At 46.2% G+C, this 56,188-nt stretch overlaps 1 protein-coding gene across 6 annotated transcripts; it reads right to left on the reverse strand.

Moving 5' to 3' along the window:
- Positions 1-23,806: 23,806 nt before the first annotated feature.
- Positions 23,807-43,517, reverse strand: LOC140724329 (NACHT, LRR and PYD domains-containing protein 3-like). 6 transcript variants are annotated; one of them, XM_073038782.1, is made up of 10 exons: positions 43,404-43,517; positions 39,776-39,866; positions 37,813-37,979; positions 31,658-31,829; positions 31,494-31,559; positions 26,399-28,154; positions 25,354-25,440; positions 25,028-25,198; positions 24,705-24,872; positions 23,807-24,543 (listed from the first exon to the last, which is right to left on the reverse strand). In XM_073038782.1, exons 2-10 carry the CDS (start codon positions 39,783-39,785, stop codon positions 24,456-24,458), a joined length of 2,685 nt encoding a protein of 894 aa, XP_072894883.1. In that variant the 5' UTR covers positions 39,786-39,866; positions 43,404-43,517; the 3' UTR covers positions 23,807-24,455. The 6 variants fall into 6 exon arrangements, with proteins under 6 accessions (XP_072894883.1, XP_072894884.1, XP_072894887.1 ...); XM_073038783.1 differs by having other exon boundaries at positions 39,776-39,852; positions 43,404-43,471; XM_073038786.1 differs by lacking the exon at positions 37,813-37,979.
- Between the last annotated feature and the right edge of the window lie 12,671 nt (positions 43,518-56,188).

The raw sequence follows: 56,188 nt of genomic DNA on the forward strand, positions 1-56,188 counted from the left end.
CTGAGTCCCCTGCTGTGCGATGTGAAGTCCTGTGCCCGGCTGTGCCGTGTTGTTGGTGGAGTGGGCAGCGTGGTGTTTGTCTCGAGTTGGGTCACAAAACCACCAGTGTTTCTAGGCAACACACACAAAATGCTGGAGGAACTCAGCGGTCCGGGCAGCATCCTGTCGAAAGGTTTCCGCCCGAAACGTCCACTGTAGTATCTTCCGTAGATGCTGCCAGGCCTGCTGAGTTCCTCCAGCATTTTGTGTGTGTCCATTGGATTTCAGCATCTGCAGATTTTCTCTTGCGCGTGAAATGTTTCAGGGGAGGACGTTCCAGGCTGATCTGGTTTAGTTCAGTGCAGAATCTTGTGTTTTTTTTTTCAATAAACAAAGTTTTTTTAAAAAACAATAATGCGAACCAGGGTTGCCAGGGGGGGTCTACACAGTTTCATAGTTAACGGAAGGCCTCTATTCCTAATGCGAGGTCCTACTATCTTTCCTTTCAGTTAGTCCTGACGAAGGGTCTCGACCCGAAACGTCGACAGCGCTTCTCTTGTTACGTACCCCGTAACTGCGTTGTCAAACCAGCAGAATGGAATCTGTTTGTCGGGGTCCAGTCCGGTCCGGAATCCGCGTTCCGGGTCTTGATCCGGTTCGAGGGCTCCGGACTCCGGGTCCTGCAGTTGTCCCTCCCGTCACCCGTGATCTAGTTAGGGACCCTTCTGGCTCAAGGAGGCACACTTGTGACTCATTGAGCTGCAGGTGTTTATAAGGGGCCTTGGGACTGGGACCAGGCGGGTGGTCGTGTTGTTCTGTTTCTCCGCCGGCTCCAAGCTCTTCTCTGCACTCTGTTATCCTGCCCGGCCTCAGATCTACTCCTCATCATGCTTCTCTGCCCCGTACCAGTACCGCCAGGTTGGTCCGCTCACTCACCATTCTTCCCATGCGCTGGTCCCGCTTCTCCGCTCGTTTGTTTTGTTCGCGCGGTCCCGCTGTCTGCCGGCACGTTCCCGATTTTCCTGCTATCATGGCTGTTGTGTTGGTCACCTTAGACCTATGCCGGTTCGTACCCTTTGCCTCCGTCGGGCAGGCCCGGCCGGTCTGCCGCTGCCCGGCGTAAGGTTCTGTCCCGTCCTCCTGTTCCGCCCGGACCCTGGGATTGTGCCCCGCACTCGCCTAGGGGTCCGCGTCGTGCCCAGTCCTCCGGTGTTTCCGCCTGGGAGGCGGCCCTACCCGGGACATATGCGGCCCGGCTAGGGAGCGCTCTCCTCTGCCCCGTCCTGCTTTTCCGCCCAAACCTTGGGATTGTGCCCCGCACCCGTTCCGGGAACTCCGGGAGCCCGCTCCGCTCTGCCTGCCTGAACCCCGGGAGCCCGCTTCGCTCTGCCTGCCATGAACCCAGGGAGCCCGCTCCGCTCTGCCTGCCTGTACTCCGGGAGCCCGCTCCGCTCTGCCTGCCTGAACCCCGGGAGCCCGCTCGCTCTGCCTGCCTGAACTCCGGGAGCCCGCTCCGCTCTGCCTGCCTAACACTCTATCTACCTGACCCCAGCTCTACCCTTTAATGCCATGGCATCCCCATCCTGTCCTCCCCCTAGTACTTCAGTGTCTGCGTCCTGCGTTTGGGTCCATCCGGCCCCGTTCCTGACACTGTTGGAGTCTGTAATTACTAGAAACTAATAAAGTTTATTAGTAAATTAAGTAATACAGTACACTAAATGCAAGGATATAAATGTAACAGGTTAGCAGTGATAATATACACATATACACAGAAATGTGGGGATCGGAATCAGCCAAGCTCTATCGAAGTCCAGGGGTAAATGATCAGTCTTCAAGTGAAGCAGAGTTCAGTTCAGTTTAGTGTAGTTCGAGGTAGTTGTTGTGGTACCGTTTGAGAGAGAGAGAGAGATACAGCTGAAATTTCAGGCTAACCTTCCGTTGTCTTCTTGTCCCGTTGTGGTCACCGACTGTGACCCCTTCGTTCCAGATGCGACCTTTCTTCCGTGGTGAACCCGTCACCCAGCCAAGGGTGGACACACAACAGGCCCCCACCGGTCGTACCTTTACACCCTGTGAGCCTCTGGCCGATTCCCGCGAATCTGTCCTCCAAACTCCTACCGACTTGTGGGGGCACAATGCTCTCATCAGGGTCTCGTGGCGTGTCTCCTGTGTCTTAGCAAACCCACTACTTTATCCCCCCCCCCCCCCCACGATGGGGTATCACCTGTCCATCAAACTTCACCACTTCCTTTTGTCTCAGCAGGAGTGTCACCGAGCAGTTCATGTTCAAAGCGAAAGGTCCGCGGCAGTATCAGTGCAGACGCCAAAATACTGAATCATGTCTCTCTCTCTCGTTACCTGTCTCTTATTAGCATTTTGGATGGCTCTCCCTTATCTCTCTCGTTAGCAGCATCCGTTCTGCAGCTCTGCTTGGCTTCACACATAACACCCCCACCCTTAAATGTTTTTTTTTTACCGGGGTTAAAAATTAAGGACATGACTGCACATTACAAAATACAGGCAGCCATCAGCTATTTGGCTAATACAGAGAACTTTAAACTTAACACCTGGATAGACAATCAGCAATCACATTTTCGGTTCCTTTTGCATGTTTTATCTTTATATCAGATTCCTGGTATCAGACTCCAACTTAACAAGCGTTTGTTTTTATCCTTCATGGTGGTCAAAAACACGAATGGATTGTGATCAGTGTAAACTATCAGTGGCCTTCGTGCCGGACAAATACAAACAGAATGATTGACAGCAATTCCTTTTCCACAGTAGAATAATTTCTCAGATGGACATTGAACTTCTTAGAGAAATAAGCCACCGGGTGTTCAACTCCATCCTTGTCTGTCTGCAACAGCCCCGCCCCTGCCACTTTGTCGCTAGCATCTGTTGCAAGGGAGAAGGGTTTTGAAAAGTTAGGCGCTTTCAATACAGGGTTGGTGACACAGTATCGTCTTCAGACTCTCGAAGACTTGTTGACAAAGGTCATTCCACACAAACTTCTCGCTCCTCGGCAAGAGCTTAGTATGAGGGAGGGCAATATCCGCAAAGTTTTTACAAAACTTCCGATAGTACCCCACCATCCACAAAAACTTTCTCAGATCCCTCTTGTCCGTCGGGATGGGAACTTCAGAGATAGCCTGCACCTTAGCCTGCACCGCTGCAAGCTGCCCCTGTCCTACCACATACCCCAGATATGTGACCGTAGCGTGGCCGAGCTCAGTTGTCGCGAGGTTTACTGTCAGATTGGCCTCCGACAGTCGTTTAAACAGTTCCTCTACCGCCACAATGTGCTCATCCCATGTGTAACTCCAGACCACCAAATTGTCAATATACGCTTCTGTGTCCTTCAATCTTTTATCACTGAATTAATCATCCTTTGGAAGGTCCCTGGGGCATTCTTCATGCCAAAAGGTAAGACATTATACTCCTATAACCCTGATGGAGTGACAAAGACTGAGATTTCTCTAGCCCTGTCAGTTAAAGGAATACACCAGTACTCTTTCAACAAATCGATCTTTGTGATGTACTCAGCCCTCCCCACTTTTATCGATGCAATCGTCCACCCTTGGGATGGGGTATGCATCATTTTTTGTGATGGCGTTCACCTTTCTGTAATCTGTACAGAATCGTATGCTCCCATCAGGTTTCGGGACAACCACACAGGGAGAGGCACATTCGAGTGGGATGGTCTAATAATACCTGTAGCTAGTATATGTTCAAGTTCTTTTTCCACTAGCTTGCTCTTTTCAAAGTTCATCTTAAAGGGGTGTTGCTTAATAGGCTGGTCTGCAGTAACAATAACATCATGTACCGTCCCCTTGCATCGCTGCGGGACGTCCGGACATACATCTGCATGCCGGTTAAATTAGCTTTATCAGCGGCTCGCTCTGTTCAGGGGTTAAGTGAGAGACCTTATCAGCAAGGTTGTTCAGACAACAGAGTTCTCCAATCTGGTCGGCACCATGATTATCTTTTCAAGACGGGTTTTCCCCTTATCATTTGGCACCATAGCCTCATTTGCTTTTGTGACAGCACCGACTGTATCTGCCTTTTCATCGTGGTAAGCTTTTAGCATATTGATATGCACTAATTGATTTGGCTTACGTCTGTCCGGAGTTTCAATAACGTCATTCAAAGGGCCTATCTTTTTAATCACTTTGTACGGACCGTGGAATCTCGCCTGGAGGGGTGTTGGTTATCACTGGAAACAGAACTAAGACCCCATCGCCCACCTGAAACATATGATCTCGTTCTCGTCTATCATACTACTGCTTCATTTTGTTTGGGAGTCTCTTAGATTTTCCCTGGCAAGGTCACAGATCCTGCTAAGCCTATCGCGGAATTTTAAAACATAGTCAATCACATTGGCCTGTACTGCCGGGCTGGTCCATTGTTCTTTAAGTAAGGTTCAGAGGTCCTCTGGGCCTATGACCGAAGGCGAGCTCGAATGGGCGGAACCCATGACTCCTGAACCGTATCTCTTACTGCGAACAGCAGGAGAGGCAGTGCATCATCCCAGTCTCTAGCGTTCTCCTGACAGTAAGTTCTGAACACGGTCTTTAAGGTTGCGTGGAATCTCTCCAACGCCCCTTGAGACTCCGGGTGGTCTGCAGAAGCCAAAATCTGTTTAGCTCCCATCTCATCCAACACCGGTCGGGATGTGCGAGATGTGAAGGTACTCCCCCGATCTGACTGAATTTCCCTTTGGCAACCCCTTTACAAGCGCCTTTACCACTGCGGGAGCTTTGATGCATGCCAGGGGCACGGCCTCCGGAAATCAGGTGGCCGCACACATCATAGTCATCACATACTCTCGCCCACTCGCAGTTCTGGGCAGGGGACCGACAAAATCCACTATTATTCGGGGGAAAAAAAGGTTCCTCGAAAGCGGGTATCGGTCGAAGGAGCGCTTTAAGCAGGACCTGGTTCGGCATACCTACCACCTGACATGAGTAACACCGTCTACAGTACTCAATAATATCTTTCCTCATGCTCGGCCAGTAAAACACTTTCATAATTCTATCGACTGCTTTCCTCACTCCAAAATGTCCGCCAAGGGGTATCTTGTGGGCCAGGTAAAAATCTCGTCCCTATAAACTTTTGGCACTACCACCTGGTGTACCACCGCCCAATCCTCATCTGCGGGTACGGCACTTGGTCTCCACTTCCTCATCTGTACTCTCTTTTTTCATATAATAGCCCACTGGTCCCTTTTTTATTTCTGCTTCAGAGAGAGCTGTCTCCTTCAAAACCATCAGCTCCTCGTCTCGTTTCTGTTCCTGTATAAATTACTTCCTCGCTAATGACAAATCTACCTCAACTCCCACACTTCCTTCAGCTCTACTGCCCTCCTTTTTCTCACTTTCTAACCCCTCCTGGTACAAGACTGATAAAAACGTCTCAGCTAAATCCACATTCGCTTCGGCAGCCTTTCTCGACAAGCTTAGAGTTACTGCGCAAGCGAGATAAAACCTGAGACACTATGGGCGGGTCCTCAGTCCTGGCAGGCTTGCTCGTCAGCTTCACTGCTGAGTACACATCCCCACCTGCAAGGTCGTTACCGAGTGAGACCTCCACGTCGTCCATCGGTAATTCAGACCTCACCCCTATCGTGACCGGTCGGGATACCAAGTCACTTTTCAGGAATATCTGGTGCAAAGGTACTGCCTCAGTCCCTTTTCCAGTGCCTTTTATCACACTGACGTCACCAGTGTCTATCTCACTATTGAATTCCAACACTCTGTTTAGGATTATGGACTGAAAAGCCCCAGTGTCTCTCCAGATTCTAACTGGCGCTGTGGGTGACCCCTCCCTCACAAATACCAACCCGGTTGAATAGAATTTCTCACATCCCTCCTGAATTCAGTTTAGTTCCTCCTCTTTTAACGGCATTTCAACCGGCTTAACACAGCCCGTCGGCGCGGTCGCCTTTCCTTTCCCTGTCTCCTTCTTTGGGGCAAAACATCTGGACGCAATGTGGCCGGCATTCCCACAATTAAAGCATACGAGACCAGGAGACTTCCTACCAGACTGCTTCCGGTCTTCCTTACCCGTCTCACTAGTCCCCGGCTTACTGTCTGGCTCAGCCAGCGGACTTTCTCTGCCCTCTCTACTACCCTTCTGGTAGCTCTTACTCGGGGTAAACTTTGCTTTGTGTGTTAACGCGTACTCATCCGTTAACTTAGCAGGCGTGGCTAAGGTTTCTGCCTCTTTCTCATCTAGATCGGTCCGCATACCTTCAGGGACACAACCTTTCAACTGCTCATTCAGCAGTAGCTGTAGCAGTTGGTTATAATCCCCAGTGACCCCTTTCGAGGCGCACCAACGCTCACAATACATTTGCATCTCACGGGCAAACTCTAAATACGTGCAATCCCACTGCTTCCTCACATTCCGGAACCTTTGCCGGTATGCCTCCGGGACCAACTCATAGATCCTGAGAGTAGCCTCTTTTACCACATCATACTTCTTTGCATCTTCTGCTGACAACGCTGAGTAAGCTTGCTGAGCCTTCCCCTTAAGCACACTCTGGAGTAAAGCAGCCCACTTATCCCTCAGCCAGTCCTGACTTACAGCGACCTTTTCGAAGTGTAGAAAGTACCGATTAATATCGGTCTCAAATGGGGGAACCAACCTTACCTCCTGGGTTGCCTTGAACCCTCCACCTAGGTCCGGCATTCTCGCATTATCTTTAACTTCTCCAGCTCAAACTCCCTTTCTCGAGCCTTCTCTCTCTCCTCCCTTTCTCGCGCCTTCTCTCTCTCCTCCCTTTCTACCTGCTTCTCTCTTTCCTCCCTTTCTCGCGCCTTCTCTCTCACTCTCTCTGTCCTCACTTTCTTGCTCCTTCTCTCTCTCCTCCCTTTCTAGCTGTTTTACTCGTAACTCATGCTCGAGCCTTAATCTTTCCATCAGCAGCTGAATCGTAGCCCCACCAGGTTTGCTCTCAGACACCACCTCCAGGTCCCCTTCGGGAAACACATCCTTAGACACATAATACTTTGGTTCTTTGTGTCTCCGATCTCCTCATTGCCTGCTTCCCCTTCAAAAGATTCAACCGTTTTGCAACATTGACCAAGTCTGATTTCCTGGCATCCTCTAATCCCTCCAAGGTTGGTGTCTTTAAAGAATCCTCAATCTCCATTCCTGCGTTTTGCCCTTTTTCTTCGATATGGGAATTTAAGCCAACCAATTCAACCAGTCCCAATTTTGGCGTTCAAAATCCCGGACAGAGGCCCCAATTAAGTTATGTACCCCGTTACTGCGTTGTGAAACCAGTGGAAATGGAACACTCGTTGGAGTCTGTAATTACTAGAAACTAATAAAGTTTATTAGCAAATTAAATAATACAGTACACTAAATGCAAGGATATAAATGTAACAGGTTAGCAGTGATAATATACACGTATGCACAGAAATATGGGAATAGGAATCAGCCAAGCTCTATCGAAGTCTCGGGGTAAATGATCAGTCTGCCAGTGAAGCAGAGTTCAGTTCAGCTTAGTGTAGTTCGAGATAGTTGTTGTGGTACCGTGGGGGGCGAGGGAGGGAGAGAGAGAGAGAGAGAGAGAGAGAGAGAGAGAGAGAGAGAGAGAGAGAGAGAGAGAGAGAGAGAGAGAGAGAGAGAGAGAGAGAGAGAGAGAGAGAGAGAGAGAGAGAGTGAGAGAGAGATACAGCTGAAATTTCAGGCAAACCTTCCGTCGTCTTCTCGTCCCGTTGTGGTCACCGACTGTGACCCCTTCGTTCCAGATGCGACCTTTCTTCCGTGGTGAACCCGTCACCCAGCCAAGGGTGGACCCACAACAGGACCCCACCGGTCGTACCTTTACACCCTGTGAGCCTCTGGCCGATTCCCGCGAATCTGTCCTCCAAACTCCCACCGACTTGTGGGGGCACAATGCTCTCATCAGAGTCTCGTGGCGTGTCTCCTGTGTCTTAGCAAACTCACTACTTTATCCCCACCCCCCACGATGGAGTATCACCTGTCCATCAAACTTCACCACTTCCTTTTGTCTCAGCAGAGGTGTTAACGAGCAATTTATGTTCAAAGCGAAATATCCGCGGTAGTATCACTGCAGACGCCAGACATGTCTCTCTCTCTCTCTCCCGTTATCTCTCTCTTATGAATTATGTGTGTCTCTCTCTCGTTATATCTCTCTTATTAGCATTTTGAATGGCTCTCCCTTATCTCTCTCTCGTGATCTCTTTCTCATTTGTACTTTGGATGGCTCTCTTTTATCTCTCTCTTATTTAGCAACATCCGTTCTGCAGCTCTGCTTGGCTTCACACATAACAACCTATTGATGCAAGTACTTCTCTGACAATAGATGTGTAACAGCCTAATGTAACATTGTATGGAAATACAAGATAACACTGATGCAGACATGTTTTATACATTTAACAAAGTGCTTTATTAATGCAACAGGGTTAGTCAGTTTTTCAATGTTCGTCGTCAGCCGGGTCAATCTGCCCGTGAACCTCCTGTCGGTTGCCCCCGTACGCTCCAGTATTTGGTTTTTTTTTTACCTTTTAAGTTCTCCTGCTCGAGAGCCAACAGCTGCCCGTCGTTTTAAGTTTTTTCTAGACTGTAACTGAACAAACACGCATTTTTACGGCGAGATTCGACACCAAACACGTCGCTTGTTTTCGGTAGATGTGTCCTGCGCATGCCCAGTAGGAGGAGATTCGCCGAAATCTCCGTTTCAGTGTGGATAGAGATATTTTCAAAAACGCATAGTGTGGAAGTCTATCGTTTTTACGGAAACCGGCGTTTCAAAATTATCCGGTCCAGTGTGGATGTAGCCTCAGTTGCTCTGATTAGATTATTCAAGAGTAGACAAACTGGGGGGGGGGGGGGTGTACAGAGAGAACTGCTTTGTCTGCTTCCCTTGTCCTTGATACGATTGTAGTTTCTCCTGGCCAACAGGGTGTTTTCTGAGCACTGCCACCTGCCACCGACAGTGTCTTTCTCGGGTCAGCTGTCGTTAAATGCTCCAGGGTGGATGGTGGAGGGTTTTGCAGAGATCGCGATTGTTTTGTGGGTCGGAGGGGGTTTACAGAAATCGGGAGTGGTGTCGGGGTTGAAACGGTTTTTTACAGATGGCGAGGAGTGTCTGTGCCCTTTTCCACTACTGTGGAAATGTACTTTACTTGTAGTACCAAAATGGGATTTTTGTCGGAAACAAAATTAAAACTGTATTGTGTCGGAGTGTTATGCTGAAAATGTTCGTGCAACATTATTCTGAGAGAACCTGAGTACCTGACTGCAGACCGCAATCCCTACACTGTATTTCATCTGCCACTTCATTGTCTGTCCTCCAAACCGGTCTGAGTCCTTCTGCAGACACCCACTTTACTCTGAGCTACCTGGCCGGCAACTACCTTGGTATCAACTGCAAAGGTGGTCACCAAGCCATCAATTCTCTCATCCAGATTGTTGATATCTAACATGAAATGAAACGGTCTCAATAATGACCACATAAAACGCCATGAGTTACTCGCAGCAAACAGAACAGGCTCACATTGTTCTGACTCTTTGCCTCCTGCCAGTAAACCAATCTTCGATCGATGCCAGTTTTTTTCCCTGTAACACCATGAGCTGTGATCTTGTTAGGAAGTCTCGTGCAAGATCTTGCGAAAGAACATCTGAAAATCCAAACAAACAACGTCCACATTCTCTCCTTTGTCCATCCTGCCTATTATTTCATCATATAATTCCAATGGAATTCTCAAACAAGTTTTCCCCTGACTTAAGGCTATTATATCATGCGCCTCCAACTATCCTGAAAAATCATCCTGAATGGACTCCAACCACTGAGGTCAGACTAACTGTGCGAAAGTTTCCTTTCTTCTGTCTCCCTCCCTTCTTAAATCGTGAAATGACATTTGCAACTTTCTAGTCTGCCAGAAACATTCCAAAATCAAGAGACACTTAAAAGTTCATTACTCAGTCTTTAAGAGAAACAGGAGGGGGAACCTTTTCACTCAGAGGCAGTGAGAATATGGAATGAGCTGCCAGAGCAAGTGGCAGGGTCGATTTTCAACATTTCAAATTAGGTTTGGATGGCCGCATGGATGAGAGGGGTATGGATGTCTATATGAATGGTATGGTCCCGGTGGGGATTGTTGGAACGAGGCAGATTAATGCTCTGGGACAGACTGGATTGGCCGAATGGCATTGTTCTGCGCTGTAGTGTTCTATGACTCTAATGCCTTCACAGTCTCTTCAGCTACCTCTTTCTGCATTCTGGGGTGTGCACCATCTGGCCCAGGAGTCTTATCTACCTCCAGGCCTTTCAGCTTCCATAGTAAATTTTCTCCTTAGTAATAGCATCTATGCTCACTTCTGCCCTGATACTCTCGAAGTATTGGCATTCTGGGGGGAAGAAAGTTGAGAAGTCAGAGTAAGAAATGTAAGCGGACGGGGAGGATGAAGTAAGATATCTCCTAATGATGTATTTTCCTTTACGAAACCAGGATTCAGCACTCCATGCCGACATGTATAAAACTAATAAGAAGTACACATCACTACACTGAAATGAAAACACAATTAAGAAAATGAAGAGATGGTCACTATAGAAGATCAAGTTAACCACTCATGTCCCGCCACATAAGACATCCCCGCGATTCGAGCAGACAAGTCCCTAGCAAACTCAGAAATGAGTGTGCTTCGCCATGTCTGTACCTCGTTAATTCAGCTGGAGCTGAGAAACAAGAAAAATATAATAAACATTATTATCAGTTAACAAACCCTCTGTAGACGGACCTTAATAATTTCTAAAGATGTAAACATCAACTTTGGACAGGATCAGTGCAGAGCAATAAAACATGACAGTTGCAATAGAGCTGGTATTATACAAAAACAGATCAGTAAAGTCCAATACAACCGAGCGATGGATATGAAACACCAGACCAAAAGATGCAGGGGCAGAATTAGGTTATTTGACCCATCGAGTCTGCTCCACCATTTAATCACGGCTGCTCCAGTTTTCTTCTGAGGCCTAATCTTTGCCTTTTCCCTGTATCCCGTCATGCCCTGACCAATGTAGAATCTATCACCCCCGCTCCTGACCAGAAACTTACAAGTACATGGGACACAAGGCGCACTGCAGATGCTGGGAGTATAGAGAAATACACGCAATGTGCTGGAGGACATCAGCAGGTCAAGCACCATCTATAGTTGGGAATAAATGTTTCAGGCCAAGACCCCTCATCAGGGCTGTCGATACCCAGGTATCTGGAATATCACCAAGCAAGAAAATAGGAAACAGTGTCAAATAGTGAAAGCATTGAACAAAATTTACTTCGTCTTATGAAAACCTGACAAGCAGAGCTCAATAGTACAACAAATACAAAAACGACAATAAACGTTTTCATTATCCCATATTAATGTATTCTTTAGGAAAAAAATATCCTGGTCCCGTTCCGATCTGGATCTTTACAAAGAAAAAATAATAGCTGAAATGACAAATTTAGAAAACAGTATTTACACTGAAACACAGTTAGGTCAACACTACTTAGGACAGATGGAGGACGAGGAATATAGGACTTTAAAAACTGACACAACAGTCAGACAAAAGTCCTAAATATATATTTTGTTCATAAGGGCAGGAATCAGCACTCCATGTGAGCATATGCAATTGTGATGTGAAGTACACACCAGAAAACTTAAGTGAGAGACCAACTCAGAAAAATAAATCATCACGATGGAAGAAAACATTAACCACTGGAATGAGTATAACCCTACATGGGAGACATCCCAAAGATCTGAGCAGACCAGATGTTGACAAAGAAGTATCGAGCACCCAACTCAAAGTTGGAGACCTCTTCGCAGAAAGAAAAGTTCCTTATGAAATCAGGACATGGTGGTTAATATTTAAAATAATCAAAACTACATAAAAGAGAACCAAACATGGTGATAAATGCAGAAAATTCCAAGAGAAACCAGACTCAATCCAACACATTCCGTGATCCTGCAGCAGTTTAACTGAATCTGATTACTTACACAGGTACAATCAAGTGGCAAATGTCATTCACCAAAATATTGCTTTAAAATAAAAAAACTCATGAAAGACCATCGACCATAAATTCAAGCCTGGTCCATTTTTAGAGTCAAAATCTTACAAAATTATGTGATAATCAATACATTATTTCAGATAGGACAATCCATAATAACCATACGGATATAGTATTACCGAATAAACAAGCAGGAGCAAATTTCTCAATAGATAAAACCATTCCCAACACACAGTTGTTCCCCGACCAGCGGGACATCTCGCCACTGGTATCGTTTGTGTCATCAGTCAGCCAACCGAATTATTTTCTCTGTCAATCAGCTTCTAAATGTTGCTATTCTGTCATTTGTTGCCGCGCCCTGCTGCTGATTCCGTTCTCCTCATCATAGGTTCTTACCTCGACCATCGTCTAGAGCCCCAAACTCTGCCCTGCGCAGACCCCCCTCGGGGTTTCTGACCCTGCTTCGTTGAACATCCAACTGATGGTTTCCCATTCTGCTTTCAGTCTTTAGAGGACAGTGGTGTTTTCTAACAACACTTTAGAAGCAGGAACGGTGACCCATAAGGTGGACATGAGTCGTGATTAAGGCGGTTAACATCCAATATAATTTTTCCTCAGCAAGAGATTAGAGGGGCGAAAAACATCTGAGACAGACCTGTAATCAGCTCGACTTCTTAAGTCTGCAGGAAATTCAAGGGAAACCTCTTCACCCACAGAGTGGTGATTGTTTGGAAGCTATCACCACAGGGAGAGAGATAAATGAACAACAGGGGAGGATTTTAAAGGAATGTCATGGAACAGAACCACTAACAGGGTCCTGCCGGCCTGAGTTGACTCTTTACTGTACACTAGGTGTGTTATAAATTCACAAAGTACCGAAGACAGAGTTAAAACAGAACTGAGTTATTTATCTCAGATCCAGAATATTAAGCTCCAGTCCCATTAAAGGTGAATGTACAGCAGAATAAACTCCTCCCATGCCCAATGACCAGGGTGCAGAACTGGGTGTGGTTAGCGGCAGCAATAATTGCAGAGTTCAGCACCGACCGTCAGACTCGAAATTGCATTCAGCAACGGTGATGTACAAATATCCAGCATGTGGCTCATTGAAACTTTCTCCCAGTGTGAACCGGTACTGTGTCACAAGGTTAGATTACTGATTGAATCCCTTCCCACATTCACAACAGGTGAACGGCCTCTCCGCAGTGTGAACTCAGTGATGCACATTTGGTAGAGATGTCTGACAGAAACTCTTCCCAATGTTGAGCAGGTGATCGGCCTATCCCCAGTGTGAACTGACTGGTGTTTCAGTAGATGAGATGACCATGTGAATCCTTCCCACATTCGAAGCAGGTGAACGGCTTTTCTCCCGTGTGAACTGACTGGTGAGCCATTAGGTTGGATTAGACAACCGGGTGACTGTTTGGGCACCCTTTGAGAGAAAGGTAGTGCAGTCTGTTGTGACCAGAATGAACATTAAATTTCCCTGACTGCTATTGCTATCGCTTTGCTTTGGAATTCAAAGAAGAAAAACTCAGTTTACTGAAGAAGAAAGACGCGTAGCAAGAGAAGTATAGCTCTGCCTCGTTTACCGAAGGACAGTTTTTATGACAACATGTCTGGTTGATCTTCCACCCTTCAAGAATACTCTAATGTTTTCGTTTATTTTTCCCGAACACTCTCGCAATTAGATCCGGCCGATCGTTTGGTTGCTGATGCAAAAAAAAAGATGCTGTCGGATTTCGGGCCAGTTTGGATTGCAAGTCATTGTAATGAACAATGAAGCATTACCATACTTCCGTATGTACATCATGGCGTCCTGACATCGTTCCATGTATCTCGGTCCACTGACAAATGTTGAGGAGAGGATGATGCGCCTTCCAATATTTCGGAAATCATCGTCATCATTCAATGCATCACTCAGGCCGCTGTATGTTGTTCATCTCAAGGTTGCGTGATTCATTCGGATATAGCTCAGCCTCTCGCTTTCAATCTTATCGACAACGTGTTGTTGGAATAGACGTCCTCCTCTGAGAAGGTTATTAATCTCATTCTCATGGTTCACTATTCGATACGCATAATGTCGCAATGCCGTCAGTTTCTTGTTCATCATTTGGAATTGACGATGCCAGCCATCGTCTCCAAGTGGAAAGATAAACACGTATTGGAAGCTGTCACATGTGCGATGGGACTCTGAAATTATTTGCGAATCACCTCCTCGTTCTTTCAACACAATGTACCGTGATCGTGCTTCAGATTCGGTGCTGTTCGGTATAATGACAGCGACTTCGTTGGCAATTTGTGCATTAAATCATCTCTCATGTTCAAATGCCGGTCTGCGGTCAGGATCAATGACAATGCACGCCTCTGGCATGCCTTCAATTTGTTCTTTAGCAAGTCGAAGGGACGCAATGTACGGGTTTCGTTGCCGTAGCAGGTTTTCCAATCATTCAGCAATCTCACGTTGAATTCCATTATTCTGTAGTGTCCCCATTCTCAACACTACGCTGTCTTGTGGATCCATAAAGTAAATTTGAAGGAATTGGGCTTGCTGGTCTGGCATTAATTGTCCGATGTAATGATAGATTTGGTCTTGAATAATCACAGAAGGATTCCATCCATTCCTCTTTGGGAGGACTTCTTTGGCACCAAAGGATGTCATTTGGAAGAGGCAATTGTATTGTCTGTTCTCTCTGAACTCGTTTGCAATAGGTTCACCATTGCTGTATAAATTGAGGAGTTCATTGGGTAGAGGCTGCAAATTGCCTATCCTGACCTTTCCCTTCATACAGCAGGAATTTCCGGTTTTTCCAGTGAATATTAAGGCACGGCAGTAAGGGCATACTCTGGTAATCCTATGAACATCAGCAGAAATGTTACGGCGTGCGAGTCGTGCAATTTGCCTTGCTCTTTCTCTGTCGAGGTATTATCGTTGAAAGCGGGCATTGTCTTCTTCAGTAACTCTCGCAATAATTAATCTTTTGCCGCATATTCTCGAGTCGATCTTTCCTTTTCTCCTCTGTCTCTTCCTCTCTCCTCCTTCTGTACCTGTTTCTGTCATTCTGGAGACGCGCAGCCCTTTCATCCTCCGTCTCTTCATCTCTTCTGCCATTTGTCCTTTGTTTTTGATCCTCGAGTCGTGCTGCCCTGGCCCGATCCGATTCTTGTTCTCTCCTCTTTCTATGTCTGTTGGTGTCATTTTGGAGATACGCAGCCCTTTCATCCCCCGTCTCTTCATCTCTTCTCCTCCTCTGTCTCTTCTTCTCTCATCTTTTTTTGCCCTGACCTCTTTGATCCTGGAGACGTGCGGCCTTGGCCTCACCCGATTATTTTTCTCTTCCTATCCTTGCCGCTTCCCGACGATGTTTGGCGTCATCTCTTGACCATAACTTCCCCCTTCTCTTTCCAAGCGGCATAATTAGGCTGACTGTGTATATATATATAACCTTAATGCTGGATAGAAGATACGAAGCAGTAACGCTAAAGCCTCCAGGATGCTGATTTCCCTTGATATGGTTGGCGGTCTCCTAAATAGACGTGATATAGTCACCACTGTCCTTTGACTGCAGCAAAGGGTTTGATGGGTGTTTGGAAATACGTCATTACAATAAGGTTTAATTATCTCTTCTTGATGGGTCGCAGTTCAATCTGTTCCAATCCTGCACGTGCTGATGGTGATTAGCAGAATGTGACCGCTCCAAATAGAGCTGCCCTGCCCTTTTGCTCCCGTTGGTGTCGCTGCTGTGAGCATCGTGAGGCGCTGCTGAGGCTAGACAGGCAGAGAAACAGAATGAGCATTTTAGTAATGTATACTTAGATAGATGATACTGGAAATTTACAAGGATGATGCCGTCTGGAGTTCATGCTCTTCCATTGGTTAACAGTTTCTACTGTACTGATACTTCCTTCATTTATCATCCTTGTGTTTTCATTTAATTTTAGTTTCGTGTACTGCGTATCAGAATAGTATATGTTTGTTGGAGTGGCTAATCATGTTTCCATTAATGTAAAATATCTTAGAAGTTGTATCTGACTGTTTCCTGAAGTATTTATGTCTTATTCTGTTCATCCTTCTTTCCTAGATGGCGTTAATATAGATGAGTTCCAGTGTGCATGGTGTTTTTCAAACTTCCTCATTCCCCTAACTTCCCCTATTTTCTTTTGTAAGATTTCCAGATCGGTTCCAGACCAAGATATTATGCGATATATGTGTGGTACACGTCAGTATGTATTATTTTGTTTTTCTCGGCTAAAGCTGATAAAACCAGAGGTACGGACACACACATTTTTCAATCGCTCAGAACTTCCCGATCATTCTAATAGTGGTTAGTATTGTGCTTTTCTGGAGATTTAATGAGGAAAGTCCATCTCCTAACCCCCATGCTCATCACATTCTACAGGGGTTATATTGAGAGCATCCTGAGGAGCTGCATCACTGCCTGGTTCGGAAATTGCACCATCTCGGATCGCAAGACCTTGCAGCGGATAGTGAGGTTAGCTGAGAAGATCATCGAGGTCTCTCTTCCCGCCGTCACGGACATTTACACCACACGCTGCATCCGCAAAGCTAACAGCTTTGCGAAGGACCCCACGCACCCCTCATACAAACCCTTCCTGCCATCTGGCAAAAGGCACCGAAGCATTCTGGCTCTCATGACCAGACAGTATAACAGTTTCTGTCCCCAACCATCAGACTCCTCAATACCCAGAGTCTAGACTGACACCAACCGACTGCCCTCTACTGTGTCCATTGTCTTTATTGTACTGCCTATTATTTATTGTTCTGCTTGCACTGTTTTGTGCACTTTATCCTGTGTAGGTCTGCAGAGTTGTTTTTACGTAGTTCAGTGTAGTTTTGTATTGTTTCATTTAGCACCACTACCCTAAAAACGTGGTCTCGTTTTTACTGTGTACTGGACCAGCAGTTATGGTCGAAATGACAATAAAAAGTGAGACGACTTGACTTGACTTGACATACTGCTGTGTGGGGATGGTGACGGGTGAGGAGGATGGGGAGATGGAGGAGGTGAGGCGTGTGGACAGAGGAGAGAAGCTGGTGAGGGAGCTACACACACTTAGAAAGGGGATTGGGATGTTCCATTCTCTCTGACCCGAACACAGTAACCAAGGTAGCACAAGGGGAGGGTCTGAGGTTTCCCATTCTCGCTCCCTTCGCCAGTTCCTCCTGTTCCCGAGCTGCGGTGCGAGTTTCTGCTGCTCTGAGTGGAGCCTTTCACGCGTCGCTGATCCGTCCACATCTCGTCTCCGATTGACACTCATCCTGACACTCACTGTCTCTCTCTGCATCTCTCCCTCTCTCTTTAACTATCACACTCCTTACTCTCACTGTCTGTCTGTCTGTCTGTCTCTCTCTCTCTCTCTCTCTCTCTCTCTCTCCCTCTCTCTCACTCTCTCGGTTTCACTGATTGCTCTCTCGGACTTACTCTCTCACTCTCTCCCTCGGGTTTGCTTTCTGTGTTTTTTCTGTCTCTCCCGTATTTGTCTGCCTGTCTGACTGTCACTCTTTTTTTTACTCACTGCCTCGAAATCCTTCTCTATAACAATCCTTCTCTCTCTCCTCGCACATCCTCCCGTGGGAGAGTCTGGGGTTTGGGATTGAGAGAAAGGGACTGCGGCATCGGGGAGAAAGGGGGCGGGGGGAGAGAGAGAGAGACAGACAGACAGACAGAGAAAGAGAGAGAGAGAGTGATTTACCCCCACCACACTTCTCACACTCCACGTCACGGTCGATGGGATGAAAGAGAGGGAGACAGCAGGGAGAGAGAGAGACGGGAGAGAAAGAGCTCTAGGTTAGAGAGTCCGGAGAGGGACTGAGAGTCTGAAGCAGACAGACGGGGGTAAGGGGGGAGTTGAGAAGGACCCTGGCGGAAGAAAACCCTGCCTAATTACCATCAGAAGATATGTTTCATTTATTCTATTATCGTTATTATTTTATATTGCTTTTGGTGTATGCCTGCAAGGAAATGACATGCTCGGCACAGCTTTGTGGGCCGAAGGGCCTGTATTGTGCTCTAGTTTTTCTGTGTTCCTATGTTCTCTGTTTCTAAACTGAATTTCAGAGCTGTATATGGTGACGGTAGATGTACTTTCATAATAGATTTACTTTTAACTTTGAAAGAGAATGTTGGAGAGAGGGAATCTGGGAGAGAGAGAATCTGGAAGGGCGGAGAGAGAGCGACTGGGGTTATTAGGGAGTGAGACGGAGAGAAAGGCCAGTGTGGGAGAAGGGGAGACCAAGACGGGAGATAGACCAGTAGGAGAGGGAGAGAAATCGTAGATGAGAGAACAGCCGGGATGAGGGAGAGCTTTGGGATGAGACCGGGGATATAGAGACGGGGCGAGGCAGCGTGGGGGAGGATAGAGAGAGAGATGGTGATGGGGGAGGACGGAAACAAAGGGTGGTGAGAGGGGCTGGAGGATAGGGTGGGGGAGAGAGAGGAGGGGGAATAGATGGAGAGGGAAAAGGGGACAGAGGGGGAAGAGAGGGGAGTGTGGGAGAGAGAGGCTGAGAGCGTGGGTAATGGACGACGCTCAGACGCTCCTCTCGTCTCCTCTACTCAACTTTCTTTCTCCCCTCCCCTCCTCAATCTGATCACTCCCTCTCACCCCGCCCGCTCCTAACCAGCCGGCACCGATAGACCTAGCCTCCATCTTCTCCAGTAAGCCCGCGCCCACTCCTGCCTTTCACGGGCCTCAGGGACAACGCGTCCCCCAATCCACGGGACAGACTGAAGTATTCGGGGCAGGCGACCTGAGGAAGGGAGGGAAAAAAAATCAAGGCGGTATTTAGGAGATGGGAGGGGTGGTAACGGTGCCAAACTATATATATTCCTCCCCATGGGTACCCCTCAGTGTTCCCGCTCCCTTGTTACGAGTCGCCCCTCCCACCCTCACCCCATCCCGTCACTCCTGAAACACTCCGCTCCCTGTCCCCTCGCTCTCCCCTCTATCACCGCCCATCTCACGCTGGCTGGCAGCCATTTTGTGATGGTTAATATTGGTAACTACGTTCCTAGTATCATAGAATGAGGCACACCCTTACCCTCACCTTCTACTCACTTCCCTCCCTGTTTATTCAATATCAACTCCTCATCCCTCCTCTCCATTCCCTCCCTCCTCGGTCTCCCAACTCTCCATTGAACCTTCTGCCGACAGACATTTTGTGACAGTGTGTAATCCTCCCTCTCATTTCCTCCACCACGAAGTGTGTCACTCCCTCACACTCTGCATCTTGACACCTTCCTTCCCATCGCATCATTCGCAAACCCCCTTCCCTCCCTCCCCTCGCTTTCCTATCCCCGCCATTTCGATGCTCTACATCTTATGCTGGTTGGCTTCCATTTCGCGATGCCAATTTTCGCCTTTCCTCATCGCCTTCCCTCCCTCTGTTACCCAGTGAGTCAAACCCCTACACACCCCGTCACTCTTGACACCCTCCCCTCTCTGACCCCTTGCCCTTTCTCCCGCCATCCACCACATCCTGGGTGGCGAACATTTTCTGATGGGAAATTTCGCTCCCCCACGCATTCCCTTCCTTCAGTTGTTGAATGAGTCGCTCCCCTCTCCCTCCGTTGAGACACTCAACTCTCCGTCCTATCAGCCCTGACCGCGTCCCCGACCCCTCGCTCCCACTTTCCCCAGAACACGCCCCCTTTCTTGCAGCGCGTCTTATTTGCGAAGGAAATGTCATCACCCATTCATCCTCCACTATTGAAAAAGTCATTCCCCAATCGTTCATACTGTTCTCTCAGACCTGTCCTCTCAGATCATTCCCCCCCGTCCCATTACTTCCCCCTCTTCCATGTCCCATCACTTCCCTTCCCTCTACGTCCCATTACATCCCCTCCATCCCCGTCCCATCACCCCCGCTCCCTTCCTGTCGTTTCACTCCTCCTCACTCCGTCTCTATCTTCTCCATGTCGGGCACCAGTTTGTGACAGCAACTTTCGCCCCTCCCCTTTTCGTCCCTTATTGAGTCAGTGACTTCGCCACGCTCACCATCTCCTCAGTCCACTCCTCGTTCCATCACTCCTCTTCCTCCCAAACCCCTCACCCCTCCTCCCCAAAACCCACATGTATATGTGTATGTGTAAATATCTGAGATATATACATTAGTTTATTCAATGACAACATTATTAGAATTAAAACATATATACAATATGCAAGACTATATAAAACACAAATTAAAATACTGTTATTACAATCAATAACACACTCGATCCCGGGATTGTATCCATGGGCAGCGCATGTTCCTTCGCCATAGATTCTGAGTGTGACAGTGGCCATTGTAAGTCAGTGTCTCACACCATCCCTGGCGGCCACATTAACCAAGGATTCTCCCATTTTAAATCAGCGCGTCCCTCCCTCTCTTGTGCTCACTTCTACCAAAGCCGTCACTCTCTCTCCAGAGGCCATTTCAAGTGAAGCGTCGGCCGTTTGAAGTCAACGTGTCTTTCACTCCCACTCTGCCGATCACTTTAACCGAGGCGTCGCTCGCTCCTAGGTCCCGTTTCAACCCGGCCGAACGGGGTCTCCTTCAGTCCACATCTCTCCCTCCTTGGTCCCGTTTCAACCCGGCCGAACGGGGTCTCCTTCAGTCACCACATCTCTCCCTATTTCTCAACAAAATTAACGATGGTGACAGCAGTTTTCAATCGGAGTCTCACAACATCCCTTCCCGGCGCTCACTTTAAACAATGTATCACTAACCCTAAATTGCCCCGTCAGACATCTTAAGCGAAGCAGCGACCATTTTTTGTCAGAGCGTCACTCTCTCCCAATAGATCGTTTTACATCGACCTATTACCCCCTCCCTCTTCTCAATGTGCCATTGTCTCCATTTAGGCCATTTTACCCGGTGCGTCTCTCCCTCCCTGTTGGCCATTTGAGTTCCGTCCATCATTCTCTCCTTGTCGGCCATTGTAACAAAGGAATCAGGGACTATTTCGGGTCGGGCCGCCATTTCCTCCGGGTTGTCAGTGTGTTACTCCCTTCCTGGCGTCCATTTTCTCTCAGTGCATCCCTCCCTCACGGATCATTTTCAATTCGCGCGTCACTCCCTCCCTGGTGACAATGTTATCTCGGGGCGTCACTCTCTCCCTGGTGATAATTTTATATCCTGGCTTTAATCCAGAATCTTATTTTTAATCAGCACATAACTTCCCCCCCCCCCACCCCGTGATAATTTTCAGTCAGTGCACAATACCAACCCTGTTGGTCATTTTACTCCGCCTGTCACTCCCACTCTCTTGTCAGTGTATCACTCCCTCCCTGCCGGCCATGAGAAACAAGCTGACCACGGCCATCTTAATTCCGCCCATCGTCCCCTTCCTGGCGCCCATTGTCACTCAGCCCCTCATTCTCTCCCCGGAGTCCATTTTCAGTCAACCTTTCACTCCCTCCCTAGTGACCATTCTAAATCCTTCTGTCGTTCCCTCCCTATTCACCATTTTCAATCAGGAGCCCCTCGCAGGACAGACACTCTCGACCACCGTCCACTCGATTGCGCAGACTGTTTATCACTAATAATAAATATATCGCAAACAATAGAGACCGATCCGACATCCTCCTCTCCGGATCCTGTGCGTCATCACTCCGAGTGTCGTGGTGAGAGGAGGATACAGACACCAGGAAACGTGTGCGGTGATATTCCCGGTGTCGATACAGAGAACCGACACCGTGCGCGGTAAAACTCTCGGTGTGGAGACTGAGATCGGGAACCGTGCCCTGTAGAACTTCCTGTGTGCTATGTGGACACCGGGAACCGGGCGCAATGAATCTCCCGGCGTGGGGACACGGAAACCATAAACCTCTCTCACACGCACCCCCACCCCCCACCATCTTCAGGAAGGCGTGCCGAATGTCCATCAGTCCGATCATCTACACCGTGTACACCAAAAGTTAGAACCTCGTCAGTTTTACAAAGTCGTCAACATCCACACGATCCTCGACTTTCCTTGTAACTAATAAACCATCGGCGTTCTCGTCAACTTTCCTAAACGCCACTCCGAGTTCTGTCAAACACAGAATTCGGGCCTCCCAGCCAATTTCCAGGTTCACAGACCCATTAGAAATGAACTGGAAGGAGTCCCATTGGGAGGCAGATGGTGGTAGTGAATAGGAAGGTTTGGGTCCCATTGGGAGTGAATGGGAATGTATGGATTGGGAGTTCGGACGATTGGAGTGAATGGGAAGCGGTGCAGAGGGTGGTAGTGAATGGGAAGGTTTGGGTCTCATTGGGAGGGAATGGGAATGTATGGATTGGAAGTTCGGACGATTGGCGTGAATGGGAAGCGGTGCAGAGGGTGGGAGTAAATGGGAAGGGCCGTGTCCCCACTGGCAGGCAAAGAGTGGGAGTGAATGTGAAGGGGTAGGGTCCTTTGGTAATGCGAATGGTGGGAATAAAATGGGAAAGAATGGCATTTAATTGGGATCGCGGTCCGTGTGAGTAGAAGGGAAGGGACAGCGTCCTGTGAGGAGTGCGGACCGTAGTAGAGGACGAAGGGGTGGAGTCCCGCTTTGCAAAACTATCCTCAACTTTGACTTCATCCTGGGCGATCTCTCGACTCTAGAATTCAAATGTGATTGTTAGCTGCTTTGTTTATGAATTTCATCTGTACTCCCTTGCCCGTTTGTACTCCCTCCCACCCTCCCCTGGTCTGTGCAAATTGCATCCCTCCTAGTCTCTGTGAGCACTTCTACATATATTCAACGTGTGTGTTTGTGCGTTTGTGTGCGTGTGCGTGTGCGTGTGTGTGTGTGTGTGTGTGTGTCCCCTGCACAATGACAGTGTCCTCTGTAATCTGATTCAACTCAGTTGATATATCTCACACGAGAGACCTTTTTTCCCGAGACTGTCCCTCGGAGTGTGTGATGGGACAGTGTGGAGGGAGATTCACTCTGTGTCTGACCCCGGGAGTGTGTGATTCGGACAGTGTGGAGGGAGATTCACTCTGTGTCTGACCCCGGGAGTGTGTGACGGGACGGTGTGGAGGGAGATTCACTCTGTGTTTGGTCCCAGGAGTGTGTGATGGGATGGTGTGGAGGGAGATTCACTCTGTGTCTGACCCCGGGAGTGTGTGATGGGACGGTGTGGAGGGAGGTTCACTCTGTGTCTGACCCCGGGAGTGTGTGATGGGACGGTGGGGAGGGAGATTCACTCTGTGTCTGACCCCGTGAGTGTGTGATGGGACAGTGTGGAGGGAGATTCACTCTGTGTCTGACCCCGGGAGTGTGTGATGGGACGGTGAGGAGGGAGATTCACTCTGTGTCTGACCCCGGGAGTGTGTGATGGGACGGTGTGGAGGGAGATTCACTCTGTGTCTGACCCCGGGAATGTGTGATTCGGATGGTGTGGTGGGAGATTCACTCTCTGTCTGACACCGGGAGTGTGTGATGGGACGGTGTGGAGGGAGATTCACTCTCTGTCTGACACCGGGAGTGTGTGATGGGACGGTGTGGAGGGAGATTGTCTCTGTGTCTGACCCCGGGAGTGTGTGATGGGACGATTTGGTGGGCCCTCTCGTACTCTGGACCTCAGAGTACTCATGTCTGTTATTGCAGTCGATTTTAACTATCTGCGGAGGACAGGAGCGGATCATTTAGCCAGAATGGATGATGGGTGGAGATGAGATCCTGGGCACCCAGACTCTGACGGTCCACCCTCCCTCAGCCTGGAGCTGAGACGCTACTGTGTCAGTGTGAGGAGCTCCGACCCACTGTTGCAGTGCAGAGGGTGCGGGGGCAGCAGAAACCTCAAATAAAACTCGAGTCCGGCACCAGGACAGGAAGTTACAGCAGTTTATTGATTTCATCATGACAAATGTAAATCAAACAATGTGTGAGCTGCTGACGTGCGGGAATAAATAAGCTGCTCCCGACTCACTCACAGTCACACACAATTAACTGAACGGCGAGAACCAGTGCCAGTTTGAATATTCCGTCCCGTTTCTCACCGTCACTCTGCATCGAGGAACCGATGATTATAAAATCACACTTCAGGACCGTGTCCGGGATCGCTGCAGATCCAGGGTCACTGCAGAGCTATTTGTCAATTTAACATCATTATATCGGCCAGACTGCCGCATGCACCATCCTTAGCAAAGGGAGTAAAAAGATTATTATCCCGGGATAATCCCACACCGGGACACCAGTGTCCCAGCCCGCCATCCCGGGCTCTTCCTGACTGTCTGATTGCCAGGGGGAGTCTAGAACTAGCACATCCAGCGGAAGCTGGGCCGCTGGACAATAGGCGGAAATAAGTCACTGCGGGATCACTTTCGATGTCGCGAGACTGGAGCCAGTTCCGTTGGAACGGTTGGGAATTAAACCTGATGCGCGGCCATTAAAGGTAAAGTGGGAGTTAAAGGGGAGGGCAGGGAATCAGCCAAATGCCACCATCCCGCGAACGGGAATGTTCACACATTCAGTTGTTTACACGGTCACTGTCAGTCCGGGTCTGGGTTCCTGCAGAGATCTCAGTTCCTTCTCCCCGGTCTCACTGAACCGACTCCCCCACAGCCTGAATCAGATGGAGGAATAAAGACGAAATAAACAGATTACCCAACAGTGTCAGTAACAGGGGACTGAGGTTAATGTTTCAACACTCACAGACAAATATCACCAGAAAACCGGCGGATCGGCTGATATTTTATCACATTGAACATTAACACAAACACTCACCGGATCCGCTCCAGACTCGGAAGGGTCAGTATGAGGCGGCGGAGAGCGGGGACAGATCGGTCTGTGAGCGAGTTTAATCCCAGGTTCAGCTCCGTCAGTGATGGGTTTGTACTGAGAGCGGAGGCGAGATCTTCGGCACCAGAATCTGTGAGGCCGACATTCAACAGCCTGGAGATGAGAGAGAGTGAGGGTGAAGGACGCAGAGAGACAGGAGACGGTACAAATCCCCAGTGTTTATCAGTAACACAATTACTGATCACCTTAATGTTCAGTGTCAGACACACAGTGACTGTAAACACAATCTCTCACAGTCTGGTACTTACCCCAGTTTCTGTATTTTACACTCCGGGTTCCTCAGAGCCGCAGACACCAGATTCACTCCGGAATCTCCCAGTTTATTACCATTCAGGTCCAGCTCCATCAGTGATGGGTTTGTACTGAGAGCGGAGCCGAGATCTTCGGCACCAGAATCTGTGAGACCGACATCCCCCAGCCTGGAGATGAGAGAGAGTGAGGGTGAAGGACACAGAGAGACAGGAGACGGTACAAATCCCCAGTGTTTAGCAGTAGCATAATTACTCATCACATTACTGGTCAGTGTCAGACACCCAGTAACTGGAAACATAATCTGCCACAGTCTGCTACTTACCACAGTTTCTGTATTTTACACTCCGAGTTCTTCAGAGCCGCAGACACCAGTTTCACTCCCGAATCTCCCAATTCATTCACCCCGAGTCTGAACACAAACAGACAAATTGATGAACAAAGTGATTCAAACCGTGGGTCTGAGGGAATTTCTCTCACTTGGATATTTCAGGAAACATTAAACCCTTCAGTAAATCACTGATCGGAGTTCCCATCACTGTCAATGTCCCTCACTGACCAGCTCCAGCGTATTCACCGAATGTCAGGAATTTAGTCTGTCGGTGTGACCCTGTAAACTCCACATATTCTGTCTCATTCCCCAATGGTTAGAAAAGTGTACCTGATGTGAGACAGTAGGAAGGAGCAGGGTTGGAGAACGTCTCACAGTGAGGAAAAGGACGGAACTTGAAGGAGGAAGTGGGATGGGGAATAGAGATCCCACATAAGGATACTGATTTGAAAACACAATCCCACAAGACAAATGGATACACGGAAGGGGTGGGTCTGAACTGAGTCCCACAATCGGGAGAGAAGATTCACCCATGGGGTATGTGTATCTGGTAGTGAGCACAGTCACACCGGTGGACTGATGGTGATAGTCACACGGGGAAGGGCAGGGGAGGACAATCTCACAATGGTATTTCTTTCCTTCTCACTGGGACAGTTTGCTGACGGTCTCTTGTCCCTCATCGGGAAGGGGGTGTGAATCTCTGACCCACCTGCTGCAGTCAGTGTCGGTCTGGGTGTCAGTAACAGCAAGAAGGAACATAGTCAATGGACGTGTCACAGGCAGCGAGAAACACGGCCACTCCTGTGATTTAGTACCATTAAACCAATGGCCGTTGTTCACTGATCTGATGAAGTCTCCAACATCCCTTCACAAGGAGCCACAGAACACTCCTGTCTTTGGGGAATTACTGACCGATCCCCTGGGCATTTGTCACACTGCTCAACAATCTGATTTATCGCAGTTAAACCTAAATTCATTTACTTTGAAACAACACAATGGAACAGTTTCACTGTTCAGAGTGAGAGATAAATCAAGTTACCTCAACTCCTGGCACTTGTGCAGCCCGGCTCCCAGCCGCTGGATTCCTTCAAGCTGAATGTGGCAGTTCTCCAGGTCGAGGTGTTTTATTGTATCACAGAATCCGATGACATGAGACAGGACCGCGCAGTCAATCGGGGTCAGTGTCATTCCACTGAATGAAAGTGATTCCACAGATCCCAGTGCGGCCTGAGCCAGTCCACGATTCTGAGACTCAAAGAGGTAGTGCAATGTGTTCAGGAGGCTCCTTTTACCCGCTTCACTCCTCGTGTTTCTACTCTGGCGTTTAACCTCCTCCTTCACCCAGTCAATCACCCGGCAGGTTGTTTCATGAGGAAATGGACCCAGAATCTCCTCCAGGCCCCGAGCTGTCATTGGGGAGGAGAGACCAGCAACAAAACGGAGAAATACCTCAAATCGCCCATCTGTCGTGTTGTGGGCTTCAGAGAGGAATATCAGGATATCCCCAGGATGTGGATTCAGGAATTGTGCGACTGCAGCTACAAACTCTTGGATGGTGAGGTGTGGGAATGTGTACACCACGCTCCGGGCAGAATCCTCTCTCTCCAAAAGCTCCATCAGGAAACCGAACAGGAACTGGGAAGGCTGCAGATTGTACTTCATCAGATCTCCATCTGTAAACACAATATTCTTCCTGGACACTCCTCTGAAGGCCATCTGACCAACCCTGAGTAACACATCACGGGGGCTCTCAATCTCACGGCCGTGGTTTTTCAGCATGTTGTAAATATAGTAGGAATACAGTTGGGTGATGGTCTTGGGAACTCGCTGCGGGTCCCTGACTCTTTGTGTGAAGAAGGGGCCCAGTGCCAGAGCGAGGATCCAGCAGTAGGAAGGGTTGTAGCTCATGGTGTACAGGATCTCGTTCTCCTTCACGTGTTTGAAAACAGCTTCCGCCACCGTCTGATCTACAAAATGTCTGGTGAAATATTCCTTCCTTTCCTCACCAACAAATCCCAGGATTTCGGCCCGGACACTGATCTCTGCCTTTTCCAATAAATGTAACGCATTGGGGCGGGTGGTCACCAGCACTGAACACCCTGGGAGCAGCTTGCCCTGGATTAAACTGTACACAATATCAGACACTTCACACCACCACTCTGGATCTGGGCACTGGTGCTTGGGTTCTGTATCTCTCTGACTGTCAGCAAAATCGATTATATGTTTGAATTCATCCAAACCATCGAATATAAACAGCAATCCCTCTGGGTTTTTCCAGACCTCTCTCAGTAAATTCCCAAAGTAAGGATACTGATCCAGAATCAGTTCTCTCAGGTTTATTCTGCAGTTAATGGAGTTTAACTCTCGGAATTTGAAACTGAAGACAAACTGGAATCGTTGGAATATTTTCCCCGTCGCCCAGTCATAAACAATCTTTTGTACCATGGTTGTTTTCCCGATCCCCGGGACTCCGGCCACTGCTGCGGACATCCCAAATTTGTTTCCAGAGAGAGACCTTTTCAATTTTTGAACAAAACTCCTCCTGAATAACTGATCAGTCCGTATTTTTTCCAGCTTCTCCCGGAGATGTTTCTCTCTCCACTCCTCGTGGTCTCTGCCTCTTGCCAGCAGCTCATGTTCCACCAGTCTCCGATCTCGAACAGTAGAAATGACCGTGAGCTCAGCGTATCGATCAACCAACTGGGAAACCTTCACCTTCTCCCTCATCAGGATCGTGTTCACTCTCAGTGTTTCAGTCTGTGCCCACAGAGTCTCCATGTGTTTCCTTCGAACATCTTAGGACGGACAGAAATAGATTGTCAGTGCTTGAACTGATGAACATGGAGCTCACAACATATTTTCCTGAGTAAAAATACTTGTTAAAGACAGTGTTTGGGTGAAATCGGGAGATCAGAGACAAGAGTGTCTGAAAATGAACGATAGTCCAGAAACATTTCTGATCTGTTTGAGATTCGCTGTTACAGGTTCCACATGTGGAGAGAGGCAAAATTCAAAAGGGTGCAGATGCAGGACTGAAGGTGTTGAAGGTGTTGTATTTAAATGTGCTCAGAATTTGGAATAAGGTCCATAAACTCTGGGCACAGTTAGAGATTGGTCGGTATAACATTGTGGGCATCACAGAGTCATGGATGAAAGAAGGCCATAGTTGGGAGCTCAACAAAGGATACACTTTGTACCGAATAGACCGGCAGGTCGACATAGACAGTGGTGTAGCTCTGTTGGCTAGAGATGGAATTACATCTCTAGAAAGAGGTGAGATGGGGTCAGAGAATGTTGAATCCTTGTGGGTGGAGCTAAGAAATTGCAAGGGTAATAAAGCCATTATTGGAATCATATATGGGCTTCAAAATAGTAGCAAAGAAGAAGGGTTGAGATGGTAAAGTGAGGTGGAAAAGGTATGTAATAAAGGTAATGAAACATTTGAAATGGGGGACTTCAATATACAAGAAGAATAGGACAATCAAGCATACTTTGGAGTATCTCATCGCAATAGAGGGAAGTTATTGAATGTCTACTCGGGGAAAGGCTATCTTAGACTGGGTGTTAAGTAATAAAGCAGATGTTATCAGGGAGCTTAAAGTAAAGAAACCTTTAGGAGGCAGTAATCATAATATGATGGCATTAATGCTGAACTTTGAGAGAGAGAGAGAGAAGCACAAGTCACGTATATCGTATTGCAGAGCGAATTACAGAGGCATGAGAAAGGAGCTTGCCCAGATGGATTAGAGAAGGATACCATTGGGGATTACGGCAAAGCAGAGATGGCTGAAGTTTTTTGGGAACAGTTCACAAGGCGCAGGATAGATATGGTCCACAGGGTAAGAAGACTCCAAATGGCACGTGCAGGCAACGGTGGCTGACAAAGGACGCTAAGGACTGGATAGAAGCCAAAGAAAGGTCAAAAGTGAGTGGGAAGCTGAAACCTTTTAAAACAACAAAAGGCAACGAGAAAAGCTATAAAAATGGAAAAGGTGAATTATGAGGCCAGGCAAGCTAGTAATATACAGCACGATAACTAACCTGTTTTTCAGTTACAAAGAGTAAAAGGAGACGAAAATTGACATTGGATCATTGGAAAATCCAATAGTAATGTTGTGAAATAGTAATGTGGATAAAATAAATGGCAGAAGATCCTAATGGGTACTCTGCATATGTCTTCACTGTGGAACACGCTAGCAGTGTGCAGTGACAGGCAGGAGGAGTAAGTGTCATTGCTGCTATAAATGAAAAAGTGCTCGGCATACTAAAAGGTCTTAAGGGGGATAAGTCATCTGGGCCAGATGGACTACATCCCACAGTCCTAACAGAGGTTCCTGAAGAGATAACAGATGCATTGGCTATGATCTTTCAAGAATTGCTCGATTCTGGCATGGTCCCGTAGGAGTGGAGGACTGCACATGTCACTTTACTCTTTAAGAAGGGAGAAGGGAGAAATAAAGTAAATTATAAGCCAGTTAGCCAAACCTCAGTGGTTGGGAAATTGTTCGAGTCTATTATTAATTTTGATGATTCGAGGTGTTTGGAGACTAATGACAAAATAAGACAAAGTCATTGAGGTCCCTGTTACGTGAAGTCTTGCCTGACAAATCTGTTAAAGTTCGTTGAGGTAGTTACAAGCAGAGTGGACAAAGGACAGGTAGAGGATGCCAGTTACATGGATTTTCAGAAGGTATTTCTGAATACCTTTATGATACTCCTTTAAAAGTTATAATCGTATGGTATTGCAGTAAAGGTACTGGCAAGGGTAACGGAATCGCTGACAGACCGGAGGCAGCGATTGGGAATAAAAGGGGCCTTTTCTGGTTGGCTACCCGTGACTAGTAGTATTCCTCAGGGTTTGTATTGGGACCACTACTTTTCAAATTGTTTGTCAATAATTTAATGGAATTGATGGTTTTGCGGATGATACGAAGATAGATGGAGGTTTAGGTAGTGCTGAGGAAGCAAGGCGTTTGCAGCAGGACTTAGACCAATTGGAAGAATAGGCAGAAATGTCACAGATGGAATGCAGTGCTGGGAGATGTATGAAAATACCTTCTGGTAAAAGGAACAATACAGCGGATCATTATCTGAATGGGAAGAAGGTCCTAACATCAGATGTACAGAGGGACTTCGGAGTCCTCGTGCAAGACTTTCAGAATTTTAATTTATGGGTCGAGTCTGTGGTCATGAAGGCAAATGCAATGTTGGTATTTTTTTCAAGGGGAATCAAAAAAGTGATGCTGAGCCTTTATTAGACACTATTCAGGCCGCACCTGGAGAATTGTCAACAGTTTTGGATCCCATATTTCAGAAAGGAGGTGTCATTGGAGAGAGTACAGAGGAGTTTTACGAAGATGATTGCGGGAATGAAGGGGTTACCATATGAGGAGAGCTTTGGCAACTTTGGGCAAAAGTGGAATTTAAAAGAATGCGGGGGTATTTCTTTGAAACCTACCGAATGTTGAAAGGACAAGATTGGATGGATGAGGGGAGGATGTTTTCTCTGGTGGGAGTATCCAGAACTAGGGGCACAGCCTCAAAATTGAGGGGGCGACCCTTTAGAACAGAGGTAAGGAGTTTGTTTGTTTTTTTTAGCGAGTAGTGATTCTGTACAATACTCTGCCATAGTCTGCGTTGCAGACCCAGTCCGTGCATATATTTAAGACGGAAGCTGATCAATCAGGACATCAAAGGATATGGTGACCAGTTTGCTTGAGTGGGATCCAGATTCAGCCATGATGGAATGGCGGAACAGACTCGGTGGGCTGAATGGCCGAATGTTGCTTCTATGTCTTGTGGTCACAGCAAAGCTCCGCTCCACTTCGGATCTGAGGTGTGAGATTTCCTTTGCTGGAGTTGAATGCTCCAATTGGTAAGGTCTGGCTTCAGTTTTGTCAAATCTCCAAATATTAGGCGACAGGAATGTCTAACTCATGGAGGTCTCTGCATGCACAGCCCGAGACCTGGAAGGTGCAGGGGGCTGTGACAAATGCATTTGGTTTCCTGTCCTCAGCCACAGCAACAAAAACCTGCTTCCCAGATTCTGACAGTGCAGAAACATGCCTCGAAAGACAAGGATTCAGACTCTCAGAATTCAAGAAAGACTTCGAGATTTCCGTTCCATCGCTTACCTTTCAGATGTCTGGGCACTTCAGATAAACCCCGCTCAGTGTCCATGTAGGCGAACTGGCCGTCACCTGTTCAAACAGATTAACCTGCATGAAGTCTGTTCCGTGTAATACTGTAAATTCAACAGCATTTACATCTGTAACACACAGTGTATTGTTCACCGTACCTCGTTCGCGTATTTCATTCAATATTCTGCTCAGCTTCGGTAAATGGTGATGTAGTTTCACAAAGGATTCCCACATCACCCTCTGGGCCCCGGAGCCCCTCTCCATCACCAGATCCAGGAGGAGTTTGGAAGCGTCCGCTCGGTTTCCCTTCTCCGCGAGCTCAGTCACCCTCTGTAATGAACAATGGGGACATATTGAGGAGCGAAGGGATGGGTACAAATCTACCCTGAACATGGACTGATCCAGCACATTTTGCACACCGCAGATCACTGAGAGCCATTGAACTGTTCATAATGGGGGAAAGATTTTTAAAGAAGCGAGCGTGGTCAGTCGTTTTTTTGTTCAACGCCACAGATTGCGGGGCAGTATCCGCTTGGCAAGGTTTAAGTGGAACGGACATCGTGTATGTGAGCTCAGAGATAGAATGTGGTGTTGATGCTTTGTGTCGGGAATGATTCAGTGAGGAGAGGCGGAGGCTTTAGGTAGATTTTGGATAGTATTTTCCATTCTATTTTTCACGGGTAGAACAGTGGGAATGCCAGGCAGCATAGTGGAATGCTCTTCCTACAGGGTGTGGTAAGACCGGAAGACCTCCAGTACATTCCTGCACCTTCAGCAGTTTCATCCAGCTGCAGCTTGTTACAGACTGCGCTAAGGAACTTGAGCTGGGGCTGTTGAACCCAGGATCATTCAGGAGGCTGAGAGGTTGACTGACAGGATATAAATGGAGGGAGTTATACCCAAGGCACAGGACACAGGGAACTTGGTGACGGTCAGGAGGGGGAAAACGGAATGCCTCGATGCAAGAAACCCCTCTATAACAGGTATGAGGCTTACTGTTCTGGGGTATGAGCTAGCTGAGTAGATACCCAGAGATTATACCTCTGGCACTCAGTTTGGCTTTGTGACTCGGAAAGGGTGAGAAGAGCTGAGCTGCACTGACTGTGAGAATTCAGTGGTTAGGAGAACAGACTGGAGATTCTGTTGACGAGAACAAGATTTCTGAATGGTGTGTTGCCAAGGTAAGGGATATCGCGGATCGAGTCTGAAATATTTTTAAGGGCAGGGCGAGCAGCCAGAAGTCCTGGTCCACGTCGGTTCCAATGACAACAGTAGGAAGGTTCATGTAGTTACATGCTAAGCTGAAGGTCAGGAGTTCCAGGATTGTGTTCTCAGGATTGCTACACGTGCTACGTGCTAGTGAGGCCTGAAATAGGACGATAATATAGTCTGACGCGTGGCTGATGAGATGGTATATGATTGAAAGTTTCAGTTGTTTGGATGATTGGGCTCTTTTCCAAAGAATATGGGACCTGGACAGACGTGATCGTTTTGCATCCGAACTGGAGGGGGACTGATCGACTTGCGGGAAGGGTTGTTAGCGCTGCGTGGGGAGTATGGAGGTGTTAAACTTGAGTTGCAGGGGTTGAAGAACAAGAGTGGATAATGGAGCGGTTGTGTGGAAAAGCTGACATGCAAAGTCAGGAAACTAATGCTTCGAAATGCGTATTATTTCACTGCAAGAAGTATTGTAGGGAAAGGTAGATGAGCTTTGAGCATGGATTAGAACATTGAATTACAACATTGTGACCATTAATGTGATTTGGATGGAGGAGGTGCAGGACTGGCATCTGGGAAGTTTCCGTAATCAATATATTGAGGTCACAACTACAGACAGTGCATTCTGGAATTCTATTAGAGTACCAGGCAGGGCAAGTAACAGAGGAGTGTGCAAGAGAACACTTTGGATCTGGTGATCATAATGCCATTAGGCTAAAGATCATTATGAAAAAAATAGGTCTGGCTATCGAGTTAAGTATTTAAGTTGGAGAAAGGCCAATTTTTATGGTATCAGAAGGTATCTGAAGAAAGTGGATTGGGAGTTACCAGGAAATTGGATGAAGGGAAGGCAGTGGATGTTGTATACATGGACTTCAGTAAGGCCTTTGACAAGGTCCCGCATGGGAGGTTAGTTAGGAAGATTCAGTCGCTAGGTATACATGGAGAGGTAGTAAATTGGATTAGGCATTGGCTCAACGGGAGAAGCCAGAGAGTGGTAGTGGAGGATTGGTACTCTGAGTGGAGGCCTGTGACTAGTGGTATGCCACAGGTATCAGTGTTGGGTCCATTGTTATTTGTCATCTATATCAATGATCTGGATGATAATGTGGCAAAATGGATTAGCAAATTTGCTAATGATACAAAGATTGAATGTGGAGTGGATAGTGAGGAAAGTGTTCAAAGCTTGCAGAGGGATCTGAACCAGTTGGGAAAATGAGCTGAAAATGGAAGATGGAGTTTAATACAAACAAGTGTGAGGTATTGCACTTCGGAAGGAAAAGCCAAGGTAGAACATACAAGGTAAATGGTAGGGCACTGAGGAGTGCACTAGAACAGAGGGATCTAGGAATACTGATACAAAATTCGCTAAAAGTGGCATCACATGTAAATAGGGCAGTAAAGAGAGCTTTTGGTTCATTGGCCTTTATAAATCAAAGTATTGAGTATAGGAATTGGAATGTAATGGTGAGGTTGTATAAGACATTGGTGAGACCGAATTTGGAGTATTGTGTGAAGTTCTGGTCACCTAATTACAGGAAGGATATTAATAAGATTGGAAGAGTGCAAATAAAGTTTACAAGGATGTTGCCGGGACTTGAGAAATTGAGTGATAGAGAAATGTTGAATAGTTTAGGACTTTATTCCCTGGAGCGCAGGAGAATGAGAGGTGATTTGATAGAGGTGTATAAAATTATGGTATAGACAGAGTGAATGCAAGCAGGCTTTTTCCACTGAGGCTAAGGGTGAAGAAAATAGAGGTCATGGGTTAAGATTGAAGGGGGAATAGTTTAAAGGGAACATGGGGGAACATGAGAGTGTTGGGAGTGTGAAATGAGCTGCCAGATGAAGTGGTGAATGCGGGCTCACTTTTGACATTTAAGAAAAAACTTGGATAGGTATATGGATGAGATGGGTTTGTAGGGATATGGTCCAGGTGCAGGTCAGTGGGACTAGGCAGAAAAATGGTTCGGCACAGCCAGGAATGGCGAAAAGGCCTATTTCTGTGCTGTAATGTTCTATGGTTATATGGTTCTATGATTCTATGGGACAGGTTGTTTTCAGGTGACAGATGTGCTTATAAGTGCAAGGCTTTCAAAACTGATATTTTGAGAGTACAATGTACAAATGACCGCAAGTACACTATTTGAATGTTCATGACAAAATAAAAGGCAAGAGTAACATGTTTAGGAAATCTTGGTTTTGGAGACATATTGAAGCCCTGGTGAAGAAGAAGGAGCGCATAGCAAGTACAGGCTCGAACGATCAAATGAGATACTTGGTGAGTAAAATAACTGTAAAAGTTACTAAAAGAGGAAATCAGGAGGGCTGGAGTATGGCATGAGTTTGCAGACAAGGGAGAAGAGAACCGCAAAATCTTCATCAAATATTCTTAGAGCAAAAGCAGACCAACGGGCAAAATTGGTCCTCCTGAAGTTCCGAGTGGGCCTTTATGCATGAAGCTGAAAAAGGCGGGGGAGATTTAAAATGGATGTTTATGCATTTATATTTACTCAGCAGACTTACAGAGTATTTTGAGTGAGGCGAAACAGCAGTGAAATCATGGGCTCTATACAGATTACAGAAGAGGAAGTGTTTGCTGCACTGAGAGAGAATAGGGTTGATTTATACCCAGGTTGTTCTTTCTAACTTGTTTGAAGTAGTTCAGAGACTGCAGGTGCTCCAGCAAAAATATTCTAAACGTCAAATGCGGAAATATTGAAGGGTAGCTAATGTTATTCTGCTGTTTCAAAAGGCTGTAAGAATAAGCCAAGAAATTACAGGTTGGTGAGGCTAACACAAGTGGTGGTAAAATTATTGGTAGGTATTCTAAGGGACTGGATATGAGTATTCGGATGGGCAAGGTTTGATTAGGGATAGTCAACACTGATTTGTGCCTGGTAGATCCTGTATAACCAGTCTTATAGTTTCTCACGGAAGTTACGAAGCAAGTTCCCAAGCAAGTAATGAAAGCATTAATGAAAACAAGTCAGTGAATGTTGTCTTCATGGACTTCAGCAAGGCCTTTGACACGATCCCTCATGGCAGCCTGGTCAATAAGATTAAATCGCTTGGGATTCATGACATTGCAATAAGTTCGATCAGATATTGCATTCGTGAGAGAAGCTAAGAATGGCAGTAAGAGGTTTACTTCTCTGACTGGAGGTCAATGACGAGCGGTGTGCGGCAGGGATATATCATGTGGCAAACTAGGTATGCAAATCTGTGGATGGCACCAACATAGGGATAGCGAGGAAGGTTATCAGAGTTTGCAGTGGGAATTGGAACCGCTGGAAAAAGGTGGGATGGAGATCGGCAGATAGAATTTAATGAACACAAGAGTGAGGTGTTGCACTATTTGAGGACGAACCACGATAGCACTGAGACATTGAGAGGTTGGGCATTGAGTGGTATGGTAAAACCAATATATCAGTGAATACATATCCAAAATTTCTTCAAAGTGTTGTCGAAGGTAGATTGCGTTGTAAAGCTTTTCGGACATAGGCCTTCATAAATCAAAATATTGAATACAGAAGTTGGGATATTATGTTGAAATTGATGTTGCAGAGGCAAATTGGGAACAAAGTGTGCATCTACCTCTCGGAAGGATATCAATAAGATTGAACGAGTGCAGGAAAAAATTACAAGGTGTTGTCAGGACTTGAGGGCCTGAGATATAGGGAAAGTTTGAATAGGTCAAAACTGCCATAGAGTGCAGGATGTACCAGGAGAGATGTGATAGAGGTATACAAATTTATAAAAGGTATAATGAGGGTAGATGCAAACAGGCATCTATTACTGAGGTTGGGTGAGACGGGAATTAGAGGTTATGAATTAAGGATGAAAGAGGAAAGAAAATTTGAGGGAGAACTTCTTCACTGAGAGGCCGGTGAGAGTATGGAATGAGCTGCCACCGGAAGTGGTACATGTGCATTTGATTTGAACATTTAAAAGCAATTCGGATAAGTACATGAATGGGAGAGGTATGGATGTCTCTAGTCGGTGTGCAGATCAATGCCACTAGAAATATAATAGGTCAGTGTGGACATGATGGGCCGAACAGCCTGTTGCTGTAGTGTAGAGTTTGATGGCTACGGCTAAATCAAATTATTACCGGGTCACTGTTGATTTTCCCTGGGGCAATCCCTGGTGAACCGAAGCATGTTCACACTTCAATGCCAGGCTCCATGAGGGTCCAGTGTCAGCCTACAGCCAGGAATTGACAGTGAGGAGCTGCACTATTTCAGGGCGTTTATGCATGTGTGAAAGACCAAAGCCAAACGGCAGTAATTCAGCGAAGGAAGTTTGGATTGAAATTGTCAGTTGTCTCCTGTGGAATGTTAGGGTTGGGGATAATGTTGGGCTCTTCACTAAAATTCAGTCTGGTGAGCAACAGGTAAATGTGTCCCAGTAACACGAGGATCATTATAAAGGTGTTTCTTGGTAATTCTGTGTTAGTTGCAGACGCTTGGAATATTTCTAATTGTATTATTTTGCAGTTCTCTGTGTTTTGGTAATTACAAACTCCAAATGGAACAGTCACAAGGAACAGAAGGTAACTGAACCCTGAGGCATGTTGGGATACTTGATCAAATGCAAGAGGGTCAGCAATTGAAAAGAGAGACGATATTCAGTACTGCCTGTTCAATTGACGATGGGATTGAAGGTAGACTCGAGAAATGAGCTGAGAATTAAGTCACTATATATTTGACTTTTCGGAAACCCGAGGGTAATCAAGAGAGTCTGGTGATGGCCATTAAGGTCGAGCATGGGGAACATGATGTGATGTCAGACTGAGTGGTGTAAAGTGGTTCTCTGCCCACTTGCAATGTCCGTCAAGTGTCATTTCACTAAATTCACATCTCAATCATTGTCTGTAATTTAGTCTGTCTAAAAGAGAATATGTTCAGAAATATGGACAGAGACTTGTATTGGTTAACAAAAGTTCAGGGTTTCTGCAAACGAAAATTCTTTTCTTGATGTTAACCACAAACATTACAGAATTTTTATAGCCCAGAGATGCCGTTACACCGGTTCCATCGGTTTGTGATTGATTCAGTAGAATCTACACTCAGTCTGTGTTCCTCTCACTTACGTGATACTGTGGCCCGGTGAAGTGATCCTCGCCCATTAACATGAAGCTGATTCCCTCCACACCCTCCTCAATCGCCTGCTCCAGTCTCTCCATGTAGAATCTCGTCAACTGGAACAGTTGGTGATCCTCACAATTTGACAGGAAGGCGGAGATAGCGGAGGTAAGATCTGTAGTCAGTCATAGAACATAAAATAGTAGAGTGTACCATGCGTATGCGGACACGATGCCAATTGAAACCAATCCCAGCTTCAAGAACATGGTCAATATCCCTCCGTTCCCGGCCTACTCATGAGTTCAAACGCCTCTCAGATGCTGCTGAGTATCTGTTTCCAGTCTCTCCCTCGGCAGCTCATTCCAGTCACCGATCACTCTCTGTGGAAAACCTGCATCCGAAATCCCCTTTAAACTTTACCCTCTAACCTTAAACCTATTCACACCAGTACTTGATATTTGCACCGAGTCACAGATTATCGATCATAAATTTATGAATTCTCTGAGATTGAGGCCTCAGTCTCCGACGCTCCAGATGAAGCAATCCAAGCTTGATCGACCTCTCCCGGCAGCAAGTATTCTGTAATCGTGGTGAAACTCATTTGCACCCTCGCCAGAGCTTCCACATCATCTTTCCACACCAGATTTGTGCACAATGCTGAGATTGACTCTGAACCAACGTTCATCCAGTTACAGCATAACTTTGAAAAATACATATTCGCGCATCAACTCATCGTTAGCATGCTACCAATTGTGTTGCCACTTTCAGGGAGCTATGCACATCCATCACAGGACCCGTCTGTACATCAGCCACCCTAATGGTCCCAGCATTCACTGCGTACATTGCTCGCAAACTTGACCTCCCAAGTTGGAACTCCTCACATTTGCCCAAATTCACTGTACTTGGTGATTTTCTGTTCCAATTTCTAATTGGATGCTTCGCATTTTGACTACAGTCCCAAATTTACACGACCCCGCCGAGACTGTCAATGGACCAATCAGTCCACCTATATGATTTGATATACATATATATAATTAGTTTGAGGAATACATAGTTTATTATTGAACTATTTACATCACACACGATGCATAACGAGACAGTGATCCTTGTGGAGACTACTGGTCACAAGTCTTCACCCAGAAGAATGATCCTCCAGTCCTCACAGACCTGACTCTATTTTATGTGCCCAAGACAACACTGAAATCAATGTACAAAGTCTCCGTTGAAGATTCCTCAACCGCAACGGCGATTGTTCGTTTCCCACTGTAGGTGCTACCTGACCTGCTGAGTTCCTCCACCATTGTGTGCATTGCCTTCTCTACTTACTCTTTTGTTTTACTTTAATCTTATTCGCAAACGACATTCATTGCCCCGATAGCCCACTCAGATTCTCTGTTTAAAATTTCTCCTGTTCACAGTTTCCCACACCCAGCCCGTTCTCCCACAATATAACGTTCCTTAACTGGGCCACAGAAAACAGATACCGGGAAACTCCCCTCACCTCCATTGAGCAACAACCCGAAAATCCGGGGAGAATTCACCATTGCCCTTCAAAACAGAAAACACCATCTATTTCTCTCACTGGCTGTCGGAGGCATTTCCCACATCAGGGCGTACCAAATACTGACGGAAATTCTGTCTGTTCCCTGGACTGTTACATTGCCCGCACTTGTATTTCTATCTGAGTTTCACCCACACCCACTGTTTTTTCCCAGCAGCTCCTTTTCCTTTCTCTCAGGTGAAGATCTGCATAGTGAGCGGAGTGATTCGACCATTCCCTTTCTTAGGTCCCTTCGCTGGACCTAGTGAATTGTTCCAGTGTTCAATGTCGCATTACCAGTACGATCAATGAAGGAAGTGTTGCTATGTGTCCTTTTAGCGCCTAAATTTATTCCTCTGAACTTATGACGATTTGGCTACGCGTGTACCAGGATGACAGAGTTTTAATGAGAAAGAGGCCAGTGAGCATACCTGTTTCCATTCTGACTCTGACTGTCGTTGGTTGAATGTCGTTGTTTGTCTGCCGTCCGGGTAGAAGAAAACACCACCTGCTGGCGATGATCTGAATTACACAATTAAAAAATAACTATGAGTCAGTTACTCTGTCCTTCAAATTTAAAATACTTCTGTAAGGTCGCTGCTCAGTCTCCCACATTCCAGGTGGGAAATACGTAGAGTGACCATTCTCTTCCCAGAATTGAGGCCTTCTGGCCTTGACAACAGACTCGAAAATCTCTGCACTCTTTCCACTTTAACCAAGCCTTTTCAAACATATAGCGGCTAGAACTATACTTTGTACTGCAAACACGGTCTCACCAACGACTTACACAACGGCGCCATACAGGCTAACACAACATTTTACAGGTCGAACAACCCGATTGCAATTCCCGCCGCTCCCAGAAGCAGAAGACATCAAAAAGAGATGGCGTGAATACATAAAAGAATTGTACAGGGAATATTTCAACAGCGAAGCCACCTGCAGTGACTCCCTCGTCGATCTAGAGCCGGGGATCCTGGAAGTGAAGTCGAATGCGCGATAGAAAAAAAATACTAATAATAAGGCTGCAGGATGTGACAGGAGTCCAGTTGAATTGCTTAAAACTTTAAAAGGTGATGATGGAAAAGTGTTGTATGTAGTTTGTCAGCTGATCTGGTAAATGGTAAATGGCCTTTAGACTGGGGAAAAAAACCCAGTTTATATCCCAATTTCCAAGGGCCAACAGGCTCCGGGACAGCTTCTTTCACCAGTCCATCAGACTAATTAACTCATGTTGATTTGAGTACTGTATACTCTATTATATGGACTGTTCAATTTATTACAAATTATTATAAATTACTTTGTTTGCACATTGCACATTTAGACCTAGACGTAGCATAAAGATTTTTAACTCCTCATGTATGTGAAGAATGTAAGAAATCAATTCAATTCAAAATTGCTAATTTTGTACATTATTTTACAAATCAATGGCATTAATAATGAATTTGAGAGATCTCGACACTGTCACACACATCCCTCTTGTCACAGGCTTCCATTCTCTAAAACCATCTTCTGTCATCTCCCTCTGCTTCTTGTTCTCGAGTCCGGTGTGAATCCACCTCGCCAGCTCCCCATTAATCCCACGTGACCGAACCTTCCCGATCAGCTGCCATGCGGGATCTTGTTACAGACTTTACCAAAGTTCAAATGAACAGCATCACTGCCCAACTTCACCTAACTCTCTTAAATAATCTCCAAAATACTTGACAGATATGATGTCCTATTGGGTAGCGTAGATGGTTATTTCCCCACAACCAATGCCCAACCCTCCGGGATTTCAGCTTCACTGCAGACTGAGAAAATTCTGATCCCAGCAGTCGAATTACCAACCTGGACTGAAGCCCTTATACTGCCAGTTCCATATTCTCAGAGTCACCGGCCCAATATCATCACCCATACAAAGACGCTTTGGTGCCAGCGATTTGCCGTGGTGTTCCTGCCATTTCCGATTCACAAACTAAGGTGGAATTAGAACCTGACGACCCTCTGCCGGGGCCGGTGCTCAGTCTGGTTCCCTGGTCTGTATAGAGGATGCGGATACACTTCAGCCTGACCCCAGCAGCTAAACCGAGCACATTTGATCACAATCTTCCTGCTGTGTGGGGTCTTGCCCAGCACAGCTGGCTGCCATGTTTCCAGCAGTGTAGCAGGAACAAAATGTAAAATTATAAAGTAGAAAGTGCCGGGAACTCAGTACATCAGACTACATCTCTGAAAGGAGGAATGATGGAAGGCCCAGTTCCAGAACTGAGACAGTCCAAGATGCTGCCGATCTGCTGAGCGTTTCCAGTATTTTCTCCTACTTACTTTAAATTTCCTGCAACTGTAGTATTTTCTCCCTCTTCATTTATTGCACAGATAGTTAACTGATTGTAAAATATCAGCAGCACCCTAAACTGTAAATGCCAACCCACCCAACCAATTTCTTAGTTCTGAGGTAATTCTGACCCTGGTATAACACACCCCACAGTGTTCACAGCATCCTTTCCTCCCACTATCATTCTGTTACATTTGCCCCGAGGCCACTGTCTCTACCCTGAGGGGCGGTTACAACAGGGCGATAAAAAATTGCAACACTTGCTACAGCTCTGACGAGCTGTTACCCTGGAAACGGAGGAAGTGGCTCACTGAAAATAACCGAAAAAGGAAATAACAAACTCAACATCAAATGCTATGAGTTCCATTATGACAAAGATTAACACTGCAGCCATTTTGTAACAGTGAAACTAAAATTGAAATGGCTGCTTTTACCCTGCCCCGTGTTGTGTTCAACCAATCCTATAAAAGATGAAAAACAAAACTTCGCAATGTAGACAAAGTTTTAAAGAGAGATTGCTGAAATATATCATTGTAGCAATAGGATACAGGCTGGGCAAAGGTTGAACAAGATGGTTGATATACATCACTGAGATGATGGGATACAGGCTGGAGAGAGATTGAATATGATGGTTGATATATATCATTGAGGTGGTTGGATACAGACTGGACAGAGGTTGAACAAAATGGTTGATATATATCACTGAGGTGGTGGGATACAGGCTGGACTGAGGTTGAACAAGATGGTTGATATATATCATTGCTGCAATAGGATACAGACTGGACAGAGGTTGAACAAGATGGTTGATATATATCATTGCTGCAATAGGATACAGACTGGACAGAGGTTGAACAAGATGGTTGATATATATCACTGAGGTGGTGGGATACAGGCTGGACTGAGGTTGAACAATATGGTTGATATATATGATTGAGGTGATGGGATACAGGCTGGACTGAGGTTGAACAAGATGGTTGATATATATCATTGCTGCAATAGGATACAGACTGGACAGAGGTTGAACAGGATGCGCAGTGGATGAGCAGATGTATCCAGATGGCGATGGGGATGAAACCCAGATAAATGAAAAAGAAAAACTTAATGTTCGCATTAACAGGGCCGGATATCGGGAAACACTGTAAGCATTTCGGCAAGTCGTAGTCATGGAAAGAAGATGTAAATAAACTTCCCAGTCCCCCCAGAGGACGTGAGAGATCTGAATCTCACTGTCCCGTCTGAACGGGGGAAAGATGAAACTACTGATACACGTGGAGGTGTCTCCCGAGGGAGCAATTACTCTGTTTAACCCTCTGTCTGCAACAACACAACGGGCCGAACGGCCGCTTCCAGTGTGCTGGAAATATGTAAAACAATTCTCGACCCCAGGCGTCGATCCAGGTGAAGTTTGGATCCGATACCGGGCCGGGTGATCGAGGTAAAGTTCAGCAGGTACATCCTAATGGATGGGTTCAGTCTCTGCATCACCACCCCATCCCGCTCCTGGGACCAGAACACCAGGGGCTGAGCGGCGGCTCACCTCAGGCGATTCGGTGAGAAGGTCCCATAACCCGGAACCGACCAAGACAGTTTGTATCCAGGGAGCCAGACGAGGCCGCCAGTTCGGGAAAGTTAACGTGAGTCTCTGCCCAACGTCAGGTTCCCCCCTGCCCCGGGATCGGATTCAGTACTCACCGATGGCAAATTATCGATCACGTCCACCCCTAATGACCGGCCTCAATACTCACCGATAAGAACTTGATCAATTTGTCCCGGAGACAGCGATCGGACCACCCGCTCCCAGCAGACGACCCGCTTCAACAGAGAACGGAAAGAAAACCCCCGCCCACCCGGAGACTGTGAGAGCGGGGGCGGGGCCTCGGAAGCGAAAACCTGAGATACTGCAGATCTGTATTTGAAATGGGAGCTGGAAACGGGATCAGTTGACGGGTGGAAGGTCTCCCATCTGAACCGGTGACTCTGCTCCTCGCCCCTCACACGCTGCCCGACCTACTTGCCGCATTTTATACGTTATTTCATATTTAAATCAGCTACATTTTTTATTTTTCCCTCTGTATCTTCCCCCTCGCCATCGCTCCACCTCCCGGTTCTCAGAGTACGGGTTCGATTCCCAACCCGGTACGATACACAATTCCTACCCGAAAAGGCCGTATATGGGGATAAGTATCTGGAGGAAGATTAGTGAAGAGGGATGAATGAATAAGGGAATTGTGGAGGGAGTGACCCCTGTTTGTGACATCCTAAACAGATTTGCATAAATGCAATCCCTACATTCATTAGTTAACTCTTTATTGCAACATAAACATCATATATTCCATACAGTGGATGCTCAAGGCATCCGGGTCTCCACACCGGCTCCTGAGGACACTGAGGGGCGGTGACCAGAGAGTGATAAAAATGTTCAACACTCTGTAGCTCTGGCGGGCTGTGACCCTGGTGATGGAGGAAGTGGTTGAGCAGAACTAACTGAAAATAGTAAATAAGGAACAACCTCACATGCTCTGCGTTTAATTGTGACAAAGATGAAAACTGAGCTATCAGCCATTTTGCAATGGGGAAGATAAAATTATATTGGGAATTTTAACCCTGTCTCGAGGTGCATCCAGTAAATCTGTTAGTAGTTCCATGTCTACAGAAATTCCAGCAGTGCAGAAGCTGTTCCAAAATCAAAACACGTTGTTGTTTGCGGCCGGTCTGTTCCAGATGTCAGCTATAGGATATTTACAAAGGACATCATACAGTACATTGTGGTGGTAACCATTAAGTGTCCTTCTTTGTTCAGTTAAGTGGTCAAAAATTCCATTATATTCTATTGTCTACAAATAACCTATAACTACGATCAACCCCAGGCATTGTTACCGCTGATATTCATATCCTGCTACTGGACAGACTGATGGAAGAGAAGGACCCCAGATACAACTGAATAAATTGAAATTGCGATCTCAGACTCCCCTACTGTTGAAAACATCTTGCCCCTATCACTCTATCCAGTCCTCAGGATTTCATTGACATTTCTGTTGCCAGAGTTACCACTCCTCCATTGAGAACATTCTCAGATACACCATCTTTCAATGCATTGTGGTGATAACCATTCAGGGTCCTTATTTATTCAATTAAGTAGTTAAAATACCATTATATTCTTGTGCCTGCAATTAACATATAACTACGATCAACATTAGGCATTGATACAGGTGATATTCAGATCCTGTTACTGGACAGAAGTATGGAAGATAATGTCCCCATATACAACTGAATAGATTGAGATTGTGATCTCAGATTCTAGACTCCTCTCCTGTTTAAAACATTATGTCCCTGTCACTTTATCCAGTCTTCAGGATTTCATTGACATGTCTGTTCCCAGAGTCACCACCCCTCCATTGAGAACAGGCCCAAAGACACAAAATGCCCCTCATACATAAAACTTTTCATTCCAGACTGATTCTTGTGATGTTTGTAAACAACAATTGAAATGAGCACACATCCACGAATAACGGACAAGTTGGTGGCAGGATAATTTATTGAAAGAAACTGAGCTTTCCTTACTGCTCTGTTAACAGTCACAAAATATCTCCCGATGTTCAGTGTGCCTATCTATGCATGGAGCCGAAAGAGATGCGAGAGATTTTCAACAAATTCTCTGTGCCTGTGTTTCCTTGGGATACAGGAAATGACTGTAGAAATGACGAAAGCCAGTCAAGTCATGGATTGTGTGCGTATTACACAAGCGGTGCTTGCTGTACTGGGATAAATTAAGATGGATAAATCCCCAAGAATAGGATGGAAACTGCAGGAGCCCTGCTGGACATGGATGATGCTGGTATTTAAGGAGTAGAGTTACAGGGGTAGGTTGAACAGGTACGAAATTGTTTCCCTGAAGCACAGGAGAATGAGGGGAGATGCCAGGTGCTGTTCCCGAACTTTATAATACCGTGGATCCCTACCATTAACGGGAGAGTCTGCGGATCCCAGGTTGGGAACCCCTGCTACAGGTAAATAAACCTATAATGGTAGAAATAGGGTGAATGCAGGAAGGGCATTGCCCCTCATGTTGTGTGTGGTCATAGGTTTAGGGAAAAAAGTGAAATATTTAAGGGGAATTGGAGTAGGAACTATTTCACTCAGAGAGTGGCACGGAAGCAGTTGCAGGTTGCAAATGCAGCATATAGAAGTTTGTATGGGTACATGGATATCGTAATGTTCGAAAACGCTGCAAATACAAGAAACACTCTGGAAATAAAGAATATCTGTGGAGAGGAACAAAGTTAATGCTTCAGTTCCAACCCCTTGTGTCGGAATGGTTTCAACATTTTCTGATTTGATTTCAGGTCCCCAGCATCTTGAATGTTTCTTTAATTTCCAGCTGCTCACGGACAGACGACAGTGAGTGGAAATTTTCAAACACGGTGAGAATACGGAATCCGAGGTAGATAACCAACGATGCAAACACTGAACAGCTCGTCCCAGATACTCACTAACTCTGTGTGTTGAGATTAGCTCCATGTCTATTTGATCTCTCCGCTCAATTGTATCTGTGCCTTTTGGTTTTGGACTTTCCAACCCTGAGGAACAATCCTTGGTACATTTGACTGGGCATCAACGGCTTTGCAGACTACGTCAGGAAAAATAGCTCTGACTGTAACAGTGATGAGGCCCCCCCCCCCCGTGCTCTAATCAATGCTTCAAGGCACCCAACACAAACCAGCCCCGAAAACTACCCCTTCCTACGTTTGAACAGATTTCAATAGGTACATTTAATGTCAGGAAAATGTATACGATATACATCCTGAAATTATTTTTTTCTTCGCAAACATCCATGAAAACAAAGGAGTGCCCCAAAGAATAAATGACAGTTAAATGTTAGAACCCCAAAGCCACCCAAGCTCCCCCTTCCATGCATAAGCAGCAGAAAAGCAACAACACCTCACCACCAGCAAAAAAAACAAGCATCGGCAACCCCCACCGGACAAAAAGCATCAATAAAAACACAGACTTGCAGTACCCCAAAGACTACTCGTTCACCCGGTAATAATTCGACATACCACAGGCTCTCTCTCTCTCTCTCTCTCTCTCTCTCTCTCTCTCTCTCTCTCTCTCTCTCTCCTCTCTCTCTCTCTCTCTCTCTCTCTCTCTCTCTCTCTCTCTCTCTCTCTCTCTCTCTCGCTCTCTCTCTCTCTCTCTCTCTCTCTCTCTCTCTCTCTCTCTCTCTCACACACACACACACACCCTCTCACTCTCCCTTTCTCTCCCTCCCTCTCTCCCTCTCTCTCTCCCTCCCTCCCCTCCCCAATAGGGGAAAAATAAGTTGTCGCCATTTCAGAGGTGAGCAGCCACTCTCTGTGACAACAATGAAAAGACTCAGCCAAGATTCAACCCCTGTCAGGCTACCGAGCCAGAAATCATCCCAGGCCGAGTGCTCCAGCAGTGTGGACACCAGCTCACTGATGACTTCACAGCCATCGTCAACACTTCACTCATCCAGGCTTCACATCGGCCAGCATCATCCCTGCAACAAATAATTCTACACCGTCAGAATGAAACGACTACCGCCGGGTGGAACTGCCACCAATCATGACAAAGAGTGTGAAACAGCTGGTAATGACACATATCGACAACTCCAATCCTGCGCACAGGTCACTCACCAATATTCCTAGTGAAAGAACCGCTCTGTAACAAACTCCAACTCACCCATCTAAATACAGCCCTGTGCAACTGGGTGTTGGACTACTGAACCAACCGTCTTCAGATAGTCAGGATGTACAACCGCTCCTCACTCCCAATCATCCTCAACACAGGCTGTGTGCTGAGCCCATTGCTGTACACTCTGTTCACACATGACCACACGGCCAAACACCCGGGGAATCACATTGTCAAGTTCGCCAAAGACACGACAGTTGCTGAGTCTATCACATATCAATGAGCTGACTTACAAAAGAGAAGGGCTCAAGGCCTGGTACACATTCACCCACAAACTCACCCCACCACACCCCCATTACCACGAGTTTAACATTTCCTGTCACTAACAATATGTACAGACACTGCTTTGCCTGACGTCACTTTATGGATATACCACAAATGTTTTAAGCCATGATATGTGTTTTTATATAATTGTTATATTTATCTCTTTGTGATTTTTGTTTCTGCATGAGATCCACAGTAACAATTATTTCGTTCTCCTTTTCAACAATTTACTGGAATGACATTAAAGAAATCCTGAATCTTGAACCCTGGGGAGAATACCATGACCAACCACATTATCTACACACCCTCCTGATTTTATAAACTGCGACAATGTTACCCCCATTCTCCTGTGAAATAAAGATACAGCTCGGCCAACCACTCTCTATAACTCGGCCCTCTAGTCCAGACAGCATCTTGACCAATCTCTTCTGCGCCCTCTCCAGCTTGATGATGGCTTTCCTACAATAGCATGAAAAAAAAAAAACACAGTACCTCATTCATTGGTCTTACCAACAATTTATATAACTACAATAAACTGTGCACAATAGAGAACTCAATGCCCTAAATGATGCAGGCCGGCATGACTAAAACCTTCTTTTCCACCTTCTGTACTTGCACCTCGACTTTAGTGTTAGTGTTGAACTCTGAATGGCCGAGACACTGCAGCAGAGGATTTATTAAATGAAGCACCAGGTAGTGTAAAGACACCATTACGATTTTAGCTTCAACGTTACCAAGCGTCCGCCGTGTTAATCTTTATCGGAAGGGGGCTTGGAAGCAGAAATAACGGATTGATAGTGGGATGGGGAGGATGTTGCGTGTATTAACTGCTCATCCCTGTATTGGATTGAAGAGAAAACTAATGAATATTGGCATTATATTTGTGCAACTTTGTTCATAATGATGAATTGTGTTCAGTTCAGCTGGTGGAGACAATGTGAAATGTGAAATAAGCCTGCTGGTGCCCCGCACCCAGGTTTTCCAGCCCGATCTCTGACGCAGTCAGAAGATCATCAGGTTCCGGTTCTGCCACAGGTTGATGTCGGAGTGTTAGTGTTTGAACTCTGAATGGCCGAGGCACTTCAGTATATTACTGGCAACAAGGAGTCCTGGGCGAGTTACTGCTTGAGCTGTAATCCTGGGAAACACAGGGCGTATGGAACTGTCAGTATCTGGGATATGGCCCGAGTCAGTACTTCCACAGATGGGGACTGGATGTTCCTCCTTTCACAATGAATCAAAAGGTTTGGTGTGCAGATCATTGGTTGTGGGGAAATTTCTGATCACACCACTCACTGTGAGATGTGGGGGCGATGTGAGGATTCGGGAGGTCAGTGAATGGCAGATTCAGCTGTGTGACCCTGTGAGGTTGGGTCCTGAGATATCACAGTTTTAGATCCAAGTACAATGGACCCGGGGTTCAAGCTTCCCATGTTTATGAGGTGTTGAGCCAGTATTTCTGTTCTGGGTTCAGATGTTTGTTTCTGGAGTTTCTTTGGAAGTAATGACTGCTATACTGAGGGGAGGATGTGTTACCATTCTATTTCTTACAAGGAGAGGCTGCGAGTAAATGGGCTGCACTGTGTTTACAACAGTAGAAATAGACCCGTGAGTTCGGTGTTCAAACTGTGTTTGGAAATTCCGCCCCCCTTCCCCGACTGTCACCTGTCTGTCAGTCGGTGGAAATCAGGCAGAATCTCAAGATGCTGGTAATCTGCACTAAAAACGGGGAATAGTTGAAGCTATTCTGACTTACGGTTGAGAACCCAAATCACTGACTTTGTTCCTGTGGAAATGGACCTGTGCACAGGCGCTTGTTTAGTGATTCTTAGTGGAACAGTAAAGAAACCACAGTTTTCCCGTGAATTATCCTGGTACCACTTTCCCTGTTGTTCCTGGAAACGTGTTCAGTACAACTGCTGCTCACATGGTTCACAAGAGTCATCTCAGGAATGAGGGGGTTTCTGTCTGACAAGCATTTGATGACTCTGGGCCTGTACTCTATGGATTTCAGAAGTATAGAGGTGGACGGGATCCTAATTAAACCCACAGAATGCTGGACAGCCTGGATACAGTGGATATGGAGAGGAAGTTTCCATCGGACGGAGAGTCTGCGAGCTGAGAGGACAGCCTCAAAATAAAGAAGTTTCCCTTTAAACCTGATATAAGAGAAACTTCCTCAGCCAAAGAGTGTTCGACCTGTGGAGTTTGTTGCAACAGATGGTGGTTGAGGCTGTGATTTGGTATATTTATGGCAATATATTATTGATCACTAGAGTAGAAATCATGTTTTATTAGCCAGAACTACTATACGATTAATTCAATACAGCACGAGGCATGGTTAAAAGCAGCCTTTCCGATTTTAGATTCATCATTTCAAAATGACAGCCGTGTTAATTTTTGTCACAATGTAACTCACAGAGCGTGATTTGTTATTTCCTTTTTCAGTTACATTTGTTGGGCCACTTCGCCCGTTTCCATGGTAACAAACCACTAACACTGCAAGAAATGTTACATAATTTCCTCGCTCTGTGTTCACCTCCACTCAGCGTAGAGGCGCTGGAGCAAATGCAACAGAATGATAGTGGGAGTAAAGGGTGCTGTGAACATTGGCTATATGGAATGAACTGAGAATATAGAACTATAGAAAATCTGCAGCATAATACACAAGCCCTTCGGCCAACTGTGCTGTGCGAAACATGTACTTACTTCAGAAATTTCCTAGGGATACGCATAGCACCCCACTTTTCTAAGATCCATGTACATATCCAAGATGCTCTTAAAAGACCCTACTCTATCTGGTCGAACTGTGGAGATTGTTACAACAGATAGTGATTGGGGCTGTCACTGGGTATATTTACGGCAGAGGTTCATATATTATTGATCATTTTTGTTAGCCAGAACTATTAGAGGAGCAATTGAATACAGCACGTTAAAAGCAGTCTTTACAATTTTAGATTCTTCGATTCAAAATGGCTGCAGTTTTAAACTTTGTCATAATGAAACTCACAGCATATGATGCTGAGTTTGTTATTTCCCTTTTCGGTTATTTTTGGTGAGCCACTTTCTCCGTTTCCAGGGTAACAGCCCACCAGAGCTGCAAGAAGAGTTGCACATTTTTTTTTATCGCTCTGTGTTCACCGCCTCTCAGGGTAGAGAGTGGCCTCAGGAGCAAATGAAACAGCATGATAGTGAGAGGAAAGGATGCTGTGAGCATTGACTGTATGGAATGAACTAAGAATATAGAAATTTAGAAAATCTGTAGCATAATACACAAGCCCTTCGGCCAACAGTGTTTTCCGAAACATCTACTTACTTCAGAAATTTTCTGGGGTTACCCATGGTCCCCTACTTGTCTAAGATCCATGTACATATCCAAGATCCTCTAAAAAGACCCTAACCTATCGGCCTCTACCACCATCGCCGGCAGAGCTATCCACGTACACACCACTGTCTGGGTAAAAGAAAAATACATACCCCTGACATCGCCTAGGTACCTACTTCCAAGGCCCTTAAAACTGTGCCCTTTCGTGTTAGCCATTTCAGCCCTGAGAAAAAGCCTCACACGATCGGTGTTCTCATCATCTTATACACCTCTATCAGTTCACCTCACATCCCCTATCTCTCCACGGAGAAAATGCCAAGTTAACTCAACTTTTTCTCAGAATGCATGCTCCACAATCCAGGAAACATTCATATAAATCTCTTCTGCGCACTTTCTATAGTTGCCACATCCTTCGGGTAGTGAGGTAACCAGAACTGAGCACAGTACTCCAGTTGTGTCTGACCAGCATCCGATATAGCCGTAAAATCACCCCTTGGCTCTTGAACACATTCCTACGGTGATGAAGGCCAATGCAACGTATGCTTTGAGTGTCCTGTAGACTCGGACCGCAAGATCCCTCTAATCCTCCACACTGCCAAGTGTCTTGCCATTAATACTATATTCTGCCATCATATTTGACCTACCAAATTGAACCATCTCACACTAAGCTGGGTTGAACTCCATCTGCTACTTCTGAGCCCAGTTTTGCATCCAACCGAGGTCCCGCTGTGACCTCGACAGCCCTCCACAATATCCACAACACCTGTAAATTTTGTGTCATCAGCAAATGTACTAACCTATGCCTACATTTCCTCATTCAGTTCCTTTATAAAAATTACGCAGAGAACGGGCGCCATAACAGACCCTTGAGGCACTGGGCACTGCACCGATCACTGCCCTCCATGAATAATATGACCTGTCTACAACTACTCTTTGCCTTCTGTAGACAAACCAGTTCTTGATCCACAAAGCAAGGTATCCTTGGACCCCGTGCCTCCTTACTTTTTCAGGGAAATCACCGACTACGCCACACAGTGGGACATCGTACCTCTCAAATATTATCGGTGAAGCAGGGCAGTGATTTTTGTCTAAATGGACCTTGGTGAAGCATCGAACAAGATCCTGGAAGGTTCGGTCACGTGGGCTTCACGGGGAGCTTGCGAGGTGGATTCACACCGGGCTCGATGACAGGCAGCAGAGGGCCATGACTGAAGTTGGATTTTGCGAATGGAGGCCTGTGACGAGTGGGATGTGTGTGTCAGAATTTGGACCTCTATAATTCATTATTCGTGCCATTGAGTTGGCATGAATGTTAGTAAGTCTGATACTAAATTTGCAAGTCTGTTTCATATCGCAACAGGTTACAATGACTTTCAAGAGGACCTTGTGTCAGTGCTAGGCAAGATCCCACAGTGCAAGAAGACAGTGATCAAAGGTAGTTTAGCTGCTGGAGACAAGCTGAAGTGTATCCGTATCTTCTCACAATCTACAGCCTGGTAAACCAGCCTGAACAGCAGCACAGGCTGAAGGTCCTTAGGATCCCCTCTCACCTTAGTTTGTGAATCGAAAATGGCAGGAACACAACGTCAAATCGCCGGCAACAAAGCATCTGTGACTGGGTTATAATGTAGGGATGGAGTCTCTAAGAACATGCAACTCACAGTATATGGACTTCGATCCAGGCTGGTAATTCTACAGCTCGGGTTGGAATTTCCTCAATCTGCAGTGAAGCTGAGGTCTCGGGTGGTTAGACAGTGGTTATGGGGAAATCACCGACCGCAATTCCCAGTGGGACATTATACCTCTCAAATATTTTGGGACATCATACCTCACAAATATTCTGGAGATGTCCGAAAAGGTAACGATGGAGATAGATGACGTAGGAAGAGATTTTGTCTAAGTGGACTTTGGTAAAGCCTCTAACAAGATCCTGCGTGGCAGCTCATCTGCAAGGTTGGGTCACGTGGGATTCGCGGGGAGCTGGTGAGGTGGATTCACACCGGGTTCAATGACAGGAAGCAGAGGGTAATGACTAAAATTGGATTTAGCGAATGGAGGCCTGTGACGAGTGGGATATGCGTGTCAGTATTGAGACCTCTGTAATTCATTATTCATGCCATTGATTTGGCATGAACGTACCTGGCACCGTTAGCAAGTTTGATACTAAATTTGCGAGCTTTTTTTCATATTGCAGCAGGTTACAAATAATTTCAAGGGGCCCTTGTGTCAGTTATAGAGATAGGCTGAGAAATAGCAAATGGTTTCAATTTGGACAAGTGAGAGATGGTGATTTTTGGCAGTCAAACCAGGGTGGGACTGGTATAGTGAATGGAAGGGCAAGGAGTACAGTTCACTGAAAGTGGACGGGCAGTGAACACAGTGAAAAAGAAGGCTTTGATCATGTTGGCCTGCATCAGTTAGGACATTGAGTTCACGATTGTGGACATTATATTGTAGTTATATGAATTGTTGGTAAGACCACACCGAGAATGAGGTACTGTATTTTTTCATGCTGTTGTAGGAAAGCCATCATCAAGCTGGAGAGGGCGCAGAAGAGATTGATCAAGATGCTGCCTGGACCAGAGGGCCGAGTTACAGAGAATGGTTGGCCGAGCTGTATCTTTATTCCACAGGAGAATGGGGGTAACATTGTCGCAGTTTATAAAATCAGGAGGGTGTGTAGATAATGTGGTTGGTCGTGCTATTTTCCCAAGGATTCAAAATTCAGGATTGTTTAATGTCATTCCAGTAAACTGTTGTAAAGGGGAACGAAATAATTGTTGCTGTGGATCTCATGCAGAAACAAAAATCACAAAGAGATAAATATAAGAATTGTATAAAAACACATATCATGGCTTAAAACAATTGTGGTATATCCATAAAGTGACGTTAGGCAAAGCAGTGTCATGTACATATTGTTAGTGACAGGAAATGTTAAACTCGTGGTAATGGGGGTGTGGTGGGGTGAGTTTGTGGGTGAATGTGTACCAGGCCTTGAGCCCTTCTCTTTTGTATGTCATCTCATTGATATGTGATGGACCCCACAATTGCCGTGACGCTGGCGAACTTGACAATGTGATTCCCCGGGTGTTTGGCCGTGTGGTCATGTGTGAACAGAGTGTACAGCAATGGGCTCAGCACACAGCCTGTGTTGAGGATGATTGGGAGTGAGGAGCGGTTCTACATCCTGACTTTCTGAAGCCGGTTGTTTCAGTAGTCGAACACCCTGTTGCACAGGGCTGTATTTAGATGGCATAGTTGGAGTTTGTTACAGAGCGGTTCCTTAAGTAAAAATATTGGTGAGTGAGCAGTGTGGCAGAATTGGAGTTATTGATATGTGCCATTACCAGCCGTTTCACGCTCTTTGTGATTATTAGCGGCAGTTCCGCCGGGAGGTAGTCGTTTCATTCTGAAGGTGTAGAATTATTTGTTGCAGGGATGATGCTGGCCGATGTGAAATCTTCATGTGTGAAGTGTTGACGATGGCCGTGAAGTCATCAGTGAGCTGGTGTCCACACTGCCGGAGCACTCGGCCTGGAATGCTTTCCGGCCCGTCAGCCTCTCAGGGGAGGGGTGTTGTTGCTTTTCTTCTGCTTATGCATGGGAGGGAGAGCCTGTGGGGCTTTGGGGTTCTAACATTTATCTGTCATTCATTCTTTGGGACACTCCTCTGTTTTCATGGATGTTTGCGAAGAAAAAAATAAGTTCAGGATGTATATCGTTACATTTCCCTGACAGTAAATGTACCTATTGAAATCCGTTCAAAAGTAGGAAGGGGTAGCTTTCGTGGCTAGATTGTGTTGATGCCTCGAAGCATTGTTTAGAGCACCGGGGGGGTGGGGGGCATCACTGTTACAGTCAGAGCTATTTTTCCTAACGTAGTCTGCAAAGCCGTTGATGCCCAGTCAAATATACCAAAAATTGTCCCCTAGGGTTGGGGAGCCCAAAACCAAAAGGCACAGATGCAAAAGAGCGGAGAGATCAGAGACACCGGAGAGGTAATCACAACACACACAGCGAGTGAGTATCTGGAATGAGCTATGTAGTGTTTGCATCGTTGATTATCTACCTCGGGATCAGTATTCTCACCTGTCGTCTGTCTGTGTGCAGCTGGAAATTAAAGAAACATTCAACCTGTTGGAGACCTGAAATCAGATTAGAAAATGTTTGAAGCCATTCCAACACAGGGATTTGGAGCTGAAGCATTAACTTTGCCCCTCACCACACATATTCTTTATCTCCAGAGTGTTTCTTGTATTTGCAACGTTTTCGAACATTACGTTGAAATGATTTAAGGCTACTGGGAAATAGACTTGCGTAGAGCGCACAATGTAATCCATTCTATTACAGCAGAGGAACAGGCATTTCGGCCCATCTAGTCTGTGCCATTCTCTGCCTTGACCCATCCACATGCACCCAGACCATATCCCTCAATACCTCCCTTATCCTTGTACCCATACAAACTTCTCCTATATACTGCATTTGAAACCTGCATCCGCATTCGTGCCACCCTCATAGTGAAATAGTTCCTACTGCGATCCCCTTAAATGTATCACTTTTTGCCTTAAACCCATGAGCACACCCAACATGAGGGGCGAAATCCTACTTGCATTCACGCTATTTCTACCATCATAGTTTTGTTTAACTCTAGCAGGGGTTCCCAACCTGGGGTCCACAGACCCTCCCGTTAATGGTAGGGGTCCGCGGTATTAAAAAGTTTGGGAACCCCTGCTAGCATCTCCCCTCTTTCTCCTGTGTTTAAGGAAATCACTTTCTAACCTGTTCAACCTACCCCTGTGACTCTACTCCTCAAATACCACCAACATCCGAGTCCTGCAGGGCTCCTGCAGTCTCTACCCTATTCCTGGGGATTTATCCATCCTAATTCACCCCAAGACAGCAAGCACCTGTTGTGTAATCCGTGCACAATCCACGACTTGACTGGCCTTCGTTATTTCCACAGTTTTTTCCTGTCTCCCAACTAAACACAGGCACAGAGAATTCTTTGAAAATCTCTCTCATCTTTTTTCGGCTCCATGCATAGATAGGCACACTAAACATCGGGAGATATTTTGTGAGCGTTAACAGGGCAGTAAGGAAAGTATAGTTTCTTTCAATAAATTATCCTGCCACCAACTTGTCCATTATTCGTGGAAATGTGCTCATTACAGTTGCTGTGTACAAATTTCACAAGAGTGATTCTGGAATGAAAGGTTTTATGTATGAGGG

The sequence above is a fragment of the Hemitrygon akajei genome, unplaced genomic scaffold (genome assembly GCF_048418815.1).
Source record: "Hemitrygon akajei unplaced genomic scaffold, sHemAka1.3 Scf000188, whole genome shotgun sequence".
NCBI lineage: Eukaryota > Metazoa > Chordata > Chondrichthyes > Myliobatiformes > Dasyatidae > Hemitrygon > Hemitrygon akajei.

Coding starts and splice junctions, on each gene's coding strand:
- LOC140724329 (XM_073038782.1), bottom strand. Junction 31,830..37,812: donor TCACCGGGCCACAGTATCAC/GTAAGTGAGAGG, acceptor TGTTCATTACAG/AGGGTGACTGAGCTCGCGGA. Junction 24,544..24,704: donor CCGAGTCTGGAGCGGATCCG/GTGAGTGTTTGT, acceptor CATCTGATTCAG/GCTGTGGGGGAGTCGGTTCA.